At 41.6% G+C, this 68,530-nt stretch overlaps 4 protein-coding genes across 7 annotated transcripts; 3 read left to right on the top strand and 1 right to left on the bottom strand.

Moving 5' to 3' along the window:
* Nucleotides 1-3,649: 3,649 nt before the first annotated feature.
* LOC144712844 (pentatricopeptide (PPR) repeat-containing protein) lies at nucleotides 3,650-6,066 on the bottom strand. The gene has a single exon (XM_078587192.1). It carries the CDS (start codon nucleotides 6,018-6,020, stop codon nucleotides 3,792-3,794), a length of 2,229 nt encoding a protein of 742 aa, XP_078443318.1. The 5' UTR covers nucleotides 6,021-6,066; the 3' UTR covers nucleotides 3,650-3,791.
* A 9,936-nt stretch (nucleotides 6,067-16,002) lies between these two features.
* LOC144712845 (transcription factor bHLH49-like) lies at nucleotides 16,003-19,352 on the top strand. Of its 3 annotated transcripts, none has more exons than XM_078587193.1 (9): nucleotides 16,003-16,291; nucleotides 16,647-17,138; nucleotides 17,605-17,832; nucleotides 17,909-17,974; nucleotides 18,081-18,149; nucleotides 18,286-18,357; nucleotides 18,443-18,583; nucleotides 18,793-18,894; nucleotides 18,963-19,352. In XM_078587193.1, exons 1-9 carry the CDS (start codon nucleotides 16,250-16,252, stop codon nucleotides 18,984-18,986), a joined length of 1,236 nt encoding a protein of 411 aa, XP_078443319.1. In that variant the 5' UTR covers nucleotides 16,003-16,249; the 3' UTR covers nucleotides 18,987-19,352. The 3 variants fall into 3 exon arrangements, with proteins under 3 accessions (XP_078443319.1, XP_078443321.1, XP_078443320.1); XM_078587195.1 differs by having other exon boundaries at nucleotides 16,005-16,261; XM_078587194.1 differs by having other exon boundaries at nucleotides 16,007-16,291; nucleotides 18,793-18,865.
* Nucleotides 19,353-47,368: 28,016 nt separating this feature from the next.
* Nucleotides 47,369-49,022, top strand: LOC144712640 (WPP domain-interacting tail-anchored protein 1-like). Its single transcript, XM_078586912.1, has 4 exons — nucleotides 47,369-47,762; nucleotides 47,828-48,687; nucleotides 48,754-48,816; nucleotides 48,897-49,022. Exons 1-4 carry the CDS (start codon nucleotides 47,369-47,371, stop codon nucleotides 49,020-49,022), a joined length of 1,443 nt encoding a protein of 480 aa, XP_078443038.1.
* Nucleotides 48,768-53,638, top strand: LOC144712842 (transducin family protein / WD-40 repeat family protein). 2 transcript variants are annotated; one of them, XM_078587189.1, is made up of 13 exons: nucleotides 48,768-48,816; nucleotides 49,074-49,441; nucleotides 49,531-50,606; nucleotides 50,697-50,873; nucleotides 50,978-51,091; nucleotides 51,206-51,310; nucleotides 51,388-51,522; nucleotides 51,594-51,649; nucleotides 51,727-51,823; nucleotides 51,899-52,015; nucleotides 52,083-52,209; nucleotides 52,293-52,423; nucleotides 53,098-53,638. In XM_078587189.1, exons 2-13 carry the CDS (start codon nucleotides 49,174-49,176, stop codon nucleotides 53,311-53,313), a joined length of 2,619 nt encoding a protein of 872 aa, XP_078443315.1. In that variant the 5' UTR covers nucleotides 48,768-48,816; nucleotides 49,074-49,173; the 3' UTR covers nucleotides 53,314-53,638. The 2 variants fall into 2 exon arrangements, with proteins under 2 accessions (XP_078443315.1, XP_078443316.1); XM_078587190.1 differs by lacking the exon at nucleotides 53,098-53,638 and having other exon boundaries at nucleotides 52,117-52,209.
* The last annotated feature ends 14,892 nt before the right edge of the window (nucleotides 53,639-68,530 follow it).

The following is a 68,530-nucleotide window of genomic DNA, read 5'->3' as shown; positions in this document are numbered from 1 at the left end:
GATACATACAAGGACTTCATCCTGAATTTGAATCTGTTTGAACCCTGTTGTTCAATCGAGAACATGAACTAAAATTTCAAGACATGGTCCAACAAGTCAGAAGGGTGGAAGGTTGATAGAAGATTAATACTGATCACAATATTACTACCACACCAATTCAAAGTTCAACCTGCTTCAATAAAACCCTCTCCAAATGCTACCGGAACACCCTAACAATAAATCATGATCATAATCATCAGGGAATCAAGTGCAAACAACCTAAGGGACCTAAGGGACCTAAGGGACTGCATCATGCAAGTATTGCTCTCTAGGAAGGACCAAGCATGGCAGCTTCATTGACAATTAGGAGATCCTTCATTCTACCTTTTAAAATCATTTTCCCATAAGACATGTCAAGGGAGTGTGTGAATGATTTTGTGTGCCAAGTTTGTCAATTGAATAACAAACCGCTTACAATTTATGTGATTATATAAGCGAGTGCTGTTTTAAGGTTATCCATTGTGATGCACGAGGACCAACGAACCATTCACTTATTTACATGTTTTTTTTGGTTCCTTATCCTCACCAACGATGTTAGTCATTTAATTAGACTGCTACATGGTCTAGAAGGTCACATGCAAATGGTTTTTTGGACGTCGGATTAAAGTTTGGGATTTTTATGAAAAATACCCACAATATAAATAAGGGAAGACCTTGAATAAAATTCACAAGGCCACAATTGTTCAAGGGCCTTCCTTGTTTTCTCCCTTCTCCCCGCAGCTCCTCTCCATTCTCGTAGCGATCGGGACAGCATTAAGACGATGATGGAGGTTGAATGGAGCTCGTCAAGATGAAAGGAGATTCAACGTGCCGAGGATCACATGGATACATATAGAGGCTGCACACATGAGCACCTTCAAATGACTCACTCGAGGATTGAAGGATTCACAGTTTTATCGGAACGGAGATCATTCGTTTATTATTTTGTTGATGTTTCTGTTATTCCATTTTAGTCTTTCACAACAAATTGTGAGTTCTTCATCCAGATCACGCCTCCAAAAACCAACAATTTGATCTGATTCAGTAAGAGATATCATCATGAGCCTATACACTACATTTGATTTAAGGTGTTGACCTTTGCACAAGTTCCCACAATGCATAAAAGTTTATTAATACATCTTCAAAAAATCAACAAGTCAACGTCAGTCCATGAGGAACTCCCATAACCCTAGTGGATAGAAACAATGGTACTGAGATGGAAGCCTTGCATACTAATGAATACTTAGAATTTTCCCGTATATCACAAGGAATACAACCGATTTGTTGCTGATGGATCTGCACATCAAATATCGTGAAGATGGTAAACTGAAACACTAAAAAGCTTGAGTTTTTTTCTCAAGGGTACACCCGGAAATATGTAGTTGACTATTCAGATACATGTGATCCACCTAAATGAATACTCCGCTTAAATGGCTACATGAACACCTCAATGAATAAGCATACATGAATACACCGCTTGGCTATGACATACCTCGTGGACAAATATGTCCCCCCTCTATAGGCACAGTACAGACTTAATCACCCAGACATGGTTTGAACGATTGACAGAAGCTATGAGAAATTTAAGATACCTGCAGGCCAATGGGCATCATGCACTCTTTCTATCACCGCTCAGCTTGTAATGCCATAGCCAAGATGATTGTATACATTGACGGCATTCTTATTAGAGGTAATGATACTGCAGGTATTGACATCTTTAGCCAACAACTAAACCAATAATTTGATATCAAAATATTGGGGGAAGTTAAGTTAATTATTTCCTTGGCGTTGAGTAGAGATCATGAAGATATTTCCTATCTTTTATTTTTGCCTTTATTCCTGTAAATGGGCCTCATGCTATAAGTGGCCCATAAAATTTTTCCTTCAAATCAGTAGACGAGGGTCACAATTATAAGTGACCTATGTGATTGGGGACCACATGAGTAAGTAGGGCCCACAGAGTCTGTTTTATTGGATGGTATTTAAGCCATCCTATTGCAACAGAAAAATGTTCTTTTTGGCTCATTCAAATCCTAGCCGTCGGCCCCTTGTCTGCTTCCACTTTGGAGAGGAGCATCAATAGGAGAATATCAATACTTGATAGTTTCTAACACAAGGTTTTGAAGTGGCCTATTCATCTTGTGGTATGACCCTTTTCCAGCATAAGTATATATGTGACTTATTGGATGAAACATGGTATATCCAATGCCTCCCTTTTGCAACTCTCATGGAATTGATTTATACATAAATCTGATGATAGCAAACTTGATACAGATCACCTGACCTATCAGGACCTTGTTGGTAAATTTATTTATCTAGCCTATACAAGACATGACATCTCTTATGTTAATGTTCTTATTCAGTTGATGCATCACCCTAAAGTATCTCATTTGCAGGCTCCCTATAGAGTACTGCAATGCTTGAAAGGGATTATATGTACTAGTATCACATTCTCTCAAATGTAAGTCATTGTCCCTTGAAATGGACACTGATTCTGACAATGCTGGTTCTCAGGTAGAAAAAAATCTACCACCAGAAACTGTTCATTTCTGGGCGGGAAATTATTTACTTGGCGTTGTAAGAAGCAAGCTGTTGTATCAGTATCCAGCACTGAAATAGAGTATCACACTCTAGCAAAAAGGATATGTGAAGCATTGTGGATTAGGGTAATTCTCAGTGAGTTAGGATTCCATCACGAGTCACTGACTACGCTCCTATGTGACAACAAGTCTGTCATTAATTTGGCCCATGACCTAGTGCAGCATAATCAGACCAAGCATATGGAGATCAATTTTCACTTCATTACATACAAATTGGATTCCAATCTCATTATGATTCAATATGCACCTACTCGCCAGCAACATGAGTTTCTCGTCTCCAAGCTGGGAATGCAAGACATTCAATCCTCAGCTAGAGCGCAGGTATTAAATGGGCTCATGTCAATGGGCTTGGCCCATTGGCACACAGTTTTATGCACTAGCTGTTAGACTAACAATTAGATTAACCGTTTTATGCACTAGCTGTTAGACTAACTGTTAGTCTAATATTTGGCTCTTAGTTCTCATTTGGCCCAATAGCCTCTTGTATATATTATTGAACCGAAATGTGATATGTAAGCATTTATTGAGCTCTTCCTTTCACATATTCTTCTCCACTCTTCTTCCATTCTCTCTGGAGAGTCCTTCCTCATGACACTAGTTAATTAAATGATTGGTTTTGGAAGCTTATTAGGTTTAATTTGAAAATTTTGCCAGAAGCAGGTCTGCTCTTATTAACAAGTTGCCAGATGTGACATTTACTGTGTTGTCATCGCATTTTCCAATTATTTGTGTTTTGGTTATTGAAGCTCAATAAGCTCATCTTATTTACCAGAAAATCAATCACAGCTCAATAGTTATGCAACAGTGCGTAATTAGTTGTTGGCTGCAGTCTGTTGTTAATCAGTCTCATCTAAGTAACTAGAAGTTAATTTTAAAAAAGCTGACTAATTAATCAAGACCACTACCTCCGAAAACTAAGCTACAAAACAAGACCCAGAAAGGAGAAGAGCTCCTGGAAGTCTGCTCACAAACTCATGCCTAAAGTTGCTCCTTGAGAACCTTTCTTAATGATCAAAGTGTTTTACCAGGACTGAAGCTCATAGGGATTGCTCGCCTGTGTTATGAATTAGAAAAAATCAGCCAGACCCAGAAATCTGAGTAATTAATTACACAACAGATTTCTCACAAACCGGGCATTTCCTACTCACTGGAAAACCATCAGACCTGCAAATCTCACCAGAAATCTCCACAAGAACAGGAGCCATCCTTGAACAAATGAAACCGAGCCGCATCTCTCACCAAAATCTCCCTCCCCGTGATCTTGGATATGAGCTTGGTGGCCACATGGCAGTCAATACAGACGCGTAGATTCTTCACCACTCTAATAAGAGAACCCTCCGGCAAGAACAATAACCCAAACGCAATAGCAAGCTTCTCACTGTGCAAGCTCAGCATCTCCACCTTCTCAGACTCTTCCAAATCGTGAAGAACAGAGCTGGTATCAGGCTTATACCCCTCTTCCTCCATCCTCCGGTTCAGCCAATCAAGCTTGGCGTAGATATGATCAGAGAAGGGACTTGATCGATCATCAGCAGAGAATAGATAACACTTGTTCTTGTACTTGATCCAGCTACAGCCCGGCTCCTTCTTCACGCCTCTGGCCCTCATCTTCTTCCTCAGCTCTGCCACTTCTCCCCACTCTCCTCTCCCAGCGTGCATGTTAACCATTAAAACGTACCCCGCAGGATTCCCAGGATCCAATCTCATCAGAGAGTCCGCTGCCCACCGCCCGATCTCCATCTCGCGGCGGATTCTGCAGGAGCTGAGCAGAGTCGCCCATCCGATCACGTCCGGGGGAATCGGCATCTGATTGATGAACTTCTCCGCTTCCTTCAATCTCCCCGCTCGGCTGTAAAGATCGATCATGCAAGTGAAATGATCGGAAATTGGGGAGATTCCGAAGCCGGGCATGGAATTGAAGAGCTGCTCCCCCTTCTCCACCAGCCCGGCTCTGCTGCAAGCGGATAGAACTCCGATGAAGGTGACGGCGTCGGGCTTCGATCCTTCCTCGATCATCCTCTCGAACAGTTCGATCGTCTCCTTCGCCAAGCCGAACTGCGCGTACCCAGAAACGAGCGCGGTCCAGGAGACTTGATCTCTGTCGCGCATTTCGTCGAACATCTTCTGGGCTTCGCCGAGGCTTCCGCACTTGCCGTAGAGAGTGACGATCGCGTTGGAGACTGTGGTGAAGTGGGTTTGGCCGGAGATGAAGGCCAGGCTATGGAGTTGAGCTCCTTCTTCCAAGCTCGAGAGATTGCCGCAGGAGCTTATAACGCTGCCGAGGGAGAAATCGTCGGCTTTCAGGCCTTGTCTGAGTAGCTCGCGGAAGAAGAGGACGGCTTCTTCGCTGCGGCCGTTCTGGCCATAGCCCACCAGCATAGCCGTCCAGGAGACGATGTTCTTGCGGGGCATTCGCCGGAAGACGGACGCGGCGTCGTCGACGCGCTCGCACTTGGCGTACATGTCCACCAGAGCGCTGCCCACGAAGAGATGACCTTCGAAGAGTGCTCTGACGACGCGGGCGTGGATCATCTTCCCTTGATCGACGGCCGAGATGGTCCCGCAGGCCGAGAGAATTCCTCCGTAGGTGTACTGATCCATCGCTACCCCCGTCAAGCTCATCTCCCGGAAGAAATCCAGAGCTTCTCGTTCGAGCCCGTTCTGGGCTAATCCCGTGATCAGAGTCGTCCACGAGATGGAATCTCTGACGGGCATCTCGGAAAACAAGGTCTTGGCTTCTTCCACCATGGCTTGGCGGAGAAGCCCGGTAATCAAGGTGTTGTGCATGATGACTGTCTTCTCCGGCATTTCGTCGAACACCTTCTTTGCGTCTTGGGCGAGCCCCAATTTCGCGTACATGTCCACCAGCGGGCTGCCCACAAAAGGGTAGCCTGCGAAGCCGCTTCTGAAGACTTGCGCGTGGAATTGGCGGCCCAAGGAAGGGGATGAGCTAGCCGAGGACAAACCCAGAAGAGTAGAGAAGGTAATTCGATTGGGTTGAGTCGCTTCTCGCCGCATTCGCATGTAAGCTTCGATTGCGAGGTGGGTCGAGCGGGAATTCGCGTACCCGGCGATGAGGGCGTTCCAGGAGACTTCGTCGCGGCGAGGCATGGATCGGAAGATCGATTCCATGTCGGTCAGGGCAGCTGATTTGGAGTAGGCGGAGAGAATGGCGTTCCATGAGAAGAGGTTTCTGTGGGGGATTTGATCGAACACTTGGCGGGCGTGTGTTGAATTGCCGCATTTGGAGTAGAGGGTGAGGAGAGTGTTGAAGAGAAAAGGGTCTGAGGTTGGAGGAGAGGTCTTGAGGACGACTGCGTGGAGCTTCTTGATTAGGGTTTGTGATGAGGAGGAAGGTTGCGAAGCGAGTTTTCGGAGGAAGGATGAGCATTCGCTGGACATGGACAGAATCACACTTTTCTTCTTCCCCGATTAATCCATCTTTTTATAGAGGAATTGTATTTAACCTCGGTTACGTTTTTATGGTCTTGAGATAATATTAGAAGGTATGGAACGGCACGTCCAGGACGTGACACTCCCGACGTGACTGGACTGATGACGATCTGTGACCGACGGTGACATTACGGAAGTTCCATTTAGTCACCGTCCTGTCACACATCCACGGATTTTGGAAAAATCCATCACAACAGCATCACGTGTCACTCGTTGAGGTGTCCCGTTACGTTCCCGTCACCAGACGTCGTCACCGTCACATGTGACAGGAAGAACAACCCTTGTGGAGGAGAGAGAATCAGAGGGGCATATCTTCAATTATTTTTAAGCGGCGTCCTTTTGCGCATGCAAATTAATGCAGGAACTTTTCTGCAAAATGCCAAGAAATCGATTAAGTAGGGAATGGCACGTCTGGGACGTGACACCCCGGACATGACGGGACGGATGATGATGCATGGTGAATAGTGATGTGACGAAATATTCGTCACGTCACCGTCTTGTCACGCGTCCAAGGATTCTGAAAAATTCCGTCACGTACCCGTCATGCGTCCCTTGTTCCTCGTTCCGTCACGCCACCGTCACCGTGACGCCGTCACCGGTGACGGAAATAATGGTATTTATTTTACTATGTTAAGAAACATAGTAATCTAACTTTTACTTCTCTGCGTCAAAGTCCCCATAGGTCGAACTTCGACCGTCAAAGTTGGAAGTAGAAGTCGGAACTCGAAGTCGCAAGCCTGTCGAAGTAGAACTCGAAGCCAGAACTTCGACCGTCGAACTTTTCCTTTCACGTGGATCTTCTTCTTCGCTCTCTCGCAGTGAGTTGTACAATTTTTTTTGTTTTTCCATGCTATATCCGATCTTCTTCCTTCACTTTGATCTTAACCCATGCCACCTCCTCCCCCCCCCCCCCTGTCGCGAACCATCGCCGGATTCGCGCTTCCCCCGCCGCCCAATCAATGGTGCCGCCGCCATCCCACCGGCCTTAAAACCAGAACACAACCCATCATCTCTCTTCCATGACTCCATCATCTAGAGAGAGAGATAGATAGAACAAGGTAGATAGAGAGAGAACCGGGAGACGTGTTGTGCCCGGATACGCTCTGCTCTTCCTTGTCCACCAGTGATTGCCAAGGAAAGTGGGATTCCTGCATCGTTTCGCGTGGTTCACCTTCCATGGCGTAGATCGAAGACATGGGTTTTTCTTTCGATTCGGAGAATGGGGGGGCTTTGGGGGAAGATGATAGGCCTTTGGGAGCTTCTTCTTAGCACAGTTGTTCGTCTGGCTTTCGGTCTTTACATGTTCAGCGCCGGCGTCTCCGCTGATCTCTCCGAAGCTCTCTCGGGCGGCTCCCCCCCCATTGCTGACGCCGACCGCGACTTGAGCTCCCATGGCTGGTCCGTCCCCCCCATCATCCTCGTCCATGGGATCTTCGGATTCGGCAAAGGGGTATCTATCAATATATTAATTTATTATATTATTATATGCATACTTTTCATTATTAAAATGTAATTATGAATTATTTATCCGTAAACTAATTATTCAATTGTATTTAAAAATGCGTCATTAAATCCTTACTTTCTCCAGCAAGAAATTAATTACTAAATTAATTTATTACATTTCCGGGCAACAAATTAATTACTGAAATGTATTTAAGAAAAAAATTCTTACCTTTTCTGTCAACAAATCAATTATTACATTCATAATTTCACATTCATAAAAATAATTATTAAATTGTTTTCAAGAAAAACCTCACTAAATATTTAATTTTTCAATCAAGAACTTAATTATTAAATTATTTATATTCCTAATTTTACGTCAATAATTTGATTATCAGAACATATTAAACCATAAGTCACTAAATCCTTCATTTTCCCATCAATATATTAATTTATTAAATTAATATATTCATAATTTTCATTATTAAAATGTAATTATGAATTTTTAATCCGTAATCAAATTATTCAATTCTATTAAAGAATGCGTCATTAAATCCTTAATTTTCTGGTCAAGAAATTAATTAATAAATTTTTTATACACATTTCCCGGAAACAAATTAATTATTGAAATGTATTTAATAAAAACAATAAAGTTCTTACCTTTTCTGTCAATAAATTCATTATTAAAATACATTAAAAATCCGTCACGACCGTCATCCATGACGGACAGTTCGTCACGTCACGCGTCTAGGGTATCCCATCACCATCACGTACATCCCGTCACGCGTCACCGTCACCGTCACGACCCCTCCATTCCGTCACCGTCACCGTTACATCATCCGTTATGTTTCCGTCACGGTCAAGTGTGATGTGATGGATGACGTTTGCCGTTCCCTACGATTCAGTTACGCCACATGGCGAAATCTCAACCGTCAGAAAGTTTAAATCTAACAGTTTTAAGCCTTTTTGGTGATTTTTAAATACTCTTAAAAATCCGTCACGGTCGTCGTCCGTGACGGCCGTCCAGTCACATCCCCCGTCCAATGCCCCCTGTCAGCATCACGACCAGGTCGTCATCTGTCACGATGCTGTCACCATGACGTGTGACGTGACGGATGACGGCTGCCGAACCCTGTTAGAAGGAAGCACTTTCCCCAACCAAAAACCCAAATATTTCATACCCAAATATCATATGTTTACAAGCAAACACTATCTCCTGTAAAAAGCCAGCTGAACTTAATTGGCTTAGTTTTATTTTGGACAAATGCTAATAAATTTGTTTTGATACTATACAAGAGGCAAATACAATGCTAATAAGACTTCTATCCACTCCCTAAAACGTGTAGCAATAGATCTATTTTCCTCTCAATCTAGTCTCACTAAAAGCAGCACTAAGTAAGAGCAAGATGAAAAAGGGGGAACTCAAGAAGATATCATAGATATTTATACTATATAATGAAATTTCATTAAAGTCCCAGAGAAAGTTCTAGTTTAGCAGGGAAATTTAATAAAGATTCCCAATAAGTATATCCAACGTAGTCTAATAATCTTATGGATGGGGGTCCAATAACCTTTATTGTTCAAACTTATTAGTTAACTATATCACCATATTGATTACTTAATCAATGATCAATTTATCTCAACTGATAGGATTTAAATTATAAGCATCACATATTCATATTATGAATATATTGTGTAAATGAATATGGAATGAGATGTATATATTTGACTGCGGCATGTATTGTGTATCGAGACACGTGTCCCTATACCTCTCAACATAATAGCATTGTTGAACGCAAACATTATCATTAACTTGACATCACTCTCAACCTTTTCATCAAATAAATGTTCCTCATTACATGCATCCAGATGCTGACAAGCTAATCACGCATAACATATCTCATACGAGTTCAAAAATACACTATATTCATTATAGTGCACTTATGATGGTAATGATTAAGCCCATCAATACATGATCAGACTTAGTAAATTATGATGAGATCGTAATATGGATATCACTAGTATCTAAGCATGTGTTCTATATATTCGTATTCGAAGGATACTAGAGAAGGACATCGAGGTATCCATATAGAATAACACTATCTAGCCTCACTCATATGATGAGTATGGCTATTCCCTTAGCCATTAGTGTGGAGATACTAATTTAATCTGTATATACCGATGAATGGTATTATACCAAACTATCAATTAGGTTGATTATTGTCACCGTTGTGTGAGTAGTCCTTAGACCTGAGACACCAAAGACGTCTTATGGATGGATCGTTGTACTTTGACTATGACCTGTGAATTCCTAATCGTGGAATTCTGAACAATCTCAGTTCAGGTGCATCAAGAAGTTAACGAAGACGATTGAGAGGTTCAGATGTGATCATTTGCCCTCGGTATAAGAGGAGACAACTGAAGGAAGATGATGTGATGAAGTCCTTGGCCAAGGTATAGAAATATCAGAGAACTGTTCTTAGACGATTTCAAAATGTATCAGTACTCTCTCATATGATTGATCAGGTTTTGAAAGTCGACTATAACCTAAATCATCATAGGAGCGTCAAGAAGATGGTGAACTATATGTAAATGATAACCCATGATGAAAAAGGTTCCATGAGTGAGTCCATAAACACTCCTTTGTATCTTCTAGAGCACGAGGTGTATCTTGGCACATAAACTAGAAACTTGACCTATCGATTTGGTTAAATCGATCCTACATTAATTAATATATATGAAGACATAATTATTTACTTTGTAAGGCCAATAAAGTTTATTGGATTTTGGACTCATTAAGTTGACTAATACATTGACGTTGAGGGTCACACGCAAATGGTCTTTTGGACGTCAAAAGATATAGTTAAAGTTTGTGAGTTTTAAGAAAAATACACACTTAGAATAAATAGGGAAAGTCCCTGAACGAAATTCACCCTATCCAGAATGGTTCAAGGTTCTTCCCGATGTGATTGAGATGGCGTAATGACAATGATGGAGGGTGAACGTAGCTTATCAAGGTTAAGGAGGAGTTTAAATATACTTAGGATCACAAGGATACTTTTAGAAGCTGCACACATGAGCAGCTCCACATGAATCATTCAACGATCAAAGCAATCATGTATGCATATCCGTGCCAAGATGATTCGTTTCATATTTTGTTGATGTCGTCACAATTCACTTTAAGGCTTCCTTTGAGAATCGTTCTTGTTTTCATCCAGATTGAGGCCCAAGGTCCCAACAAATTAAGAACTAGTTAGTGTAATTAAATTAGGGATATTCTCATTATTTGGCAATCTCAAAAGTATAAGATAGTCACCAATTATAGTGATGAAGTCAAACATTGTGCTATGGCTTAGACAGTTCACAAGATGGTATGGCTGCACTCTCACGAGAAATTTGGGTATCGCTAATCTGACATATATTCCTATGCACTGTGATAATCAAGCGTCCATATTCATCTAGAGAAATCATACATTTCATGAGTGGACCAAAAACATTGAGATTTATTGTCGTTTCATGCGGGACAAAGTTCTTCATTCCACATCACATGTAGTCTCATTGAGCCAACTTGTAGACGTCCTCACCAAGAGCCTTCTTGGGGTTTCTTATGATGTTCTATGCATCAATTTGGACATGTTCAATATTTATGCTCCCGCTTGAAGGGGCATGTTCGACCGTCATTTTCACACACACGCTCTTCCTCTATCTATATATTTACTCTTCACATATGTACTCTTCATATATGTGATACATTTTTTAAGGTTTATTTTCTTCATGTGGGTCAATGGTCAACATGGGGGAAATCCTATCATACTTCTTTTTCATCATCCACATTATCACTTTAATTTCCTTCATATAATTGTTACTTTTCACTATTTTATCCTTCTCTTCTTAGTGTTTTTATACATTTGTGATTGATATCATTCGTCAAGTTGTGGTTTACATTTTACTTTTACCAGTCAAATCATAGTTAACATCCATATTTATTTTTATCCATGATCATCGTTCCTATCTTCAAGCACTTTTGATTCTAATAAGTAGTGCTATTAAAACATTTCATACCTGATACTCTTTCCTTATTTTGTGTAATACAATTTTAATATAATTAACAGAGTAATATAATTTTGTTTGTTATGTCCCTGCCCTTCAACATACCATTATTAAAATAGTAATTTTCTTCCTTTTAATAGTTACCATTTTAATTTTAAAATTATAACATTTGTGTTCCACATTTTTCTAACCTCCTGTCATTTGCCCTAGGTGCCCATATTTTCCCTTCTTATCTGGCATTCAAATTCAGATATTACTCTTCTTTGTTAGTATCACTATTAATATTGTTACACGTGCTCTACTTTTCTCATCCGTAAAATAGTCTGCAATTCGGCTACCCATAGCCTTGCTCTTTATTTTTTCCCTCATTCATCATCTCCGGGTCATTTTTATGTTTTTATTTCTACGTCTCCCCCTGAACGCTCATTGTCACAACAGGAGATGAGTTGGTAAAGCCTAAATAATATAAAAATCTAGAAATTTGAATAATTGAATGACGATTAAGATATTTCAACGAATGATTTTTCATCCGTCGTGCCTGTGTTCGTACAACAACTGCGAGCTTGAGTAGAAAGCATAATCACAGTTTCTTATTTGTTCCACCTCTTTCATAGTTATTACTGTCGCTACTCTTGTCCTCCACTATTGTAGTAACTATGAGGTATATTATTATTCTTAATTTTCTTCGTAAGAACTCGAAAATTAAAGCATAAACGGAGGAGATCATGCGACCTTCAAGAGGACAAAATAATATCTGCATCAACAATAATGTTGATATAACTGTTAGAATTGATTTAAATATAAACATCAGCGCGCATGCGGTCTATGGATGCTCTATATGGAATTATGGAATTTCTCTCTTGAAAATTCTACGGTCAGCGTCGGCACCGGAAAGCGATGTACGTTCTTCCTGTGCATGAACCGATTATCGTTTGCGTGAATAGGAGAACACATACAGACGAACACGTTTCCCTTTTCATCGCTATTCTATCATAGCGTGAACCAATTAGGGTTTGCATGAAGAACAGTAGAGCATGAACAGAGGAAAACGATGTCTTACAACAGTTCTTCTCCTGTAGCCACGGATGTACTCCTCTTATCTGACAGAAACGCTGTTCTCTCTGATAAGGACGAAATCTTAAATATGATGATGATGATGATGATGATGATGACGATAAACCCTAAACCCAGAAAGCATTGATAAACCCTGATGCTTGGATTTCGAAGAGTGAGAGACAGAGAGAGAGAAAAGACTAGCAGAGCCTTTCCATGGGTGAAGACGCCAATAGCATGGGGAAAAGGGTAGAGAGAGGGAGAGAGAAGAATAGTAGAGCTCATTTCCATGGGTGAACTCCAATAGCATGGGAATAGAGTAGAGAGAGAGAAAGACAGATGAGGAGGAGGAGGAAGAAGAAGAAGAATATCAGAGCATTTCCATGGGTGAAGACTCCAATAGTATTGTAATAGAGTAAGAGAGAAAGAAGCATAGTAGAGCCCCTTTCCATGGGTGAACTCCAATAGCATGGAAATAGAGTAAGAGAGAGAGAAGCATAGTAGAGCCCATTTCCATGGGTGAACTCCAATAGAATGGGAATAGAAGAGAGAGAGAGAGAGAGAGAGAGAGAGAGAGAGAGAGAGAGAGAGATGAGGAGGAAGAAGAAGAAGAAGAATAGCAGAGCGTTTCCATGGGTGAAGACTCCGATAGCATTGAAATAGAGTGAGAGAGGGAGAGAGAGAGAGAGATATGAGGAGGAAGAAGAAGAAGAATAGCAGAGCGTTTCCATGGGTGAAGACTCCGATAGCATTGAAATAGAGTGAGAGAGAGAGAGAGATATGAGGAGGAAGAAGAAGAAGAATAGCAGAGCGTTTCCATGGGTGAAGACTCCGATAGCATTGAAATAGAGTGAGAGAGAGAGAGAGAGAGAGAGAGAGAGAGAGAGAGAGATATGAGGAGGAAGAAGAAGAAGAATAGCAGAGCGTTTCCATGGGTGAAGACTCCGATAGCATTGAAATAGAGTGAGAGAGAGAGAGAGAGAGAGAGAGAGAGAGAGAGAGAGAGAGAGAGAGAGAGAGAGAGAAGCATAGTAGAGCCCTTTTCATGGGTGAAGACTCCAATGGCATGGAAATAGAGTAAGAGGGAGGGAGAAGAATAGTAAGCCCCTTTCCAATAGTATGGGAATAGAGTGGAGAGAGAAGAGGAAGAAGAATAGCAGAGCCCCTTTCCATGGCTGAAGCTTCCCAATAGCATGGGAAAAGAGTAAGGAGAGAGAAGAAGAATAGCACAGCCATTCGATGGGTGAAGACTCTAATAGCATGGGAATAGAGTAGAGAGAGATAGAGACATAATTCTCTCTCTCTCTCTCTAGCTGGTTCAGCAATTTTTTTCTGCAGTTTGCCAAAATGAGACCCAACCCAACTAATCCCATGCTCACTGGTGGGAGTGTGTGTAATGCTTAAAACATCAATTTCAATAACTCTCCACCTTCGGATACATTTTATGAATAATTGAGCTAAACGCATGACAGAATCAAACAAAGAAAGTGTTTGCCAGGATCCAATGGTTTGTTTTGATTAGGGTTTTGGTAACGAGATTAGGATTAAATATTAAGCATTAAAATGATTAGTAAAAGGGTCCACCGGATCAACGCTTCCGATTCGATATCGCAAGTTGAACCGGTACAGCTAAGTTAAGGCCAGCCGTTATGATTTAGACATCTGCCTAACCGGCCGGTTCAGGATTAGACCGGCCGGTTCGCCTCGGGATGTACGCCACGTAATTGTCCACGTCATCCGACGGCGTTGACCGCCGATCTTTTTGAGGAAAGATCGGACGGTCTAGAAGGGCGGACTTACGCGCCGCCGGGCGTCGAGGAATCTTGGCCGTCCGATGGAATTGTCGCGATCGCCGAATCTTTCGGAGAGTTCGTATAAAAATTAAATAGTTCGCACGTCAGCAACAGTCGTACAGAAGTTCGCTCCTAAGCTGCGCCGCGAGACAGGGGACCGGTGGTGAACTTAGATGCTGCCTTGAGGAGAGATGATGGTAAACAGCTGGACGAACAGTTAGTGTGTGGGGCAGAGTAAAATGCCCATTGTCTAGAGAGAGAAAATTTTGAGAAACTAGCTGGAGAGGACTCCGGGATTACATCCACCCAATATTGCCTTTTAGAGTCTCTCTCTCTCCATCTGTCTGTCTCTCCTCTCTCTCTCTCTCTCCATCTCTGTCTCTCTCTCTCTCTCTCTCCATCTCTCTGTGTGTGTGTCTCTCTCTCCATCTCTCTCTGTCTCTCTCTCCATCTCTCTCTCTGTGCCTCTCTCTCTCTCCATCTCTCTCTCTCTCCCTCTCTCTCCGACTCTCTCTGTCTCTGTCTCTCTCTCTCTCCTTCTCTCTCTGTATCTGTCTCTCTCTCTCTCTGTCTCTCTCTCCATCTCTCTCTCTTTGTCTCTCTATTTCTCCACCTCTCTCTCTTTGTCTCTCTATTTCTCCATCTCTCTCTGCCTCTCTATCTCTCCATGTCTCACTGTCTCTCTATCTCTCCATGTCTCTCTGTCTCTCTATCTCTCCATGTCTCTCTGTCTCTCCATCTCTCTCTCTGTCTCTCTATCTCTCCATCTCACTGTCTCTCTGTCTCTCAATATCACTTTCTCTCTGTCTCCCTCTCTCTCCTCATTGTCTCTCTATCTCTCCATCTCACTGTCTCTCTGTCTCTCAATATCACTTTCTCTCTGTCTCCCTCTCTCTCCTCATTGTCTCTCTGACTCTCTCTCTCTCCATCTAACTGTCTCTCTCTTTCTCTATCTTGCTGTCTCTCTCTCCATCTAACTGTCTCTCTTTTTCTCTATCTTGCTGTTTCTCTCTCTCCATCTAACTGTCTCTCTCTTCCTCTATCTTGCTGTCTCTCTCTCTCCATCTAACTGTCTCTCTCTTCCTCTATCTTGCTGTCTCTCTCTCTCTCTCCCCATCTAACTGTCTCTCTCTCCTCTCTTTGTGTGTCTCTCTTTCTCTCTCTCCATCTCTATCTATCTTTCTATCTATCTGTCTATATATCTACCTATCTATCTATCTGTCTATATATCTATCTATCTATCTATCTATCAGTTTATATATCTATTTGTCTATATATCTTTCTATCTTTCTATCTTTCTATCTTTCTATCAATCTATCAATCTATCAATCTATCTATCTATCTGTCGATCTATCTATCTGTATATCTATTTTCCCCTTCGGCTCTCCATAAAATTCTGAGGAATGGGTTTACGTGAGAGATAGGCTTCACTGTCACTCCATCTCTTTCAAGAGTACAGTGGCTGTTCCCCTGAGGTTGGAGTCAGTCTCTATCTATCTCTATCTCTCTCTACTTCCAACAGTTGGCCACGACCCAAAGTTGAGAAACCTCTCAAAACCTATCTCCTAGCTTCTGTCTACATTACTTTTCTTCTCCTCGTTCAAATTTCCTCTATTGGCAATTTTAGAGGGAGATAGAGAGAGGTACAGAGAGAGAGGGAGGTCTGTATGAGAGAGAGAGAGGGAGGAGGGCGACAAAAGGATGAAAGGAATCTGAAGTGGGTGTCTTCCTCTGCGAGCCAGGGCCTTGGGAGGGGAGAGCTTCAACGCTCAACTCTCTTTTTCTCTCTTACTGGGTCAAGAGAGAGAAAGAGAGAGAACAGTAGCCTGCAGAGTGCAGAAGATGGTGGGAGAGGTGGGCTCTGCGCAGTCGACAATTTTTAGTGTTCGTTGATCTCTGAAACCGATGCGTATTTAATATTTTACTGAATCTAAGTTCTAGAGAGAGAAAGTGAGAACGTTTTTAATTCTCCACCTCCCCCTACCTCCTCTTCTTGAAGATCTCTCGCCGTTCAAAGCGACTTCTTCTTCAGTATTCGGTCTGCAATCAGTCGTTTTCCCCGGGCTTTCTTCCGGAAAACCGTCCCCCAACAGGAAGAAAGCCCGTCTCTTTCTCGCTCTTCCTCTTTCTCTGGAGATCGATCTCTCCGATGCGTTCACGGCGGCTCTGTTCCTCGGACTGATCGACCGGGTCGAGTTGCGAGCTTCTCCCCTTAACTTTGATTTTTTTGTTTCTGAAGGAGAAGTTGGGCATGGAGAAGAGGGACGAGTACATGGTCGATTCCTTTGGCCGTCGTCTCTGGGAAAGCCCGACGAATTCCCAGAACTTAACTTCATTTTCTGGAGCTACCATGCTAGAGATGGGCTGGGCTTCGCCGGAATCTATGGCGGTCGGCGGGGGGGGCTTTGGCCACGCGGCAATATCACGGCCGCAGCTTCCCGACGACCCAGGATTCATCGAACGGGCAGCGAGGTTTTCGAGCTTCGGAGGTTATTTTCATGGCGGATTCAGAGCGTCAGATCCGGCGGGGATGTACAAGGGCGAATCGAACGGCGGAGAGACGTCTCAGAGCGGCGGCCCTGCCGCGGCGGAGAATGTGTTTAAGACCGGGGAGTGGGAGAAGAGACGGAAAGACGTCGTTGGTGAGGTTGTACCGCCTCCGCCGACCCAGAATTCGAGCAGGATTAGTAAGGATTCCACGGTATTCAAGAAGCGGAAGAGAGGGAATCAGGTAGTCCTGAAATCTAAATTATTGTTCTTGCTCTTGTTTCTCTTGTTTGTTCTTCCATTTTCTTCTTTTTCCAGCATTTCTTCTTCTTCTATCTTCTTCTCGTTTCTTCAAACTCTTTATTCTTCTTCTCATTTCTTCTAACTCGTTGTTCTTCTTCCTCTCATTTCTTCTAAGCTTTTGTTGTTCTTCTTCTTCTCGTTTCCTTAGCCTTTTTCTTCTTCGTCAAGCCTTATCCTCTTCCCTTTTCTTCTTCTTGCTTCTTATTCTTGTTCGTCGAGCATTATCCTCTTCCCTTTTCTTCTTCTTGTTTCTTTTCTCTTCTTCTTCTTCTCCTCCTTGTTCTTGCTTCTTTTTCTTCTTCTCCCCCTTACCTCTTCTCGCTTCTTTAGCATTTTAATCTTCTTCTACTTCTTCGTCCTCCTGTAATTTCGCCTCGTTCTTCATCCATGGCTTCTGGGTTTGACAGGAGACGGAAGGAGAACAGAAGAAAGTGGAGGGCCAGAGCTCCAGCGAGACCTCTCTGGACAACGCTGACGGGAAGCAGAAAACCCAGGCGAAGAATTCCTCCTCGCCGACGGCCAAACTCTCCGGGAAGAACGCCATGGATTCTGGCGGGGAAGCTCCGAAGGAAGATTATATTCATGTCAGAGCTCGGCGAGGCCAGGCAACGAACAGTCACAGCCTCGCGGAGAGGGTAATCTCTCTCTCTTTTTACCAGTTGATCTCCCGTTATCACTACCCACCTGCGATTAGCGTTTGAAAATCTTCAGCTGAGAAGAGAGAAGATCAGCGAACGGATGAAGCTCCTCCAAGATCTTGTCCCTGGTTGTAGCAAGGTGGAACCTTCTTCTTTTTCTTCTTTTTATTCTTCTTCATCTTATGATTATTGTTATTATTATTCTGCTTCCGATAATGATGATGAAGACGATGATGATATTGTAGGTGACTGGGAAGGCTGTGATGCTCGACGAAATCATCAACTACGTCCAGTCTCTGCAACGTCAAGTTGAGGTAACTCGTCCCACATCTTCTAATTTTTTTCTTTGTCCATCATTTTGAAGGAGGAAATCGTCATGGCTGGAGCACCGAAGAACAGAAAAAAGATCTAGACTTTTCATCATCTCTAAACTCCCTTCTCATCTGGCAGTTTCTGTCCATGAAACTCGCAACTGTGAACCCTCGTCTGGACTGCAACGTCGACAATCTCCTCTCCAAGGAGGTAATCTCCACAGATCAACTACCAAAACAACGATAAAAAAAGCAGATTTTTTTATAAAAAAGAGAGCTCCCGCCTCATCTTGCAGATGCTCCCGCCAAGAGGGTTTTCTTCTTCCTCCGACTTGTTGCATTCTCAGCCGGGTCTGATCCAGCCAGGCGTTTCAGAGCTGGGACCCCCCTCCGCCATCCCTAGGAGATCTCTGACCCCTCATATGACGTCTAATCAAGTTACTTTTTTGAGCACTGCCCATTGATCTTCTCATGCTACTAGCAATTGGGTCGAACCCTAGAGAGAGAAATATTTATTGATATATATATATATATATATATATATATATATATATATATAGAGAGAGAGAGAGAGAGAGAGAGAGAGAGAGAGAGAGAGAGAGAGAGAGAGAGAGATATTGATGAGATGGTACCCTGAATGGTGCAGATGGTGGCTGGTGTCTGGGATGAAGAACTTGATCGGGTCATTCAGATGGGATTTGGAGTCCAAGACTTGCAGCGTGAGCAACCTGTTTTTGGACATAACCAGGTCAAAACTTCGGTATATTTTGTGGGGGATAATGACGGGGAAAGCATCTTTGACTGTGATTTGTACAGGATTCTCTTCGGTGGGGCAGATGAAGGCCGAGCCATGATGCGACTGCTGACCCATCTCATCTGTCATCTCTATCTCATACGTGGTGGTGTGGTCTAAGAGAACACCCACGAAGACAGATGGGTACTTGTGATGACTCTGCAACTCTGGAGAGATATCACGTCAGATGTACAGCATCACCAGTGTGTGACTCATCCATGGGGCCACTAGTTTTTTTCTTCCAGAGAAGTAGAAATTTGTTGGCGTATTTTGGGAGATGTACTTGTGGTGGTTTGTTCATGACAAAAGGCTGTCTATGTAATATAAATATGAGAGAACAATTAAGGAGATTACCCTTCATTTTATGTGTGATGTCTTTAAATGTGATATATTCTTCTTATTTTTGAAGAGCACATTAGTTTTTTTTCTTTATCTTATTTTTCCGAGTATTTCTCTATGGTGTGATTGGTTTTTCGTAAATGCATAACAGTAAATAATAATAAAATTATGGTGATATTTGGCTTGTTCTTTGGGGTTTCTTATTCTCTTAAGACAGTATTTTAATCATCCGAATCATATTCACATAATTGCTTGCACTTCATCGCAAATACCCCCGTCGTACCTCTGGAATGACTGTTATATGTATATTTATGTTTTGTTCTTATTTTTATATTTTTACTTGACTTTTAGATTTTTGCTTTTATTTTGAATTATTTTAGTTTAATTTAAACATAATTCATTGATTGGGATCATCTTTATGATGAAAAATAATAAGTATATCCATTTCTACTTTGTACCATTGTTTCAGACATTTATAAACAAAACAACTGAAGTAGCATTTGAGATTCATATTTGTCAATCTGTTTATGCGTGATACTATAAACTCATTTTCAGGGAGGTTCTTTGAGCATGTGAGATTCTCGCAGGAAGGAACTGGTAAATTGCTGACCTCTGTAAAAAAGAATAACAGATCTAAGGGTACCATGTAATATATATCATTTTTGAGAAAAATATGAATAATGGTTTGAACTGAAAAGGGTGTTTAACCATCATGTAATGAATTTATTTACCCATTTTAACAACCAACACCATGTAATCTCTATCTTTTTTAGAAAAATATGAATAATGGTTTGAACTGAAAAGGGTGTTTAACCACAATGTAATGAATGTATTTAACCCAATTGAACAACCAGTGCCATGTAATCTCTACAGTTTTTGAGAAAAATATGAATAATGATTTGAACTGAAAAGAGTGTTTAACCATCATGTAACGAATGTATTTACCCAAATGTGGTTAGCCCATCAATAAAATCCATAAAATTGTATTACGGTATCTGATCAAGAACAAGGGTTGAAGAATTACCCCTGGGACCAATGTTGAACCTTGTGTTGCTATTATAAAACAGATATTCTGAAGTATAAGCAATCATCTATTTTTTCAGGTCTTTCTAATATATATATTCTAAATTCATTTGGATGTTTTCATGATACTTTCATGTCCTTCCATTTTTAAAATTTTAAAGTTAGTGTATAGTGAGTGAAATCAGTGCAGAATAGTAAAAATCAAATAATTTTTTTATCTTCAAACTTTCTGTGAATTTTATCATAATTATTTGTCTATACAGACAATGTTTAAAATACGTATTATACCAAGAAAATTTTATTTGAAATTGAAAAACATTGTGAACATGCCAGTGTTACTCTTCAGTACAATATTTTATTTAAAGTCAACGCTGAATATCTTTGACACATTTTGTGGCATTTCTGTTGATTCTTTCTATTCATTTAAAAAATTGTAGACTAAATTGTCAAGATGAATATAGTAGAATATCTGAGACAAAAATAATTTCCCCCATATTAATGGAACGTAGCTGTTTTCTTTGAAAGTAAGATATCTCTGTTCATTTTCTAAAATAAAATTTAGCTTTTTATCTTTTTTGAAGTATAGTTTGTAAATAAAATTTTCAGAGAAATTGAGTACGAATGTATCACAGTCATATGTATTTTTCCTAATTTTCATTAGCCTTTAATTCTCTTTAATTGACTGGCTTAAATTAAGCTTATAAAATATTATTATCACTTAAAGTGAACCTAAGCTATGGAACGAGTCTTAAGTCAAAATTTACCCCGTACTAAGTTTCAACAAGCAAGGTCTATGTAGAGTTGTTTGAAAATATATGTAGATACATGTGATTCATTTCTAATATGGCTAGTAGGGTTCGCACAACCGATATCCGATATCCGGGAAAAAATGGGACGGTGTCAGATATCAGATATCAGTCTAGAAGGGGTTAGACGGATATCGGTATCGGATATGGGGGGGGGGGGGGAGGGGGAGGACGAATAGGGTATCGGATACCGGATATTGGTTTTCCGATATCTGGATTTCGGAGACGGATACCTGATGTCGGATATCGGTTTTCGACATCCGGATATTGGATCCGGTATCCAGATATCGGATCCGGTATCGACTGATAAAAATAAATTATATCTCACATTCTACCTGTTAGTTTTAAACGCATTATATGGTTTATGATTTATGATCAATGCCCCCTTTCCAAATTTCTCATCTAATTCGGGTGATTAAATTAACCCAAATTAGGTTCAAATTATTCAAAAAGAACATCAATTGGATTCCTTACTTGCTTCCCTTGGACGACACTCGTACTTATCACTACACATCTTAAGTAGAGTTTTTATAAATTTTATTGTATAAGCTAAAATTGACAACGACAAGGGTTTAAAATTGCATAAAATTTACCCTTATTCTTGGCTTATCAATTAGAAAGGGGAAATTGCTGATGTGGTGCATGTTGATGTGGCACCGCATGAGCTGCGACAAAAGCTATTAAAAAATATATTTAAATAATAAACTATCATTATTCCTTTTTTGCCACTATACTATCATTATAATAAATGTTCCGTGGGCGAGAAATAGATGATTAAAATATTATTATTTCTCACTCCTTTCTCTCTCCTTGGAATAGTCAACAATGACCGTCGTGCGACGTGGCAGTGCCATTGAGCACCATGTGTACACATGGGGCGCATGTGTACACTTGGCGAATATATGTCACGTTTCTATTAGATTAGAAAGGGGAAATTGCTGATGTGGCGCATGCTGATGTGGCACCGCATGAGCTGCGACAAAAGCTATTAAAAAATATTTAAATAATAAACTACCATTACTCCTTTTTCCTCTTCGTCCCAATGCAAGACTTGGCGTGACGAGACCTATGGATCGTAGATGACGAGGAGGAATCTTAGCCAATCATCACATTTAATGCCCAAAAGAGACAAAACCCTTACCAAATGATGTGGCGACGCTTATGAGGACAAGGAGAGAGAAATATTTGAATTAAATTGACAATTAGAAATCATCCATATGGTTGGATCTATAAATTGGGCCCCTGATCTTTGTAAAAAATATCTTTAAGCTCACTTGTTCCTACTGAGGCTATTTGAAAGAAAGCGAAGTTTTGAAGGTCCATCAAGTGTTCCTTGATTTCTCTAGTGATTGGGGAGGTTAAACAGAGAAGTGAGGAGGTTGATCTGAAGTAGGAAGATACCGTGATCCTGACGGAATATAGGGATATAACATTAGCCTTTCGCCTTACATTGAATCATTTCCAACACACAGTTAGTTTATCCATCTTCACCATCCATCACTTTCATCCATTACCATCCTTCATCCACTCCATCATCATCCCCTATCCATCCGCGCTGTAATCTTCATTTCACGTCCTCCCTACACCGTGACGATCTCGTCACACATCTCTCTCCTTCCTATATAAACAAACACATATCACTACGTCTCTCATTTCTTCCATCGTTCTACCTCCTTCTTGCTATCTTTATCATCGTATCCACTCGCGATTATGCCACTTACCATGCCGCTGTTACGATCTTGTCTCTCTCCCCTTTCTCTTCCATCTTAATACCAAATTAGTAAAACCCTAATTAGTCATTTATCATCCTATTATCTACTCTCATCAAGCATTCACTACCGTATACATTTTTCTTCTCCTCTTTGCTTTACCCAATTCAGATCGCACTTTCCCTAATATCCAATCCGTGTGGAGATGACCCATACTCATCACTAGATAATTTAATTATTCACAAGTATCGGTTATAAATTTTATTGATTAAATTAAAATTGTCAACGATGTAACTTTAACCCAAATTTTGGGTTTATCACAAGACATGGGTGAATTGTAAATATGCCTGTGGAAGATTTTTTAGGTTGAAGAGCACTGAATTACACTCAAGGTTAAGGATTCCTAGATCCATTATAAATCCCATTGAAAAACAAAATTTCCCCAAATTTCTACTAACCTTTCTATCTTGATCATTCTATTTGTCTATCATGTCTATTCTCGAAATATCTTAAGAAGCCATTCATCTTCTGCTTCAATTTCACAGTCTATTTTGTTCTTGGAAAATCCAAAACAATTCTGAACAAACCATTAAATACTTGGAAACATTTTTTCTTTATGTATTTTATTTTACACATTTAATCAAAAATAAAATTCAGAATTTATGTATAGTTTCCTCCATATGAATCTACCACACTTTCACTCTATGCTTTCTATATTTTTAAAAATAAATTTGATTTATAATATATTATATAGACTTGGAATCCAATGATACAATTAATTTCCCATTTTTAGTCTTATCATATGACCCCATCATAGTATTCTTAGTGATAGCACTCGAGAGACTGAATATCACTAGTGGGGGGTTGATTGATAGACAATCTCCTTGTTTTTAGGTGACGAGGGATTCAAAAAGTTCTATGGTATGAGAGATATTAGTATTGTTGGCATACATCATCTCTAATGCAAAGGAAAATTTTGGCAATGTATACGGTAGTGAGCGCGATGTTTGGCAATAGATTACTCGATGCTTGTGATAACCTAGACACGATTTCAGACCACATGGAGTATGGGGAAATGACTGGTGGCGGACGGACACGCATCAATTGATAAAGTCAGATATGGGCAGTGACTGGTGACTAGGAAAGACTCACGTTGTTATACTTTTGCTGCATCTCCATTCTCCTTTTGCACCCTAATAATACATAAATTTTCGGTCTATTTCCATGAAATAAATATATTTTATGCATTGAAATATTACATATGAGTGTTTACAAGCTAAAAATGATCAAAACTATTTTTAGAGTGAAACTCTGTTTTTTGTGGATTAATGGTATTTTTATGGATTTTTCTAACATCATATTCTTGCAGAAATTATTTTTGTGATTCAGAATATATTTTTTAAAAATTCTTTTGACATTATATTCATGGAGACATTAATTTTATGAGTTAGAATATGTATACTTTTAGGACCCAAGATTTATTTTATAAGTATTTGTTAATATATGTTTGTCTTAAAATTGCACTCCGTCATGTGTCGCTACATTACACTGTGTGGGTTGACTTGTCCAAATCTAATGTTCTATAAGCTTCCAAAATGATATTGACTTTTATAGTGTCTTCTAAAATTTTCTAGATGCTTCTAGAACCTTCAAGATTCTTCTGTAGCCTTCTAGATGGTTCTTAAATCTTATGGAGTCTTTTAGACTATTCTAAAAGCTAATGGATCATTCTAGAAGCTAAGGTGTGAAAAACTTCTAGAGAGGGAGGTCTCTAGAATTTTCCAAGGAGCTCTATAAAAGGAGGTGCTTACCTCATGTTGAGGGGGAACTCTGGAGGGAATTTTGGAGGGTATCCTAGTGTGCATCTTTGTGAGCATCCTTGTGAGCAACCTTGGAGGGTTCAAGATAAGCTAATTGGAGAGTTGGAGAATAGTTGGGGACAATAAAGCATCTCGCAAAGAGGTTTTTGTGCGGAGGTGACTCCAAGTGTGTATCTTCTTGTTGGTTAGTCCCTTTGGTTAACTTATTCTTTTTTCTCCTATTGTGCTTGCTGTTTAGGACCTTTATTGCAAAGATTTATCATCCCATTCAAGAAGGTTGGTTTTCTCCAATCAATGTGTGGATTTTGTTTACTCTCGTCCTTATACTATTGGTGGACTTGAGTTTGGTTGGATCCATTGCGTTAATATCCTAAATATCATACAATCATAGGGAATATTTTCATCTTTTTCTCACCTGAACAACAAGCGTTAGTGTGTCATTCCATATAAAAAATGAAATGAAGTAAAAGCAGGTTACGTGGCGCACAGTGATGCGTCGCCACATCACAATAATTATTTAAGTGCAAAGAGTGTTGTTTTGTGTTCTTCCTCGATACAGGGACGCATAGTGTTCTCATAGTTGCCGATTATGGAAGACAAGGTGATTAGGCCAAAGATCAAAGTATGACGATCAAATATTTTAACAGTGAAGGGAAAAAATGAAGTGACATCGACGATGATGAGGAGAGAAAAAATAGACAAGCAAGATTGCTCTGACTTCAAAGCTTAATTTATGATGATCTACAAGGCCTGTTGAGCTGAATTTTTAGGGTTTCTTTGTATTCACCACCTCTTCCATCCATGCCATCCAATTTACAAAAGATGCTTGGATCCTTTTCAATTTTATCCTTAAACTTGATTCCTTCACTAGCATCTGGTTGAAAGGTAGTGTGTTTATGAGATTGATAAGCCGAAAATAGGGGTAAAAACTATGCAATTTTTAGCCCTTGTCGTTGTGGATTTTGGCTTATGCAATAAAATTTATAAGAACTCCACTTAAGACGTATAGTGATAAGTACGAGTGTCGTCCAAGGGAAGCTAGTAAGGAATTTGATTTGGTGATTGTATTGGTCGTTTCACTATGATTAAACTGAATTTGATCTTCAATGATGATCAAGTCACCCTAATTAGATGAAAATTTAGAAAGGGGGGTAGAATAGTTGAGATGAATAGAAGAAATGTGGAGCTCTAAATTGGCTTCTTTGATCCTAATAAAAGGATCCAAGAGGTCAATTAGAGAGGTTAAAAGGAAAAATTTAATTTGAGTTTGGTTTGTTTTTGCAACTTTGATAATTCAGAACTGAAATGGGGGTAATTTAATCTCCTAAGAATTAAAACTATTTTTTTAGAGTTTTTCTTTGGAATGCAGTTGAATGCTTAGTTGAATCCCTCAAATTCTCCTCTCAATCCTAATCAGGGCTTGTACATGCCACTCAAGCCAAGCGATTTAGAATTTCAGATCAAAACCAAGAAGAAGAAACAAGAAATTGAACTAATCTCATTCAAAATGCACAAATCCAAATACAATCAAGGAAAAAGTACCAGATAACTTGATCCAGGTTGGGACTCCTCTCTGTCTTGCAGCTGTGATAGAGAACCATCAAGAATAGCTCCCCCTCTCGAAATTTAGCTTTTATACTTAGGTTATATGGTAAAAATCACCATTTTACCCCCGTTTAGTACTTAATATTTATCTATCAATGTAGGCTGGATCTGAATAATCCAACCGTACAGATAGAAAGAGGGAATCAAGACGAACAAATCAATAAAAAATCATCTCAATCGGACTTAAGGATCAAAAGTTATTGATAAATCAATTTTAAACCAATTTAATCCATTGGATTTAAAATTGATTTATTTATTAATTTCATTTTTAAACACGCAATGACGTGTCGCTCTCTCATTGGCTGGCGCATTTTGAATCCTCCTTTTTGCAGAAAAGTCCTTAAAAAGCCTGGAATTGCTTTTGGACGCCGCCCAAAAGTAATTGCGTATATGCCCCTAGCGCACTCTCTCTCCTCCGATTTCTCCTAAAAACATTAAAAATATATATTAAAAATTACAATAAAACCCTGTAAAATTTTAAATTGGATCTTTACGCCTGTAGTGGCGACCGAGAGCTGTTTTCAGGGTCTTTTGCAACGAAAGTTCGCAAAAAGACCCTTGAAAGTTTGAAAATAATAAAAATACTTTTTTTCTATTATAAATATACTTTTTTTCCTTGAAATAAATACATTTCCTCTTCAAATAAATCTCAGAAAAATCCTAAAAATTCTAGAAAATTCACTGATTCATTCCCATGCTGATAAATGTTGATATAAATATATGATAACAACCCCATTTCGAGGTTCAATAAATCCTTTAAAATTCATAGAATTAACAGAAAATTAGGGAAAAATCAGAAATCACTTGAAAACACTATTTTCATGTAAATATATGATAACAACCCCATTTTAAGCTCTTTAAATGCATAAAATCATGCTAATAACATGAAATAAAGATAGAAATTAGGGTGTTATCAGAGATCTATCAAGCTTATTTTTGATCTCCTAGGTGTGCGATAAGAGGAAATAAAGAAGAGGCCTAGATTAATGTACTCAAAAATCAACTTAGTCCAGGTTGAACATAAGGATCTATGGTAAGTATCCTCACCTTGTATTGGTTCTTCTCGACAACAACTTCCCCTTAAGTTAGACCATTTCACCTTCCAATTCCACCATCATCTTGCATCTTTATTCAGTCAATCATGTCTCACATATCGCAGTCTCATCATCATCTCACTCGCTGCCCCCTTACATGACCCATTATTTTTATTATGTCACTCCCGTGTTTTTTCTCGTTATCGTCACTGATAAGCCAAAAAAAGCTGTAAGTCATTGTTAATTCCAAGATTAAACACCCAAATTCTAATGTTTCCTTACTAAGTATAGACTTGCATAAGGGTCACACACATAGTGTCAGAAATCAAATAGAAGAGCTTTTCCTTATGATTGTTAATATTTATACAGTTCTATAGATAAACAGAAGAACCAACTATGAGAGAAACAATAATTTCTTTTTAAAGCAAATGGATTAAATGAAAACCTGATTAATTAAGTTGAGAATAATTTTAAAGATATTATTTGAAATTTTTATTGAATATTCTAATGTTAAAAAGTCACTGAATAACTAATTAAAAAATTACAGTAATTTTTTTATAGAGGGCACTAGACTTTGCCCGCAGGAGCACCCCGGACTTGGCATGTGGCAGATATCTAGTTTCAAGTTAATTGAAAATGCTATAACTTGAGCTGTAGGATGAACTTATTAGTCATGTTTACAGTGTTGGAAAGCTCAGGATCTTGGCCATCATGTGCTGTAATAACCAAGCCATAAAAATCAAGTGTGGAGGTCATAAACCTTTGAGAATGCATAGAACTCTGGTGTCACTCCCTTTCAGGCCAAGGATGCACTCATTTTTAGTTTCCTCCAAATCTGATGACGTGCTTCCCTTCTTTACTCAAACTGACACTCAAACAGAGCAGACCCAAGAAACATTTCTGCACTCAAGGATACCAAAATAGAGTTTAGGACAAAAAATAAGGGATGTTTATAATGTGGAAAGTGGAATATAAATTGGGGTATTAGATTCTCAATGTAGAGTTGGTCGTGTGGTGCGGTGCGAAAATTTGCACTGAATATGCAAATATTTGCACACACCAAATGGCATGTGTGGTGTGCGGTGCGCTTTTGTGCGGAAAAGTGCACTGCACATCGCACTAAATTCACACATTTTGTTGGTTTTTAAAGACTTTTTTAAAGCCGATGTGGAGAATAAAATTATTATATATTTCATTCTTAATATAAGTGGTAAAATTACTATGTTTAATATAAGTTATAAACCCTAGAATTGAATTCATCATTTTTTGGATAAAATTGTTTAAATTGTAGTATTTATTAATTAATTTTTAAAACTCATTTAAAAATTTTAAAAGAATAAAACATTAAAAGTCTCACGGTTGTCACGTCCATGAACTTAGCTCTATGTTATATATAGGAAAAACATTTGTAAAATTATCCTCCTCCTCCTCCTCCTCTTCCTCCTCCTCATTCTTCTTCTTCTTCTTCTTCTTCTCCTCCTCCTCCTCCTCCTCCTCCTTCTCCTCCTCCTCCTTTTCCTTCTTCTCCGTCTTCTTCTTTTTCTTTTTCTTCTCCTTCTCCTGTTTCTCCTTCTTCTCCTTCTTCTCTGTCTTCTTCTTCTTCTTCTTCTCCTCCTCCTCCTCCTCCTCCTTCTCCTCCTCCTCCTTTTCCTTCTTCTCCGTCTTCTTCTTTTTCTTTTTCTTCTCCTTCTCCTCTTTCTCCTTCTTCTCCTTCTTCTCCGTCTTCTTCTTTTTCTTCTCCTTCTCCTTCTCCTTCTTCTCCTTCTTCTCCGTCTTCTTCTTTTTCTTCTCCTTCTTCTTCTTCTTCTTCTTCTTCTTCTTCTTCCTCTTCTTCTTCCTCTTCCTCTTCCTCTTCCTCTTCCTCTTCTTCTTCTTCTCCTTCTCCTTCTCCTTCTCCCTCTCCTTTTCCTTCTCCTTCTCCTTCTCCTTCTCCTTCTCCTTCTCATTTTCCTTCTTCTTCTCCTTCTTCTTCTTGTTCTTCTCCTCCTGCTTCATTTCTAAGGCAAAGAATAATGTAAAATTAATGGTTTAATTCATGACAACGGTTGTCAAACTTCTTGCAAAATGGCTTTCAAAATACTTTTTTCAAATCCAAAATCATCCATGTTTAAGCGAAGGCCCAAAATTAAGATTGCCTTGTTCATCAGGGACTTGAGAAAAGACGACATTTAAAGCCTTATATCGCTGCAGCTATGGCACCTCCTCGCTCCGCTGCATTGCCCATCTGTAACTAGCATCATAAAGATATAATTTAATGTCTAACACGGCCATGACCTCTGTGTTTTCAATGACTGGAAGGTGCCTAAATTTACCTGGAACCAAAGATTTCTAAGAATAAAAGAGTGAATAAGACCAATGACAGAAATCTGAAAATTTGTTTGTGATTGAGATAAAGATGGAAAGAGACATTAAAGTGATGAACATGAAGATATGGTTACCAAATAGATCAAGTGATGAGGACGGAGAGATGGAAAACCAGAATATGGATACATAAAGAGCTGTAGAAAGATGGATTACTAAAGAGATGAAGATATGCAAATGAAGAGCGATGAGGCAATGAAAACATCGGAGTATGGATACATATAAAGCAGCATAGAGAAAGATAACCAAATAGATAAGGCAATGAAGATGAAGAGGTGGTTACCAAATAGATCAGAGAATCATGCTCCTCCCCTTCAAAATGTTTTTGCCTCCTTTCAGATCAAGAATGATTCAACACTGTGAGAGAAGCCACAATTCATCATAAGAGGTAGACCAATGATAAATAGCAAAATATGATTCATATTATATGAGATTAGCTGCTTAAAAAGAGTTTACCCAACTAAATGGAAATAATAAAATAGCAAGCAGTGAAGCATACCATGGGATCTTCGTCGGTGTCTTCATCTGATTGCTTTACATCAGTGTCTTCACCCTCTTTCGCTCGCCACCAACACTTTAGTGTCATAAGAAATTCAACGCTCTCGGCCGTCAACCTTGAACGTTTGTAGTTGATGACAACACAACCAGTAGAGAGGAATCTTTCTGATAGAGCACTCGTTGCGCAGACCAATAGGAATTCCTTCGCAGCTGTTGGCAGCCTTGGATATGAATGTTCACATGTTACTTTCCACCAATGCAATGGTTCGGTCTCCTTGAGAGGAGGCAAGATCATGTACACATCTAGCTCGTGTCCTGTGTTAATGATTGGCGTCTGCTCACTATTCGGTAACAACTATTTTATTATTGTCGGTGATATCGAGGGTCTCTAGTAAGCATTTCACATACACAGTTGTTTCATCCCGTTGGTCGCGGTCCATTAAATGTAACTTCATACAGGGATCAACGAGGGTAGCAATGGTGAAGGCTGTGTTGCGAGTGAGGACTGATGCATATCTCCTCATCTTATCCTTCATCACCTCGCAAGCCTTGTACACTGATGTGTGTTGCTCGGTTGATATAACATTGTTCACTCGTAAATATTTCGCTCTCTAATACCTGACATTACACCATTGAGGTGTCTCATCAATGCTTTGATATAACAATTGCTTCATTCGCTGCGGGTGCTTTTGAACGGCATGCTACTATAACACCCGACTGAAGGGGTTGCAAAATACCCGCAAACTCTTTGACCATTGCCCATTCCTTGTCAAATAAGACTCGTTTCTGTATTATTCAATGCTATGATATTTACAGCATCCTTTTCTTAACAACAGCCACTAACATGGCATACGTAGTATTCTATCTCCTTGGACAGTCCAATGGAATTTTTCTATGATCAGGCAGCCAAACTGCTTGCATAATGCTACATAGCATTCTTGACGCTGAGTTGAGCCATGTATTGCTGCGACTATCTCGCAAAGTCGGTTTACGACATCGCCTAGATTAGACGCACAGAATGCAGCAAGTATGCTGCCTTGCTCAACATTGTGCATACCAACCATATCATCCTTGTCTATCATCAATGACTCTGATGGCACATCTGACACTCGTAGTGAGCTCATCCCAGCCTGGACAACAAAGTTCAGCACGTGTGCTACACAAATCACGTGGCGGCTTGCACTAAAATGAGGATTTTCTAACTTCAGACGCTCCTCTACAACAATCATCATCTTTCTGTTGTTTGAAGCATTGTCTGTAGTAATAGCGCACACCTGCATATTTTGGATTCATCAATGTAGTAGAACGCTGAAAAAAAAATAACTAAAAGTGTTTGTGCAGTAACCCATACCTTTTCCTTCAAAACAAGTTCATCCAACAGTTCAAGGACGTGTGCATTCATATTTTCGCCAAAGTGGGAGCCAATGACTTGGCGTATTCCTAGAACACGCTCACACAAGGTCCACTCGCAGTCTACCTAATGCATTATGACACCGAGGAACGCGATGTTGTTCTCGGACGTCCACGCGTCAAGTGTCAATGACACTCAAGCAACCGCCGCTAATTTTTTCTGAACAAATCTCTTCATATCTTGGTGTAGTGCGAAGGCTTTCCCCTTGATAGCCCTCACTGATGGGAGTGGTATTTCTTCTTGCGCAATATAACGAAGAAGCCATATGAAGTATTTCTTCTTGCACAATATAACAAAGAAGCCATATGAAGTATTTCTTCTTAACAATGGTCCACGGCGAGTCAGACAAACATATGAACCGCACTAGTTCTTCTTTGGTCCTCTCTCTCGTATGTCCAATGTGGTACTATTTCTTCGTGTCTCCAGCAGCAAACAACTCTACAACAGATCGCTCCTGTATTGGTTGGCCTGTCTTTGCTTTCAAAGACTGGAATAATTTGTGATGGAATCTTTCCAGGTGCCGCCACAAAGAGGTACTACAATGGTACTTGTTGCGGTCTACAATGGTGCCACACAAGGTACATTTAAACATTTTTCTACCTATGTAAGTGAAGTACCTTACAGCATCACATGCATTAAGGCAATGTTTTTTGTTTCTCGTGGTTGGCCTATTGGGAGCATCTTATTCTGCAAACATTTCTGCGGCGGTCTGCTGCTGTGGGGGCATACCATCTTCCATCCTACAGTTTCATTTTTTATCATGTAATGATCCAATCGAACATGTAATGATCATTTCAAATCTAATTTCAAAACTAAAAAAACCAAACTAGTAAAGCATGAAAGAGGATCAAAGTAGATAAAGATCTCATTTCAAAGCATTCATAATTTTAAAACAAAAAAAATATTCAAAGTAGTTAAAGATCTCATGTACCCGTGGGCATTCAATACAGAGATACATTCAACAAACTCTGAAATCAGAGTTGGGGTATTGTGGGTTCATAACAAAATCACATAGTCTTCTTCTTTGTTGGTTCAATGCAATAGGATTATTGTAACTTATACACGTGTATAAGTTAGGAAGTTCCTAAAGAAGAAGAAGAGGAATAACCAGAAGAATTAGTCATAGTAGTAGTAGAAGAAGAAGAAAAAGAGGAAAATAATAATAATAATAGGAGGAAGAAGAAGATGAAGACGAAGAAGAAGAAGAGGAATGACCACAAGGAGTAGAAGAAGAACAAGAAGAAGAAGAGGAAGAAGAACAAGAACAAGAAGAATAAGAGGAAGGAGGAGGAGGAGAAGGAAAATAAGAAGAACAAGAAGAAGAAGAGGAAGAAAAAGAAGAAGGAGAAGAAGAAAAAGAAGAAGAGAAGAAGAAGAGAAGAAGAAGAAGAGGAAGAAGAGGAAGAAGAGGAAGAAGAAGAAAAATAAGAATAAGAGGAGGAGGAAGAAGAAGAAGAAGAAGAAGAAGACGACGAAGAGGAAGAAGAAGAAGAGGAAGAAGAATGAGAAGAAGAGGAATAACCAGAAGATGAAGAAGAAAAAGAAGCAGAGGAAGAAGAAAAAGAAGAAGAGGAAGAAGAAAAAGAAGAAGAGAAGAATAAGAAGAGGAAGAAGCATAGAAGTTTAAGAAGAGGAAGAAGAGAAGGAAGAAGAAGAAGAAGAAGAGGAAGAGGAAGAAGAAGAGAAAGAAGGAGAAGAAGAGGAATAACCAGAAGAAGAAAAAGAAAAGGAAGCAGAGTAAGAAGAACAACAAGAACAAGAAGAAGAAGAGGAAAAAGAGGAAGAAGAAGAAGAATAAGAATAAGAATTAGAAGATAAAAAGAGGAATAATAATAGTAATAATAATAAGAAGAAGAAGAATAATAATAACAATAAGAATAAGGAGATGAAGATGAAGAGGAATAACAGGAAGAAGAAGAAGAAGAAAAAGAAGGAGAATAAGAAGAAGAATAAGAAGAAGAAGAGGAAAAAAAGAAAGAAGAAGAAGAGGAAAAAAAGGAAGAAGAAGATGAATAAGAATAAAAAGAAGCAGAAGAAGAAGAAGAAGAGGAAAATGATGCTGAATGGCTGATGATGATGAAGATAAAGAGGAAAACGAAGAAGAAAACATACATAAAAAATGAAGCTCGTACATGATCTAAACTATCTCATTGAATCATAAAAAATGACTACCAAGAGATAATATGAAACTGTTGAGGTTTTTGTGTTTTAATGTACACTAAATTACATTAATATCATGAATTTATAATTAAGAAACTAATTTATAATTAGAGCTTAAAATATTTTAAGATTATGTTTTTTAAATGTGTTAAAACTATAAAATAAACTAGAATAATCATAAAGTACTTGGGAGAATCAAAAATGTTTTTTAAAATTTCTGAAAATAGTTTTAAAGTATTAAAATGTTATTTTAATACTTTAAAATATTTTAAAAAGTCATTTCATATTTAACGTATGTTGAAATTATTTTCAGAAGCCTTAGAAATATTTTTAAATACTTTAAAAATATTATAAATATTTTTCTGAATTTTTTAAACAATTAAAAGTATTTTAAATAGTGCAAAATTGACTTCTAAATAAATTTCTGGCATTTTAGTTCATTTAATAAGGGCCCAATATGGCCTAAATGGGCGGAGCCCATTAGCCTTAGTGGCGGACCCGACGGGCGGATTTAACCAGTTAAATCCGAGGTCGGGTCCGCTACTAAAGATTGAATTAAAAACATATATATATATGGGGAGAACGAGATTTGAGCCCAAGACCTCCACCTCAGTAATGAAGCGATTTACCACTGCGCCAGAAGTCATCTCTTAGTGTAGAAATAAATTATTTATATATAATGTACTTTGGACCCGAAAAATCGAATTAGGAAATTCGATTTATTCCAAAGGTCGGGTCCGACGGTTGACTTTCCAAAATCATTTCTTATTTCTAAAAATCGTATTTTTTCTGACTTTTGAAATTCCTATATTAAACCTAACTACTTTAATTAGCATTAATTACTATAATTAATTTTTTAATTAAGGAAACTTTCTATAAAACTTTGAAAAATCATAAAAAATTAATTACAGCTCCTTTTGAGCTCGAATTGTTTTTGAAATTCACAAAAAATTACAATCTACCCCTCTACCCCTATAAATACCCCTTCAGAGCAAGGGTTGAGGTATCCCTTTTGAAAAACATCTCTCTTGTGCTACTCTTGAAGAAGAAAGTGCTGCTTCTTGTGAAGTTTCTCCCCTGCAATCAGTGTGGCTGTGCTTCTCCAGTGATAAGGGAAGTTTTTAATTTTCATCATTCATTTATTTACTGAATAGGGTGATAGTTTCCTCCACAATCATTGAGTTAGTGGTGATTTTTATGAGATTTTGTGAAGGATAGTGAAGGGATTGATATTATTTTTGAAAGTGATTAAGAGGAATTGATTTGTTGATCTTGAAAGTACTTATGAAACAGGTTTTCAGAATTTATCTTGATATTACATTTGAATCTTAGTTTGTTTGATCATTCATACATCATTGAGAGCGGTGATTGACCTTTGATCAATCACGGGGAGCGGTATATCATTTCTTCCACTAATCTGAACAGGTGACGAAGATCAAGAAGGCAGGGAGGTGACGTTGGTGGCACCAAGGACGTGACGGTGACGAGGGAAGTGGACGTACGAGGAAGAGTTCTTGACGGTCTACCCGAAGGCGGTTCGGGGTTCAAGCTTGTGCACCAAAGAACGTGACGTGCCATCAGAAGACTCCTCTACAGAAGCAACTTTGTAAGTTGGGTTAGGGTACCTTACAAGGGAGGATCCTTAGTAAGATTATCCTGAGTCCTAATTTGGACTCGAAGGGGGGCCTTGGATTGACTCGATCACTAAGCGGATCGAGGAACCAAGTAAATCTAAGTGTTCGAGAGAAAGAAGGTGAGTGTCAAATCAAGGAATCTTAAAAGCTAACTAGGTAAACAAAAAGAAGATAAGCTAATTCACCCCCCCTCTTAGATTCCAATAGAAACTTTTGGAGATGCTGATTTTCGTCATATGCTGAGAAGAGCGAAGGATAATGATACAACATGATAATCAAAAACATAAAGATAAACAAAATAAAATTCATGTTATTAGTAGAGATGTACATGGAGAACAACAAGAAGAAGAAGATAAATATAAGGGAAAGGAGAAGATACTATCCATGAAGAAGTAATACTAACGGTGCAGCAGTGGAGACTAGAGAGGAGAGGACTCAGAGGAGCGGCCGACCGGGGCAGAAGCGGGCAGACGATTCAGTAGGGGCAGCGGAAAGGACTGGGCTTTGGGGAGAGGACTGGGCGGACTAAAAAAATCGCACAACTGCAAAAATCCGCACCGCACCAACCCTTGCACGGTGTGTGGTAAGGTGTGCAAATATTAAGTGCGGTTCATCACACAACCACACTGCACAAAGCACAACCGCACGAGCGCAAGCCACTCGCACGGTTTGGACCATCCCTATCTCAATGTGAGAAACCTAGAATGTGTGACCAAGATTTGGCAATCTAGACAGTCAATTTTGTGTTCCCCTTCATATGAAAGAAATAACAACCACCCAATTGAATTTCTCCTAAAAAATTGGCCCCTTCTTTGATTGGACTTAAGCTCCTTTGGGGATCTGGACTAGGCTGCTCTATAGCAGGTTCATTGTTCTGCGCTCTCTCTCCTCCATCATTGATATATCATTAATATTTAAATTACTTGAGTCATGTTGATGTCGGACGTCGCCTAGGACGTCGTCTGGTCAGCACCAAGTATGATGGCTCGATACTGATAATAGATGGTTGTATTGAACATCGGCGGTGTTGTCGTCCGACGGATAAACCCTAATGGCTAAATGTAACTACGATGCAAAAATGAATATCCTACGTATCGTACGTGCAGGATCTGACTCGAGGGACGCGCCGAGTTCCAAGTTTGGATGGGGTGGCTGGGGGACAGCAACGGAGGCCTCTCTAACATTGTCAGAGTGACGAAGGCGTCTACGATCGAACGGAATCAACCAGTAGGGCTCGCACATAACGGAAAGTTTCAACTGTACCGGTAAGAAAATCAATTTTGTCATAGTTCTCTCAATTGTTCCACTATCACCTACCTAGCCTGAGCACAAGACGAAAGCATATTTCAAGCAGTAATTAAACGAGCAACAGGAGAGGATGGCGCACCTCATCGACCTGAATCTCATGGTGCAGAATTCATCGACTGTAGGCGGCGATTGGAGCGGATGTGGTTGAGAGGCACCGGAGAGCAACGATTGCTCAACTAGCGTAGTGGCATAGGAGTGGTTGAGGGGGAGTGGAGTCGAGGAGATGAAGATGGCTGTGGTAACGATCCAGGCCGGCAACTGGGCTGAGCCTGTGCGGTTCTTATGTTATTGTCGCGCGGGCAAGTCCGGCAGCAACGATGGTCAGAATGGCCGCAGGGAGGGTTGCCCAACGCAGCAGCACACTCAATGGATAGGTTACCACTTGTCGATGATGCCAACATCAGATCTAACCAGAGGAGACTGGTGTCGAGCAGTTGGCGGGCAGAGACCAAGAGAAGCAAAACCGTGAACCACCCAATGCCTACGGGAAGGTGCGCCTGATGTCTCACCTGGTGGAGAATAATGGAAGTTATAGCCACGCGGGGGAGTCTCCTCACCGGCAGTCTTGAGGGAAGGATTCGCTCTAGAAACTTCCTCAGCACCGAGGGTGGGGGAAAGCCGTGACTCCGTCGAACGCTCTGGAGCCCACGTTCATATCTCGTAAGGGGGGGACCTGGAGCCTGCTCAAGGGGATTTCCTCCGTGCCAGGGGGGGGGGGGGGCAGAGGAACCCACAAGGCCTCTGTTCAATCTGTGGGATATCGGAAGGCTGCGATCAATTGGCCACCATTAGGCGTGGATGCACACCCGACAATCGATCGGTCCATTGACGAGTCAAGCGCATACCATTCTGCGATGCCGATCGTTGGTCGTGTGATGGTGAGGCGTCGAAGCTTGCAGATGACCAACCCGGGAGGATCTCAGTTCGAGAGATATCTCAGAGTCAAACTGAGGGGTCCACCATCCTGATCCAGGCCACCTTAGCATGAATGCTCCAAAAGACAGACGGTGATCAGTGGGAGGGCGGCCGACTTGCAATCCTGGCTACGACAAACGGGTATAGGTATTTACGTCTCCTGAGCAAGAGGGTCACCAAATAGAAAACCCACGACCAGGGGGAGGGGCAAGGGAAGGGTCAGGCAACTGAGCAGACCTCCTCCTCCACCTCCTCTCTTGATCTCCTCTTCTCCTTCTCCCCCTCTTTACTTTCTCAAAACAAGAGCGGCGAGACCAGAAAAATAAACAAAATGGTTTTCCTTGTTCTTCATGGTCTAGGCAACTCGTCTTCATGCAGGGGCTCCATCTCGCCCATCTGGTCGAGGTCGATGTCTGCAACGTCGATCAATAGTGTCGATGACGGGCGCTGACTGGCTCGGTGCCCTTTCCCTTGGCACTTCGAGCACATGATATGTGCCTAGTTCACAATAGCGCTTTGGGTCGTGGTATCGATCGTGATGGCTCGAGCAGATGGTGTTGATCCCGCTGAAGTGACCGGGGCGTTTCCTTACCCTCCGACGTTCTGTGAAGTCCGAACAGATGCGGACGGAGTGGATCGGGCAGGGGTGACCCGCTGTGGTGCTGGGGTAGCATGTGTAACGGTCTCCTCACCAAGATGCTCAAGGTGCTCCATGATATCATAGGCTTCGTCGACCTCGACAGGTTTGCACTTAAGCACCTCGTGGCGTAAGGTCGGTCGAAGCTTGAGAGCAAACATGCCAATTACAATTCGCAGGTCCTCCACGAATTGGCACCGCATCTAGCATTCCTCACAAGCCTTGATGTATTCCATCACAAATTGTCGACCTTGTCATAGGTCGAGCCATGAAAGGAATAACATCATCTGGTACTGCCGTGGTACGTACTTGCTCCTCAGCTTCTAACACATAGCGGTCCATGACATGATGGGTCGTCCTCATCGCTCAGGTGCGACGCACTTGTTCTCCCATAAAATCTTGGCATGTTTGCCAAGTCTCGTCTCTGCGTATTCGACGCACAAGTTGTCGTCCATGCGGTACCATCTAAAATAAGAGTTCATACTCGACTCCCAGTCGATGAACTCCTTCGACTTCCTTGACCCTTTGAAGAGGGCGATGTCGGCTCATACACTCTTCTGGATCCTGGCGCGATGCTCCTCTCGTCGGTGCTCGTAGTCGTCCGGGCGTCGCTCGGGTACCGGGTATCCTCCAAATCGCGATTCGACGTGTCGTTCGGGGTGGGGTCAGGTAGTGTTCGTGATCAACCCATTGTTGTGGTTGACCATCGTACAGGGCGCGGTGATCAGGTGTCACATGCGGCGAGTATCGAGGAACCTCATTGGGTTCGTTGTATCGTCGATCATAGGGCCCTACGCAGTTGTCTCAACGTACCCACGGTGATAGTCATCTCGTGGGTAGTGTCCATCTTGGACACGGACATCTTGTGGGTAGCATGTAGGACATTGATCGGGACGTTGGTCCTGATGCATCTCGTTCTGCCACTTGTCGTCGAGGTACTGATCGTCTTCAACGGGCATCCACGGTCGCTCTAAGGGATGCGCGACCCTAGGTGGGTCACACGCTCGTTCTGGCGCCATGGGCTCGGGCACGATGATGGGTACCGGAGGCACCACAGGTCATGCTAGTAGTTGCTCCACGCGATCGGCGACGGCGGTCAGGGTGCGGAGGTATGCTCCGTGCTCTTTGTTCGGTTCCTCACAGGGTCGATATTGATGTTGCGCCCTCCCTCGTCCATGTCCTACTCCTCGGCCATGTGCGGAGGGGGCTCGGGGTGTAGGCTCGTCCACAGGATCTTTCCCATGGGGGCAACGACTCACTGTCATGTTATCTTCGACGTCACGAGGGTAGGTAGCACGTAGTGACCGTGAGGCATTGTGGTGGGATCAAGCTCATCCACGGTAACCATGAACGTGTCCGTATGGATCGAGTGATCCATCGGCACGTCTATTGATGGGTGCGGTTCGTTTGTGCTCCGAAGGAGGCGGTGGTACACCACCTTGAAACGTGATGGGACGGGGCTCTAAGAGTCGTATAGGACTTACTCTTTCGAGCACCGATGATTTGTCTCATCGCGGTGAAGGTGAACCTTCAGAGTGCATCCTTCTACTCAATCACGTCTCGATGACCATGGCCAGTTCCTCAATGGGATACCTAGATGGGTTTTTGAAAACGGATGAAGGCACATGTTATGATGCGAGGCTACAGAGACGTGTTGTGGGCGTCCACAATTTGGCCTGATACCAAAATGATGTCAGACGTTGTCAACACCGTCGCCTGAAGGGTAATTGGCTAAGTAAATGTAACTACGTGATGCGAGTGACCTAGGTGAAATATATGTGTTGGGCCAGCTTGCGGGAAATTGCCGAGTCTCGAGCTTCGGGGTGGGTGGCCGATGACTATGACAGTGACCTTCCAATCCCGTCGGATTGACGATGGCAACTACGACACCAAACGTAATAATTCCGTGGGGGCTCGCACGTAACGGAGGGGCTCAGCCCGTACCTAGGAAGATGCTCAAGTTGTAGTCTCTCGATAATTTTCTCTCACCTATTCTAACCTAGCGTGGTGGAGTGCACTCAAAAAGCATATGGGAAGACATAATTAAACTGACGAGCAGAGAGGAACGACATACCTCATCGATGGCGTTGGGCATCGTCGTCGTCTTCGTCGGTGCACGGGACGAAGCGGGCAGATATGGTTGAGACGTGCCGTAGATGGTTATGGCCGGGGTTGCCTGGCGGTGGGGTTGCGCGTGAGGAGCGAGTTAACAGAGACGGAAGCGAGGATGAAGGTGCAGAAGTGCAGCAACTCGGTTACGGTGCTATAGTGGCAACAATGCGACGGAGCGGCGATGTAGCTGCCGGGGGCGTAGACGTGGCGTGGGCTCGTCCTTTGGCAGCCACAGTCAACGTGGGAAGCACGAACAACCTTGGTTGATCAGTTGTCACAAAGAACGCCGTCGGCTACCGAGTTGTGCAGATCGTTATGAAAATGTGTGGCCTCAACGTTTTCTCAACAGTCTCGTGTTTCACAACCACGTTGTCGTAGAAAATCGTGTCGCCATGTCGTTCCACTGATATCCTGATTGATTGATCGATCCAGCGATTCATCGATCCACCGGAGGAACAACAGAGATCTCCTTGTATAGCAGGCGGATGTACACTTCCTGAGCCACACTGACAGAGTAGCGCACGTGAAGTGTGCGAAAACCAAGTCGTGTTGACAGTTTGGTGCAGAGTCAATTTGTGTGGATTGGCAGCGGTGATAAGATTGCGGGCTGAAGGCGGTGCGAGAATGTTGTTGCAGCCCAGAAGAGCCGTTGATCAACCAAAGACCATGGTGGGAATCTGCGGCACGGCAGCCCATGTGGTGTTTCTAGGTTCCCAGCGGCGCGGGGCGACCACCTATGTGGGCAAAAAATTGCTTGAGTGACGGCGCTGAGTCGACGGCGGCGGATCCAATCGGGTACGGGGGGGCTTTTTTCCTCCGTACTCGCCTTCGACAAGTGCAACCGGTTAGCTCGTGTAAGCGGTGCAACAAGCACGCGTTTGGTTTGCGTAGGTACAGTGACGCAAAAACTTGGTGTGGCCGATGGGCGGCGGGAACTGAGCGTGGCGCTGTTGCTCGAGAGCGTGCGAGCGGCCATAGTCTTGGCCAATGTCGGGCGACTTGGTCAACAGCGGTGGAAGGCCTCTAGATCACCCCTTGCTCTTCCCTCTCCTTCTTCTTAAGGTGAGACCTGGACGTGGGGTAACTGCAAACACAAATTCCAGATCTACTTCTGAACGTGGTCCCATCATGGCCTTATATAGGGCCATGATGGGCCCTTACAAGGAGTTTAGAAAGGAGAGTCCAATAAGGATATCCCCCTTCATTTACAACGCAAATAAGAAAACAACGGACAAGACGATGTGAACTTAAAACAAATAGAAATCAAAATGGCTGAAAACAAATAACGAAAACATGAAGATACGGGTGCAAACGTGCTCTACCTGGGGTATTTAAACCCCGAGCATCTTCACAGACGCTTTGGTGTGTCGGTCGAGCTAGACATGGACCGGCGGTGATGTTGATGTCGACGAAGACGGTTCCGCTGATGATTCATTGGCGTCATCTGGATGCGCTCCATCACCTGTCATATAATGAAACTCATAGGAAATCACGCAAAAAAATAAACTACCTGATTCAAAAAAATCAAGTGGGGCTAGTTTGTAAATCATAAACCCCACTGGTTAGGACCCATTAAAAAACTGAATGTTCATTTCATTTTCACATGAATAAGTGATAAATTTTGTGCATATTATTGATATATATATATATAAAAAAAATACACAATACATATTTATCACTGCATTTTTTGTCACCAGTCACTCAATTCTTGAACTCACTCAAATTTTGGTTGTCACTGTCTATTATCAACTATAGTCATTTTAATTTTATCACTAAGTATCACCATCTCGCCTTACATTTTCTCATCATTTGACCCTGTATTTTATATGTATCTCATATTATCTCACTAGTCAATATTTGAAAAATAATAAATCCTTAAATACCATTCCCTGTGGAGACAATCCATACTCATCTCTAGCTAAGTTTACTTATTATTGTTGAAGCTCAAAAACACCAACAACATTTTAAACCCTAAATTTAGGGGTTATCACATCCATCCACTCACACTAATAGGAATTTCATGTACTTCACATGATTATTTTTATTGATATGATCATAAATGCATGATGAGGAAGCTTAAAATGAATAATTGCATTTTTAGAGTGAAGTTATGATTTTTTTTCATTTTATGATATTTTAAAAAATTATGACACTAATTTTGTAGAGATTATATATATATATCAACATAATTTATTAGTTTTAATTTAGTCCACCAAGTGTTGCAATTTGATTCATTCAGTTTGTGGTGAATGACTGGCATTGGTCAATCATTGGCTGTGATCAATGATAAAAGTATGTTCTTCAAGGAAATTTATTATCACTATTAATTTTAACCTAAGAAAGTGCAACACATAGAAAAAAGTATGTTTTTTGTAATCACATATGATGCGTATGCCAGAAGGCAAAAGCAGAATATTTCAAAATCAGTAATGAGGATAACCATTCTGATTTAAATACTAAAGTTGAGGTGGCAAAATGATACTCAATGATGGTAACATGTTTGCTACATCAAAACTTATAACTTTTATATTCTCAGGTATATCCGACGCAATCTGATTCAGTGACATTACATGGAATTTGGTTCGAATTATTAGGGCTTTATGCAAAAATCAATTCAAGTTTCAACAAATCATTAAAATGCCATTTTAAAGCGTAGATTGTGATGTATAATCTTCAAAAATCCAAAGACTTTGTGCCACGCTAGTTATTGGTGACAATAAGAGAAAAAAAATCAAAGGCTCAAATTCGTTCAAATTTAAATCGTGATATGATGATTAAGAATGAGTTTCAAGGGGAAATTTTGAGGGTAGCTTCATCCACTATATTGAATCTATAAATAGACCCCCTGCCCTAGTTAAAAAGGCAACCTTAGATTTTCTTCCTATTTGGAATTAATTAAATGTTTTTCTCATTCATAATCTCATTTCGGTTTGTTCTCATGTCTTGAGGGAGAGTGATTGAATGAGTGAGATATCAACGAAGACATGGAAAAAAGCGCCACTGAATCCGTTAAGCACTAGAGGATGAGCTTCATGTGAAATTCATCATTTTCTTACTCACATCTTCATCCTTTTTCCTAGGTTATTTTTGTTGACAGCTTAGGTGTGCATGATCACACAAGCCACCATCAACTTTGCTGCTCGCTGCTCTGAAATCCACCGCATTCCTCACCAAGCTCCACCACTTGCCAACGTGTATCCATAGCCGTTCGGCTGCAGTTGACAGCAATCAAACTCATCCACTCTCCGTTCACACCACCATCATCAAAAATCCCTAATACTTATTTATTTTTTAATACTAATTCTGTTAGAATTATCTTATAAGATTTGAATAAATTAGGTTAACCAGGAAAATTATTTTCTCATCATTTTATAACTGTTAGGAATTAATTTTCACTAGTTTATTTTATCAAATCAGATTGAATTATTTACAAATATAAAGTCATAAAAATAAATAAAATATAAAATTCACTATGGATTCAACCCTTTATTCGCATTGTAATAATGTGATTATAAGGAAATATATGCATATCGATGCATACATTATAAAAATTAAATGACAAATTACGATTTATCTATGGTGCGGTGGTGCAGTGAGGTGATGGAGGGATAGTGGCATCGCTGAGAAGAGGTGGTGGTGCGACAAAGACGTGGTACTACGGTAGAGGTACGGTGGCACATAGTGACGCGACGGTGCATCAAGAATGTAATGCTGTCACTAGTGATGGGAAGTTTGTTGTTTGTCACCAAGCAACAAGCGTTCGTCAACAGACAAACAAATGGAAATCTATACTAGCGTTCATGTTTGGTTCATTCATGAACGGACTGCCAAGAAGGGGGGGATGAGAAGGTGTGCATTAGTAGCTTGCCGAAGGGTGGGGGCGGAGGATGAAGAGGGGGCACTGGTATCTCACTGACGGGGTTGGGTGAGGGACACTAAGGGGGGGGGGGCATGGGGCCCGAGAAGGGGGGCAATGTATTAAATGAAATACAAAAAATTACTGTTTGCAAACATTATGTGATCATGATAGAATAGCAGCAAGTGGACGTTGTGGTGGTGCGGTAGAGATGCTGGTGACATAGTGCAGCAGCAATGTTGAGGTCTAGGGGCACGTGTTAGTGTGGATGGTGGTGTAGTGAGAGAGAGAGAGAGAGAGAGAGAGAGAGAGAGAGAGAGAGAGAGAGAGAGAGAGAGAGAGAGAGAGAGAGAGAGAGAGAGAGAGAGAGAGAGAGAGAGAGAGAGAGAGAGAGAGAGAGAGAGAGAGAGAGAGAGAGAGAGAGGGAGAGAGAGAAAGGGTGAGAGAGAGAGAAAGAGAGAGAGAGAGGAAGAGAGGGAAAAGGAGAGGGGGTAGAGAGAGAGACAGCGGGAGAGGCAGTGGGAGAGAGGCAGAGAGAGAAAGAGAGAGTGCGTGAGAGAGAGAGGAAGAGAGGGGGTAGAGAGAGAGAGGGGCAGATAGAGACAAAGGCAGAGAGGCAGAGGGAGAGAGGCAGAGAGAGAGAGGGAGGGAGAGGGAGGGAGAGAGGGGGAGGGAGAGAGAGAAAGAGGGAGAGAGAGGCGCAGAGGGAGAGAGGGGGAGGGAGAGAGAGAAAGAGGGAGGGAGAGAATGAGAGAGGGAGAGGGAGAGAGAAGCAGAGGGAGAGAGGGGAGGGAGAGGCACAGGGAGAGAGGGAGAGAGAGAGGCACATGGAGAGAGAAAATCAGAGAGAGAGAGAAACAGAGAGAGAGAGAGAAACAGAGAGAGAGAGAGAGAAACAGAAAGAGAGAGAGAGAGAGCCCATCGATAGCCCAAACTACTTAAATGGAAGCCCATGAGAAGCAATCTCTCTCTAGCTAAATGTCACACGGTCAAATCTCGAGCTAGGTTTCTTGCTCGGAATTGGCGTGTGCTGGCCTCAGTGCTTGGAGCAGAACACTGACCAGCCTTGATCTCTTGCAGCGGAAGCTTGTGCAATTGCTTAAGATCGCTTGAACGGGGTTAGAGGAGATGTATCCCCACCGCGCGCCCCGCACACGCAATGCGCGCGCTGCCCGTGCGGCCGCTGCGCGGCACCCCGCACAACTCCGCGCGCTGCACCCGTGGCATGCCGTCCGGCCTGCGCATCCCGCACCCGCGCGCAGCGCTCGGCGCTGGCGCGTAGCGTTGGCGCCCGCGCGTGACGCTTGGCTTTGGCGCGCGCGCACACATGCAGATCAGCCCGCGCACCCAGCACACGCGGACGGTACTGCAGGGAATGACGCCTAGTTAGGGGTATAACACTAAAATGTAGAAGGGACGTTGAGGCGAGATTCTCCAGGACACGTGGTAAGTTTTGCGGTATTAGAAGGTATAATTTGGCTCCCGCGGCCACGCCATGGCGGTTGCAAGATTCACCAGAGGAAATTCCGCGAGATTGCACGACACGCCGATCTTCATTTCTACCTATAATTTGGTCGTCATTTCGCAGTTTTCGTTGGCGCAGTTACTTCTGTAGTGTGAAAACGCTCGGTGAGTAGCCAGGATGCGGTTAATTTTGTTTCTGTCGAGATCTCAATATCTTTTTGTGATTCAGATTTCATATTTTTGTTCTCGCGGGTGAAGCATCCCGATTATCGTTGCTCTCCTGCCGAATGCCAGTCTGCTCAACTTCACTTCATTGTTTGATTTCAAATTTCAACCTTCGCGTTCCCTTTTGGAAGAGGAACAAACCTTGGCCCCTGGGCGATTGTTTGGTCTGTCATTTCGAAAAATCATAGATGTCTCATTGTGATTTTATTTTCCAGGTGTTCATAAGTGGATTCTAAATGGTCTCATATATTTTCAAGTCTCTACGTTTGTGTTTTTGGTGAAATTAAAAACTGCCGTGCCTAATCAATCACGTCAGAACGAAAGTTTCTTAACAAAAATTCCAAATACTTCGTAATATCCCTTTAGTCATCCTTAAATGAACGGATTTGTACACGATCTTTGATTTTTCCTATGCCCGTTTTGAAAAACGGATTTGTACTAAATGATATGGTTTTGTTTATCGCCAAAGTTGAGGAAAATGACGAAAACCTTGTCATTAAATGTTTGTTGAATTGGTTTTTACGGACTTTGGGGAAAGGGATGAATTTATAAGATATCTTGTTTTCCAGTCTACGCTCCCCGCCGTCTTCATTCTGCTGTAGTTCTTTCAGCAGAATGCCATATTCGACCAAAGGGTTTTACGGGGTGGATCTACTCTATTACACAAGTTGATTCCTAATTTTTTATCTCATCATCTGAGACAAATAAGCAGTTTTTCTTTGGTTAATGGATTTTTACGGTGCTTCTTTAAGGAGTCAGAATGTCCATAGACCTGAACTATCCCACTTGTCCATAGAATGACATATTCGATCCAGGGTTGTACGGGATAAAACAAACAAGGAGTCAGAATGTTCATAGACCTGAACTAGAAATAATTCAGTCAGGGGTCAACTATTTGTTCTGTATGTTAATCGAAAAATTTAGAATTTATCTGTCATTTCTATGTTAATGTTAAATAGTGTATGTAAGTTAGTTTGTTCTGTTACTAGAAAGCAGAAGTCTCTCCAAGGACTTTAGGAAATTATCCGCGCTTCTCAAAAGCTGCAGGTCTATAAAATTCGAATCGAGGGAGAAATTACCACACAGATATGATCTACGAAAACAGACATCAGCTTATCCTGTTACGAGTGGGGCTGCTTAGGATTTGATATCATTCTGTGCTTGTTCTTCTTCTGATTTCATCCTTTTGCTCTTTCTTCAGTGAGGGACGAAAGTTACGTCACTAATTTAGATTGAGGGGAAGTTACTTTGTTGTCCATTGATCTTATTCATGTTCTTGTTCTTTTCGTGTTTCATGGTTGGATAGACCTCTTTTGGGTTCCTGGTCCGATTAATGTAAATTTTCAACCGTCACGACTCACGACATCGCTCTTATCGGCATTCTCTCTCTGTTGTCAACGTATTATCCAATTAACATAAAATACACTGCCTTATAAATTATATAGTTTTCAAATTTTCACTTCTAATTGTGATTGAATATCTAGCCATGATCTCTCCCGTACAGACAACACTATGGAGGTTGACCATCGCGAATTGCTGACAAATATAGAGCTTGAAGTGGCGTACTGTTCCGAGAAAGTCTTGAACCTTGACATGCTTCTGATGAACATCGAAAATCAAATGTCTGATTATGAATCCGTCCCGTCGGAAACGACTGAGAAAACCTTTGAATATGACTTGCTGGCGGGAATTTTAGACTCCGAGTTAGACGAACTCAAGCGCTTCATCGAAAGTCTCCAGGAAGAACTAATCGACGCTCGAAGAACTGTATTTTCCAGTCATATCGAAAATCAATTATCCGACGCAGAAGCCTCTCTGAAGCAGTCGCAAGATCATTTGGCCGAGATTAGAACTCACTTTGCGAAATTCCAAAGGGTTTTGACTCTAGGAGAGATGGCCCAACCTCGTGAGTTCTTCACCTTGTGTTCAAATTTTACAGATTTTATCTCACTTTTTTGTTCATTCTGCAAGGGAACGGTGAAGAGGGGCTTGTTTCTTTAACGGCGGAGAAGTGGAAGATGCAAACTGCCGAACAACAACGGCACGTTTTACAAATGCTGGAGAAATCGCTAGCCAGAGAACTCGATCTAGAAAGACGACTATTTGAGGCTGAGAGGGAAGCCTCTTCCACTGAAGAATCCATGGCTGCCGTTCTAGAACAGCTATTTGAAGCCGACAACACGTCCGTGGTGATGATGGAAACCTCAAAAAAACTAGTAACGAAGCTCGAGGAGGCGCAGTTTACCTTGACCTGCTCGCTTCAGAGGGAGAACGAGATGAGATCGAAGCTCCAGAAACTCTCAGAATCGAAGGGATCGGACAGCGATCGCCGTTTGATCGAGCAGGTGAACCTTCTGAGAGCCGCTCTACAAGATTCTCAGGAGAGATTTTCTCGTTCGACCGTGGCTCTCAAGAACCAAGTCTACACCTTGGAAAAGAAGCTGAGCGAATCGGAGAAGTTAGCGGAGACCAATTCGGCCCTTTTTGAAGAACTTGAGTCCACAAAAATGGAGTTTTCGAAGGAGAAAGAGCTTCTGAACAGGCAGAGGAGAGACTCGGAGGTAGAACGTCGTCTGCTTAAAAAATCAGTTGAGGATTTGGAAACCCTGATTGAAAATCTGAAGAAGAGAGTCTCCGAAGCCGAGGCTGAAGCCCAGGGCAAGCAATTAGAGTGTTCTTCGCTGGCTGAAGCTAATTCAAAGCTACGCGAGGAACTCGCTCACGCCGAGCGAGCGCAAATGGCCGCCGCGAAGAACATCGGCATCGAGACTCAACTCATACATAAACTCGTGATGAAGGTCTCATCGGAGAGGGAACGGCTTCAAGCCCAGGTCTGATTTCCTATTTATAATTTAATGGTGTTTACGAGAATCAAACTTATTCCTAGACATTTGAAGGTGTGTAGGCCGGCGAAGGAAGAACAAAGCGAGGTGCGGCGAGAAAAAATGGAGTCCTCTGAGGTAATGAACGCGAAAAATACGAAAATTTTCAGAATCCGCGATTCAATTTCTGCAATTTCTTCTTCCGGCTGTGAATTCAGGACGAGGGTATGAAGGAGGTGGTCAGATCCATCGACGCCGGGTTGCTGGGTCCGAAAAAAATCATAATTGCTGTTCTTATCTTGTCGATCTCCGTGATCGGGTTTTGTGTTTTTCATCGATCTTAAACTAGTTTTCGGACTTAAACACGAAAAATCTTCTCTTTCCTTTTATCTCAGCAACAGTTTTGGCGGGAAAACGCGCGAAAAATTCCCGCGGCGCGCGAGAGGTAATATAAATAACAGGAAACGATCAGAGAGAAGGCATCGCTCATCAGCCATGAAGGGTAAGACTGTGAGGCTGAGAGAAGCTCACAAGAACAGCGGCGGTGCCTCTTGCTCTGTAATCTGGGACAATGACGAAGGTAAGTTTCTCGTCACTGCCGCTTCTTCTGACACCGCCGTCGCCGTCCACGATCTCGCTTCAACGGCCCAAAGAACCCTATGTCACCACCGCGACGGCGTTACTTGCCTCGCCATAAACCCTAATTCCTCCTCCCTCGCCTCTGGATCCATCGATCACTCCGTCAAGCTCTACGGATTTCCAAGTAAGTCCTCGATCCTTCCAAATTCTGTAAATTATTGATTTCTAGGTTTAAAATTTCATCTGTAATCGGTTTAATTCCGTCGTGAATAGGCGGCGATTTTCAGAGCAACGTGACCAGATTCACGCTGCCCATTCGCTGCCTCGCATTCAACAGATCGGGCAGCCTTCTCGCTGCCGCCGGCGACGACGACGGAATTAAGTTGATTGCTACGGTGGACAGTTCGATCTCCAGAGTTCTGAAAGGCCACAGAGGAACAGTTACTGGGCTTGATTTTGATCCGAAGAACGAGTTTCTTGCATCTGTTGATAGCGTCGGCACTGTCATCTACTGGGAACTTTCAACCGGGGAAGCAGTACACACTCTGAAATCCATCGCGCCTGATCGAGAATCAGACGGCTCGATCTTGAATGTGGTTTCTTGGAGGCCGGACGGAGAAGTTCTTGCAATCCCTGGCTTGAAGAATGACGTCGTTATGCATGACAGAGACACGTCGGAGAAGGTTTTCTCCTTGAAGGGTGATCATGAAGATTCTGTTTGCTTCTTTTCTTGGTCGATGAATGGGAAGTACATGGCAACAGCCGGGGCCGATAGACAGGTTCTCATCTGGGATGTTGATCTGAAGCAGGACATTGAAAGGCAGAAATTTGAGGAGCGGATTTCTTCTCTGGCTTGGAAGCCCAAGGGGAATGCCCTGGCAGTCATCGATTGCAAGGGTAAGTTTGGAATTTGGGAAACTCCGGTTCCGTCTTTTATGAAATCTCCCTCAGAAGATGTGCCGGTGCTGAAGACGACGAACCAGGCGAGTTTGTTCTTCGACGAGGACGATGAGAACGACAACTCATCTGAAAGCGTGCATGATGCTGAAACGACCCGTCATAAGAGACTGAGGAGAAGCTCTAAAGTCGTTGATGATCATGAAGAAGAGTACGATGATGGAGAGGAAGATGACCTTCTTCATGCCATCGAATCGCGAGAGAAACGGCGGAGTAAAAGAAGAACAGAGGCGAGGGAAAGTTCTCGAGCTTTGAAGCCGAAAGATGTTATTTTACAGGCAGCGTTTCAGCCTTGCTCTACTCCAGAGCAGTCGGGGAAGAGACGTTTTCTCTGCTACAACATGCTTGGAACTGTGACAACGATGGAAAACGAGGGATATGCGCATATAGAGGTGGGAAATCATCTTGTTTTTATTTTCCCGATTTTTTAATCCTACTTTATATTTTTGGCTTGTATTTAAGTCTAATTGAATAATGTTCAGGTTGATTTCCATGATACCGGGAGAGGGTCAAGAGTTCCCGCTATGACCGATTTCTTTGGTTTTACCATGGCCTCACTTAACGAGTCCGGAAGCGTATTTGCCAATCCTTGTAGAGGCGAGAAGAGTACAAGTACTCTTTTATATCGCCCGTTCAGTAGCTGGGCTAATAATAGCGAGGTAATTAAACATGGAGGTGACATGAAGATGCTGATGTGGCTACGGTTTTTCTTATCTCGTTAACTGTCCGTGTATTGATTGCTCTGTCTCTTTTGCGAACCCAGTGGTCCATGCGATTTGAAGCGGAAGAAGTGAAAGTTGTCGCTCTTGGTGCTGGGTGGGTGGCTGCAGTGACAGATCTCAATTTTCTTCGTATTTTCTCAGAGGGTGGCTTGCAGGTTAAACTTTTAACTCGCAAATATAACTCCAATTATTCTGAGCAGGTCCGCTTTATAGATTTTGGAGTTTTTATTTTCTTAAAGGACTCTCAGTTTCTTGGTTTATTCTAACAGAGGCACATAATATCACTCAATGGGCCAGTAGTCACTGCCGTGGGATTCAAGGATGAATTAGCAGTTGTAACTCATGCGTCTGAGCCGCTCCCTTCCGGAGATCAGGTACTTATATACAAATTTCCATGGGGTTCTTCATGTGTCTTACTCGATCAGCTGCTGATTCTGTCTAGTTCATCCAGATGGTCGAAGTCAGAGTTTTCAACATGGCTAGCGGAACTCAGCCGATTAGATGTCCTGTCCCCCTCTCCCCAGGCTCTACTCTCTCATGGTTTGGGTTCAGCGAAGAAGGCCAGCTGAGTTCTTGCGATTCACATGTATGCCTCTGTCTTACCAATTCCTTTAAACAATCAGATTAAGTTTATGTCGGGCAATTTTTTTTTCTCAGGGCGTTTTAAGAGTATTCACTAACCAGTTCTCGGGAAGTTGGCTACCACTCTTCAGGTGCTGAACCTGTTCTTACGGGTATTTTCTCTTAATCCTTTGAATTAAGACTAATATTGCAATAATATCTGTTTTAGGGCTAAGGATTCCGAAGAAGAGATCTACTGGGTGGTGGGTTTGAACGCGACCAAGTTATTCTGTGTAGTCTGCAAGCCTCCTGAGCCCTACCCAGTGGTATAAATTATTTTTTTGTTTTCTACGCATTCTCTTCTCCATCCAGATTGAGCCGTTTCACTGCCCGTCCATCAGGTGTCCCCCAAGCCTGTTCTTACAGTACTCGACCTTTCATTCCCCGTTGTGCTTTCCGATCTCGGTGCTTCCAATCTTGAGAACGAGTTCATCATGTGCAGCTATCAACTCTCCCTGGTATGAAGATCAAAATTTAAAATTTTCTTTTGCCAAACAAATTATCTTCCCTCAAACATGCTTGCAGATTCAAACCCAGATAGAGTTGGCTGTCGCCGCAGGCCAGGACACGGCTGAACTTGATGATGAAGCTTTCAATGTGGAGGCGGCCTTTGACCGATGTATCTTGCGACTGATTGCCAGTTGCTGCAACGGTTAGGCTCTTTTTTGTTTAAAAGAAAAATAAAACCCACCCAAGTTTTTCTCTTCGTTTTCTCATATAGACACATCATCGTAGGGGATAAGCTGGTCAGAGCTACTGAGCTCGCCAAATCTCTTCTTCTGAAGAAGTCGATTGCCGGGGCTATCAAGCTCGTTACTGCCCTCAAGCTTCCTAATCTAGCAGAGAGGTTCAATGGTATTCTTGAGGTGACTATATTTAACCCGCTTTTGGATATTTTTGACTGATACTCCATCATGATAACCATTGGAAACAAAGGTTAGGAAGGTTCTCGTTAAGGTTTGGGAATGAAATCATCAGAGGTTTGGCTTTAGGTTCTGAGGTTGCGATGAAAGTTTACGTTCGGATAAAGAGCTTTTTTTTGTCAACATGAACAAGGAACTGTTTATAGCCATTGCTGAAGATATGTTTTAAAAATGGCACCGATCTAATGTTCCGAAGGTGATACTAATCCTTTAATCGGAACCAAAGAATACGAAGGTTCGACTTTAGGCGACAATGCAAAAAGGAAAATCATCATAGGCGTTTTTTTCGAAGAAAGAAAAACCATCAAAGAGCTTGTTTGGAAGGTTCTGAGATGGTGATGGAAGGTTATCTCTGGAGAAAGAGCTTGTTTTTTCAAGGGAAAAAATGAACTACTGAAAGCCGATGCTCCGAAGAAAACATGATTCTTGTCCAGTATTTTTTGATGTTGTCATAACTGCTGTGAGAGCTTTTGTTTCCCCAGTACACATCAAAACTCCCTTGGGAACCCTATCTTTTAAAATATTGTCATTTCCCCCATAAGTCGGATTTGATATAAATATACTACATCTAGCAGCCCGATTTTTTTTGCAAGTTTTAATTTTTTGGGTATAAACAGGAGAGAATGTTGGTTGGGGGCTCGGTCAGTTCAACAGAAGCTGTAAAAGATTTGTCGATGACAAAGACTATTCCCCCTGCAAAGGTGGATGCTCTTTCGTCGGCAAAAGTGCCGAGCATGGCAGGCAAGGCGGCTCTGCTTCAATCCATTAAGAAGATGAAGGATTCTGATGGTGATGGGGCTTCAGATGGTATCAAGAAAGGGATCAGAGTTTGATTTCTGGGCTGCTTGGTATGTTCATTCTTCTTCTCCAGTTCTTGATTTTATTCTTTTTCCCGGCCTGAAATATGTGAAGAGTTCTAGGAGGTGCCATGGTCACTTAGCCTGTAGCAAAGTCATATTATAGGCATTAGCATTCCGTGTAGTTCTATAAATATCAATGATGAAGCCATAGACGAAAAATGGGAGAAACAACATCGGGGGTGAAATAATGTCAAAGTTCCATCGCCTAAAACGCATGTTGAAAGCTTGTTGATATCTCTCCAGTCCAAGTTTGTCGATTAAATTGTCCTGGCTTCTATGAATTTTTTTAAGACTCTAATATGGGTCACCTAATTGTTGGTTCCTCTTTCTCTATGCACCATTTCCCCACAATCATCCTCTCAAAACTAATAATCCGTGTGAGTCTACTTATTTTTCTTTCTGCAAACAGTTATGACTTATATTAAGTTGATATCTGTAGGTATAACCGAGAGGAGTACTATTGAGTCATGTTAAGTATTGAAGTCATACTCACATCATCTTAGATACGTTTGTCTAGATATTTTCACTGTGACGAGTCCGTTCAATATTTTTCTGCTTCAATAAGCTACGAATTGTTTTAATACAATTCCTGGATCTCTACCTATTGTTCAATATCTATTGATTAAATAATACTTGATTAAAATTTGATCATCAAAGTCGACATGTAATGGCCCTTTATGAATGAATGGTTTTATCAAAACCTCAGTTGAAATGATGAAGGAATGTCCAGAGTTCAATAGCTTCTCACTACTAGAGTTTTTCCTTCAAGCAGCTTGTGGTGTAAGGCAATGAGACATTTTATACTAGACATGGAAGTTCTTAAAAAGGAATTCAACGACTTATCATATCAAGAGAAGGACTACCCTACATTCTCATATCCATTTTTATACATGGCACTTATATTCCTGATACGAAGACCAATATTCACTGCAAGGTCTATTACATGATGATTTAATGATAAAGTATGACGCTACGCCAGGAGAACATCAAGAACATGAAGAGTTACATTCATACCTCAACAAATCCATGATCAAACAGTACTTGAAATCTCAAGACAATGTTCTCTTGTTCATTGGCATCAATTTATACTAGACTCAGGTATGTGAGATTGGTCATGCTATCAGTTGATGACATGGGCAATATCTCATTAGGTCATGTTGTTGGTTGGTGATGCTGGTTACATCATCTGGCTTGGTCACATCACCTCAATTATTTAAGTTGTTTGTAGTGATGCCACACATCAATTGGCCATGTCATGTGATGATCCCTGCCTGGGTCATCTCATCGGTTTGGAGATGATGTTGGTCATGTCATTGATCAGTAATTTGGGTGACATTGGTCATGCCTTCAGTGTTGCTTGGTGATTATAGTCATGTTGTCTGTTGGTGACATGCAACTCTAGCCAAGTTTGATGCTCTCTTCAGCTCTATCCAGAAGCTTGGTGATTTGGTAGTTATATCGTTGGAGGGAAGTAATTGAGACATTAGTAGTTCATGTGGAGAAGTTGAAAAGTTAGTACGCAAGGTACAGGTAACATTCCCTATCAACCTAGACTAATTTCAAGATAGATGATGGGATCTCATACCCTGATCGTGGTTGGGGGCATGTTAGAGATCAAACTTTGGGTCATAGTCATGGTGATGTAGGATGCGGCTGCAATGATGGTGCTCAAAGGAGAGAAGAATGCGGGTAGAATGATGGTAGCTGGATTAGAGAAGGAAGTGGCTAGATTGATGGCAGTCAAAGCTGAGAAATAAGTAAGAGATCACATGACCTATCAATAGTCAAATACTACAATTGTGGCAAATATGGCCACTATGCCTCAAAATGTCGAGCTACGAAGAAGTATGACAAGAAGGCGCACCTGGCTTAGATGATGTAAAAGGAGTCAACTTCGTTGATGGACATCATTCAAACTCCTAGAGGATCCGACATTATAAGGGAATCAGTGATATGAGCATACGATTGGCATGTGGTATCTCAACACGAGGGCGATCAATCATGTGATAGGGGACCAGAAAATTTTCCATGAAGTCAAAGAAGAAGATTGCAGAATTGTTTGTGTTGGAGATGTCTCTAAAGTCAATGTACAAGGCAGATGATCAATCTTGACCGAGTGATGGGTTGGACATCACTCAGGTTTTTATTCATATCGTTCATATGTTTTTTATTCCCGATTAGATTCAAATATTTTAAGCATTAGACATATGGATAGGCAAGGATGTTGAGTGTTACATTGGAGTCAGAGATTTCGACTATTCATGACCAAAATGGGGCATTGTTGATCAAGGTTCTAAAAATAACAAGAAAGGTTTACTTCATTAGCTTGAACATAATGGGAAATGTCTGGTTGCGGATAGAGCAATGACCAAGATCTGGATTTGGCATTAGAGATATATACATTTTAGAATTCAATTCATAATTCAATGTCCAGACGGGGAGATGGTGATCAGTTATCCCAAGATTGGATGTGCCGGCACAACTGCGTCATACTTGAATTGTAGGAAAACAACCCAGATTTCACTTCCCAAGAACATCTTTTTATGTAGATAATCAGCCACTTGACTCATCCATGGAGCTTTGTGTGGGTCAATATATTCTCTCTTTTGAGGGGAATGCTTACTTCCTATTGCTTATGAACGACTACATCTATTCAATTGGGTGGCAATGATTAAATCATAGTCAGATGCATTTTTTTCATTCTGATAATTCAAGAACATTGCAAAAAATGAAAATGGACTGAAGATTAAGTGCCTCAAGACAAATCAAAGAAGGGAAATTATGTCCAATTAATTCACCAAAGATTGTGATAATTTTGCAATTAAGCGCCAACTAGCTTCCCCTCACCCACCTTAGTAAAATGAGGTGAGTGGCTGATGAAACATGAAATAATATCCATTGTCAGAAACCTATTTAAGAGGAAGACTTTGACAAAGGAGTTGTGTGTTAAAGTGGTGAGTACATCAGTACATATTTTTAATCAAGAAGATGCCATACAAGGCGCTGATAGGATCAAAACCATCATGCATCTCCTGAGGGTTTTTGGGTGCCTATCACACGTGAATAAGGCTGATTGAAGGATCTCAAAATTGAAGAACTAGAGTAGGCCCATGGTCCTCATCTGTTATGAAATTGGGACAGGTTTATTGCTGTTATCACCTTATGAAAGAAAATTAAGTGGTGTGATTTAGTGTGTCATTTTAAATTTTATTTGTTTCAATCAAATTTATATGTATTTAACTCAACGGGATATCTAATGTATGAATTAGAAAAAGGGAGAATAATATGATAAAAGGGAAAATAAAAGGTATTCGCGATGTAATAATCTAGACTAAATAATATAGTGATAATAAGGGTGTTAATTATTAAAATTTATGTGATAATAAATTTATTAAGAGCAGTCATGTTAAGGTTATGGTTAAGATGAATTAATTATGCATGATTGATAGATACTATGTAAGGTAAATGATGAAGAGAAAATAATAGGATCAATATTTTTAAGGGAGGAAATACTTTTTATTTATTATTTTTGAGATAGGGGTAGATGATAGGTGTTGAGACGCGAACTAATTAAAGTACTATATGAAAGATAGATATTTAATAGATCATAGAAAAGTTATTTTACAATTTTAAAAGATATAAAAGAAATTAAATAGAAAGAAACAATTGGGATTGAGAGGAACAACTATGGGAATTAAGGGCAAGCTAGGCAGTTTCTCTTAATATTGTACTTTCAATAACTTTATATTTATTAAAAAAAAGAAGAGTGAGATGTATATATATGTATTTATTTAAAGAGTTATTTATGATTTTTATAGTATAAATTTGAACATAAAATAACAAAGAAATATCATGATTATACACTAACAGAACATCTTTGATTAAAAGCCTCAAAGATATTACACTAGATAAGTTCTTTACCAAGCTAATTCTAAGATTTTAATCCTATATTTAAGCTAAAACAAGTCTTGCAAAAGACATTTTGAAACTCTTAGTTCCCCCTAATTTCAAAGAGCAAGGATGGGGTGATGAATATTATGAGGTTGTCAAGCTAATCGCACTTGCATTAAATTTTAATTTCATTGAAAGAAATAATTATTCATCATTACAGTGATCACTAGTCTCCAGAAATTTATTCTAAATATTCCTATTGGAATGGTACTCAAGATGGACATAAACTATCTGAAAATGTCAGCTGACGCCTCTCTATCTCTCTCTCTCTCTTTATATTTTTTTCTATTGTTAATCTATAGTGGGCTTGTAAGAGTTAAACCCATTATCTAGAATGATGCAATACGATGTCGGCCGGGATCGATCGGCTCGTATTACGTCACAGGAATTATGATGCGAATGATGTGAGATGTAATTCAAGTAATGAGAAAACGGTGAATGAGCAGTTAGGGAATCGACGGATAACGGCGTCGGCCGTGCCGATCAACGAGAGAAGAATGATCCTAAGATCAGACTCCCAATGACCCGCGAAATCAACTAGACGCTTAAGCGGTGAGGGGCGTATGACGGCCCTGGAGTGTTCGGCATCCTAGTCAAATGAATATCCTTTCAACCACAAGAATTCCCTACTCTCGACAATGGTGGCTATCCTATCAGTGCATAGGAAAGTTGGGCAGAGGACGCGATAGCGGGTGACGAGACTGGAGAAGATAATAATGCTGGAAATATGGAGGGAAGACGAGACTGACCTTTGGATCGCTTAGTCCACGGCGTAGAGAATCGTCCCGAGTGATAACGAGGTGCGGACGAATCGTTGGAGACGACGATCTGGATGCGGCTGACTCCCAGCGGCGTGGTCAGCGAACGCGGGACGACTCTGGCGGGCAGGGTCAACGGTGCACAGTGGGCGGGCTGCGGCCGGCAAGGGCGTGAGGTGCGCGCACGGGCAGGCCGGCGAGCGCGCAGAGATGGCCGCTGCGTGCGGGCGTTGGGCGGGCGTGTGAACGCCCACGTGAATGCGGGGTCCTGGCGAGGAGAGGCGTGGCAACGAGGGGGGCGAAGGCGGCAGTGATTGGACTAGGGGGGGGGGGGCGGAATGACGATGTTGGCCGGGTAGCGAGACCAAGAAGGGGTTGGGAAGGGAGGGGTGTCGGGAATCCAAGAAATGGAAGGGAAGAACGGTGGTAGATCAAGGAAGAGAGGGCGGAGGGTTGAGGATTCAAGATTTCAAGAATTCAAGAACGAGGGGTGGATGACAGATCAAGAAAGTGAGGGCGGAAGGTTGAGGTTTCAAGATTTCAAGAATTCAAGAACGTGGGGGAAGGGGGGGGGAGAAATGGTCAAGAACGTGGGAGGAAGGGATCAAGAACGCGGGGAAATGGATCAAGAACGTGGAAGAAGGGTTCAAGAACGTGGAAGAAGAAGGGTTCAAGAACACGGAAGAAGGGATCAAGAATGTGAGGAAATGGATCAAGAACGTGGGAGGACGAACGGGAAGACCAGGACGAGGATGGTTGGGGTTTCAAGAAAGGGGTGGAAGAGATGGGAGATGGAGGAGAGCGGAGATCAAGAACCTGTCAAGAACGGGTTTCTTGATCGGTTTGGGCGAGCTCTCTTGATGGGGCGGATCTCCCAGGTCGGCGTCGCGTCGTCGTCGTCGTAAGCCTCCAAGAACCTCCGGAGTGATCTTGACGAAGGCCTTCTCAACTTTTGACGGCGCCAACTTCTAGAACTTCTTTAAGCGTACCGGACTGATCTCGACGGCACGTTTAAGCACGTTCCTCTCAGAGTGATCTCGACGAGAGAGACGTGGGCTCTAACCACGGAGTGATCTTGACGTGGATGGGGCTAGCCAAACCCCCTACGCTACAAACTACGATAGGGGGGAGACGAATTGTGAATAAACTTTTCAACAATGACTCCAAATGTTCCTTGGGCATGCCATCCCCTTATATAGGGAGGATGGGTGCCAAGAGAACGTGGGAGAGGACGAACCATCGCAAGACGTGGTTCGGCCTCTCCTTACAAATTCAAAAATACAATTATAAAAGTAAAAGGGAAATGACGAGGACGAGACCCAACAACATTGGCCCAGTCCACTACTCCGAAAATACAAACAAACATGAAATGAACATAAGTAAAGATAGGAGTTCTTACGCGAGGTAGTTGAACCCCGGGTGGCGAGCATCGGCGCGGGCTGCTCGACGTGGCTGCTGTCGTCCTGGCGCGCCGTCTCCAGGATGGTCCTCCATCATAGAAAGTTCTAATTCTAGAACTCTCATGTAATTTTGGGATGCCAAAACCCTATAAAAGGAGTAGGGCCCATTGTTGTAAACAAGACGCCATTTTTGGAAAAGTGCCATTTTGTCTTCTATTCCAAAATATGCATTCTTCAAAACAAAGGGTGTAATTCATCAGTCATTGTGTGTATATACACCAGAAAAAAATGGGGTGGCAGAAAGGAAGATTGGATATGTAGTTCAGATGGCTAGGGCTTTAATGATTCACACCAAGGTTCCGAGCAGTACTTACAGCAGTGCACCTAATGAATCGACTACCCTCAAAGGTGCTGAAGAAATAGAGCCCCATAGATTTAATGTGTGAGAAATTTCCATCGTTACCTATAAAATTAGGACTTACACCAAGAATCTTTGGATGTACAGCCTTTGTTCATGATGACAACCCAAAAGATAAATTTAGTCCTCGGGCAGTGAAGTGTGTGTTTGTTGGATATTCCTCAACTAAAAAAGGCTATAGATGTTACCATCCTCCTGGGAGCCGGAAATTTTTTATTTCAGCAAGTGTTACCTTTCATGAGGAGGAAGTATATTTCAAGGAAGAGGCGCATTCAGGAGTCTCAAGCCAAGGAAGTGAACAAAGACATGCACCCGTAGAAGATAATTGGGGAACCATGTATGACATGGAGCCAATTGAAGAAAACTTGATAGAACCAGAAGAAGAAGAACGACAACAAGAGAGTGATGAGTTAAGGGGGGGAGACGAAGGAGAAGAAAACCAAGGAATAGAAGTGGACATCACATGCAGACAGAAGGAAAATGAGCAACTACAAGAGCTGGAAATGGATCAGGAAAATATCCCTCAAGAAGGAAGAAAGGAGCTGACAGATTCAAGAACACAAAACAACAATGATCTTGGTTGGCCCATTGCTCTAAGGAAAGGGAAACATATGTGTACTCAGAAAAAGGAATACTCATTGTCGAACTATGTAAACTATCAAGGTGTCAGCAAGGATTACAAGGCATTCTTAATGGCCATTGAGATGGTAAATGTTCTGAGAACATGGCAACAGGCGATACAAGAGAGAAATGGAAAAAAGCGATGGATGAAGAAATGGGTGCTTTACTAAAAAACGGTACATGGGAAAGTGTGACGGTTCCAAAGGACAAGAAACCAGTGCGGTGCAAATGGGTTTTCACGGTAAAGTATAAATAAAATGGATCAGTAGAGAGATATAAAGCACGACTTGTTGTGAAAGGATATACACAAAGAGTATGGGATTGATTATGAAAAAACGTTTGCACCAATAGCTAAAATGAACATTGTCAGGGTATTAATTGCTTTAGCAGCCAACTTTAATTGGGAGATGTTACAATATGATGTGAAAAATGCATTTCTGAATGGGGATTTGGAAGAAGAAGTGTATATGAAGCTACCGCCTGGATATTACAAAGATGAAGATATGAATGTGTGTAAGCTGAAGAAATCTATGTATGGATTGAAGCAGTCTCCGAAGGCATGGTTTGACAAATGCTCTAGAAGCCTGAGAAATCTGGGATATTATCAGTGCTACAATGATCATGCTCTTTTTTTAAAAAGGGGATCTTCAGGTAAGACATCAATTCTTCTGGTATATGTAGATGACGTCATTATCACAGGAGATGACAAGGATGAGAATCTGCATTTAAGTCGAGAGTTAGCTCAGCTATTTGAGGTTAAATCGTTCGGAAGGTTGAGATACTTCTTAGAATTGAGGTATCCTACTCCAAGACAGGCATATTTATCCCACAACATAAATATACAATGGACCTTTTGAAGGAAACTGGCATGAGTGACTGTAAGCCATCAGTAGTCCCAATCGACCCAAACTCCAAAATTAAGATAGATGAGGAAGATTCACCTGTAGACAAAGGCCGTTATCAAAAAATCATCGGGAAACTGATATATTTGAATCACACCAGGCCAGATATTGCATATGTGGTTGGAATCCTCAGTCAATTCATGAAGGATCCAAGAGAGTCCCACTGGCAAGCAGCACATAGAGTGTTAGCATATTTGAAGGGCACTCTTGGACACGGGTTACTATTTAGGAGAAATGGAGGACTAAAGCTAGAAGTATTCAGGGATGCAGACTTCAGAGGATCAATGGTGGAAAGAAGTTCAACCTCTAGTTATTGTTCATTCCTGGGAGGAAACCTAGTGACGTGGAATAGTAAGAAGCAGTCAGACGTCGCCCTATCCAGTGCAAAAGCAGAATTCAGAGCTCTCTTGAAGGGAATTTGTGAGGCAATATGGTTGAGAAACTAATTAATAGAGATTGGATTTCTAAGTGCAGAACCTGCTGAGATGAAGTGTGATAGCTGATGGAGGACCATCTCGAGGACGACGCCACGATGACGAAGAACCATCTCGAGGATGACGCGATGGGATGTCGTCAGCCACGCCGAGCAGCTCGCGCCGACGCTCGCCACCCGGGGTTTAAGTACCCCACGTAAGAACTTTTATCTTTTTACTTATGCTCATTTTCATGTGTGTTTGTATTTTGATTCGTGGACTGGGCCAATGTTGTTGGGCCCCGCCTCGTCATTTTACTTTTATGTTTGTATTTTGAATTTGTAAGGGAGGCCGAACCACGTCTCGCGACGGTTCATCCTCTCCCACGTTCACTTGGCACCCATCCTCACTATAAAAGGGGATGGCATGCCCAAGGAACACCTGGGAGTCATTGTTGAAAAGTTTATTCACAATTCGTCTCCCCTATCGTGAGAGTAGTGTAGGGGTTTGGCTAGCCCCACCCCACGTTGAGATCACTCCGTGGTAGAGCCCACGTCTCCCCGTCGAGATCACTTCGGGAGATGTGTTAAGTGCGCCGTCGAGATCACTCCGGTGCGAGGAAAGAGTTTCAAGAAGCCGCCATCAAGAATCAAAAGAGGCCTTCAAGATTACTCCGGGGGTCTTGGGAGATTCAAGAAGCATCGCCGACACGCCATCAACCGGGGAAATCTGCTCCGTCGAGGGAGCACACCCCAGATCCGTCAAGAACTCCTCTTTCTTGGAGGGTTCTTGGTTGTTACAGTTCAAGAAAGCCATTTCTTGGTACCGTATAGCGCACTTCCGCCAGTTTTTGTACGCCCACCCCCCTTTCCCCATCGTTTCTTGATTCCCAACCGCCTCGTCTTGCCTTTCTTGATCGCCCACCCTCCTTTCCCCATCGTTTCTTGATTCCCAACCGCCTCGTCTTGCCTTTCTTGATCGCCCACCCCCCTTTCCCCATCGCTTGATTCCCAACCGCCTCGTCTTGCCTTTCTTGATCGCCCACCCCCCTTTCCCCATCGTTTCTTGATTCCTAACCGCCTCGTCTTGCCTTTCTTGATCGCCTACCCTCCTTTCCCCCATCGTTTCTTGATTCCCAACCGCCTCGTCTTTCCTTTCTTTATCGCCCACCCTCCTTTCCCCATCGTTTCTTGATCCCCAACCGCATCCTCTTGTCTTTCTTGATCGCCCACTTTCTTTCCCTTGATTTCTTGATTTCTTGATTTCTTGAATTCTTGATTTCATGATTTCTTGATTTCTTGATCTCACCATATCTCCTTGATTCCCCTTCGCTCTCCCTTCGCCTCATCTTTCTTGATTTCTTGATTCCCACCCTCTCGCCATAACCGATTACTTGGTTTTCTGCCCCACCCCACGACTATTCCCACGATACTTGGTTCGCTGTCTTGCCCGCCCACACGACTAAGCGCGCCAGCCAGCGCCTCTGCTCCGACTTTTGTTGCACGCCACCCGTGGACTCAGCTCTCTGCTGGTAGTTACGACCGCACCGTCCGCACCGGTTTGTCTCGCCAACGACACTCGTCCGCCCGACCCGACACTAAGCATCCGCTCGACGACTTGCACGCCTTGGACTAAGCGATACAAAGGTCAGTCTCGTCTCCCCTCTATAAACTCCAGTATTATTATCTTCGACAGTCTCATCTTCCCTATCGCGTCCGCTGTGATATTCTCGAACATCATCGGATAGGACTAGCCACCTTGTCGAGCATAGGGATTCTTGTGGTAGACGGACTGTCATCCGACTTGGACGCCGCCCCAGGGCTGTTAGATGCCCTCACTTAGTAGACGTCTAGTAGGTCCAGCGGGTCATTGGGAGTTTGATCTTAGGTTCACTCGTCTCTCATTGATCGGCACGGCTCACGGTGCGTCGTCGCTATCCGTCAAGTCCTTATCTGCTCATTCGTATTTTCTCATCATTCGGCTTACATCCCATACATTCGCATCATAACCCTGTGACGTGAAACGCGACGATCGATCCCGGCCGTCGTCGTATCACATCAATAGCAAGTCAGCCATTGGTATATGTTTGAATCATGTTCATCATGATAGGACAAAACACTTGGGAATTATTCGACACTACATTAGGAAGAAAATAGATCAGAAAATTATCAGTCTGGACTATGTACCATCTTCCGAGCAGAGAGCTGATATGCTGACTAAAGGAGTCACAAGAGCAACATTACGAAGACTCAGCGACAAACTTGGCATTCGGAGTCTTCATGCACCAGTCTGAGGGGGGTGTTAGCTGACGCCTCTCTCTCTCTCTCTCTTTATATTTCTTTCTATTGTTAATCTATAGTGGGCCTATACGAGTTAAGCCCATTATCTATAAAGTTCTAATTCTAGAACTCTCATGTAATTTTGGGATGCCAAAACCCTATAATAGGGGTAGGGCCCATTGTCGTAAACAAGACGCCATTTTTGGAAAAGTGTTTTTTAGTCTTCTATTCCAAAACAGAAAAGAATAACAGAATCTGATTCTACTTGTACAATACATATGATCAATCCGGTTGCCATTACTATAGAGACACTATGGATAGGTGGTGTGCGCTCTTTACAAAAAGAGTTCACTGAATTGATTCGTACAAATACCTAATGGTATTATACCTTAATGTCAATTAGGTGGATTCATATCATGATTGTATAAGTGATCTATTGACTTGAGTCACCAAGCTTATATGGTGGATAGATGGCTATGGTTTCATTGAGATGTATTAGTATCTTATAATGGGATTCAAATAAATATTATCTTAGTTATTAGTAGAAGTACACAAAGGTGATTGAGTGGTCAAGATGGGACCGTCCAAAATGAGAGATCTCGGTTTTAAAAATTCTGAGATAGGAATGCTTGAAAATGTGTGACTAGGCATCATGTAATGCTTTTGGGTTGATGTGAGTCATTGGTTATAACAACTTTTGGGAGTAGAGGCCCTAATCAGTGTCAAGCTTGAGAAGTGTTGCTCCAGTTGTACAATCCTTTAAAAAGTACATATGATGATGAAATTCAACATATATGTTATTATGAAAATTTAGTTGTCGAATTGATACAAGATTTTTCATGATTTTGAGAACATGTAAGATATTTAGAAGACCTACATTTTGATGGTTAGTAGATAATGAAGCATGTACAGCTGAGGAAATAGTGAAACCTGATCCATCACCCACATACATCTTAGAAACTTTGATTGATGAAGGAGATGCATGTACATCATAGGATGGTGAGTTGTAGAGCTGTCAGGATGCCAATGAGGTGTTACCATTGATGACATATACATTGGAGCTATGGAGACATTCAGGTTGGAGTAGCACACCTATGGTTGTGGCGGACGAGTAGGGAACAGTGAAGTTTGAAGTACGTCACTGTTTCTTTGTTGAATCTGTCAAGGTACAAAGATATCATATCATACATAGACTTGATGTCTAATCCTAGAGCATATATGAAACTTTGGACTTTGGATTTAATAGCCCAGGAGTGCTTCATCCTCATCCTCTGGAACCCCAACCTCTTCCACGACCTTGTGATTGAGTGTTGTCATCATTGGCTTGTACTTGATTTGATACTAGCAGGAACTCTTTATCTTCATTTTCTCCAAAGACAAAGCTAGTTTTCTTCTAAGTGTAGCATGTCAGCGATGTAATCAACAGATGTCCAAAATCATTTAGAAAGCTTGGTATTTTGGACCAAGTCCTTTCATTAAGATAAACTTTATAATTTGTTCATTCACAGAGCATTTGATAGTGCTTAGGCGAGTGGAAATATTCCAGATACCTTGAAAAAAATCATCAATATTTTTTGGATCGTTTCAAAGATTTTGGAGTCTATTAGTTAGCTCCATGAGTCTAGATTCCAAGCTGATGGATAGTTCCCTATTTGGAGTAAGTCATGCTTTGTAGGCTGTTACACATTCTTGAATTATGGCTAACACTTTATTTGATATCAACAATATACTAGTAGCCAAGACAATGAGATCTCTTTTCCACCATGAGTCTTATGAGTCTAAAAATATAAGCACATAGATTGGTTCTTTCATGAGTCAAATGCTTACCTAGACCTTATGCAAACACGATGGTTTGGACATAGCCTTTTCACACAAGGTGATTGAGGATGGTAAGCTTGATTCCCATAGGGTGGATGTTCTTGGTCGCTCATTCTTATGATTTTGTTATCTGCCTTTTGGAACATTGCAGAACAGCATTGTCAGACTCTAATTCTTCTTGCTCATAAGAAATAAAAGGTTTAAAAACCATATTGAGAAATGGTCACGAAATGGTCTAAGATGATAAAATAAATTAAATCATCAGAAGAGTAATAATGAGGAAGAGAAGATAGAAGACAAGTGAAGAATGGAGATAAAGAAGATGAGAAAGTATGTATCAGAGGTAAGAAGGTTGTGAATGATGGAAGAGAGGTAATGACAATGGGTGGCACTGCCGTCATATCAAGTTATCTTGAGGTTTTTAGGGACACACTCATCTTCCCAGTGTTGGTTGTGTCTCCTAATAAGACGATTATAAAAGGGGCATGTAGGGCAACATCCATGCTGTCTTTAACACAACCCTTTCTTGTCAAGGCTGATCTCTCCATCGCCTTTGCTGATCATTCTGGTGTCAGCCCTTGTCAACCCACCTCCTTCATTGATGGCAACCCCCCCTTCCTCAGATAAGAGGGGATTGTCAAACCTCTATCACTAACACAAAGTCCGTTGACCCCCTCCATCAATGCTGCACCCTCCAGTGTTAGTGCTCACCTCTCTGTTGACCCTTCTCCACCTTCCACCAACCTTTATCACTGCCATACAACCCACGACAGCCAAGTCTTTGTAACCTCCACTATAAAGAGAGGAGATCTCTTTCAACCCATTGTCATTGACAAAATTGTTTGACCTGCTGCGAGGCACCCCTCTATCAACCATACCCAACCAACTACCACAATGCCGCCAAACGACCTATGGTCAATGATGTGGAGGTGCCCTTGAGTCATAGATGGATCCAATAGTTTTTTAATCTCTTGCGCATGACACTTTTATTTCCATCTTGATGTTCTTTATACAAAACAGACGCTAGGTTTGAACTATAAGAGTAAGGGAAAGGCACATCCCATGCGTCATGGATTGGAAATGACGCCTCAGATGTGATGGGATGGATGATGGGTGGTGATAGACAATAGCGTGATATGGAGTTTGTCACATCTCGTGTTCCATCACACATCCCAATATTTCATTAAAATATATCCTGTTTGTGTCACCTGTCACTAGAGCATTCGTCCCATCCTCACCCCTGTCACTAGATGGCGACCTCGTGACATCAGGCATAATGACATATCAACAATTAAACATTCTATATGTTCAGTTTTATAATTTTCAATTCTCTCTCTCTAAATCTCTCTCTCTCAGACTCCTTTTTTATTTGTCTCCTGCTCTGATATAGCCCAAAACCCATTCATGAGGCCCACAAGCAACTTTGGCCGAAGAAGGAGATCATTCTAGAAGCTAATAGGATATGTAGAAAAGGACCTAGAGATCCACAAAAATCCTCTTACAGATTTTTCTCTTACAAGACTCTTACAAATTCTTCTATGACAGAATCCCCTTACAGATTTTCTTTGATAGTATCCACTGACACATTCTTATTTTGCCACAATCTATAGAATATATTTTCTCCAACCTGTGAGAGCTGCAGATCTTTTATTTTCTACTATCAAGATTCTTGAGCCACATAAAATGTTCTGACAAATTCTACGGGCCCCAAAATCAACAGAATATCTATACTTAGGCCTGTCACATTGCTGCTCTTTTATTAGCCGAAGTTCTTTTCTCAATGTTTTGAGTTGTCTTTTCTTGGGTACTATCATTATTGTGGCCTATATAAGGCTCCAATGTACCCTTAAAGGACAATTATTGAAGTATATTGTTTTGTTGAAACTCTTGTTTCTCCCCTACAAGTGTTTATTTTTCTAGAGAGTGCTTCAGTATTTGTGGAGTCAAGCACAACCCCCTTTTAAACTGAAGGGTTAGAGAAGTTAATTTTGTGGATTTAAGATTTGGTTACCTCTAGTAGATCAAGGCTTATGGATTCATGTCATGTTCCTACATTATTCGTGTACTAAGACTGTCACTCTCTCTCTCTCTCAGACTCCCTCTCTATCAGACTCTCTCTCTCTCAGACTCCCTCTCTATCAGACTCTCTCTCCCTTGATATCTCTCCATTTATTCTTAATATAAACAATTTTATTATCCCCTTTTTGCCTTTCCCCTTTTTATCATTTAAAATTCTATCACCATCGACATCCGTGACTGTTGTCCCATCACAACACAGGTCACATCACTCATCATGAGTAATTAGTCACATCATTTTTCATCATCAGGATGCTAGAAAAGTCAGCTCATAATGTTGTGTCATCCATCACCAGTCCAACATGTGACAAACAATATGATGGATGAAGTTTGTCATTCCCTAACTAGAGTAGAACTAGAGTTTTTTTGTTTTCTGTTTTCCTTCCATCTTCTTCTAATGTTCTCACCCATCAATATTCTCTCTTGTTGCTTCCAAGGAATGGAAGCAGGGCTTCTGGCCCAACAGCCACCGCCTCCCTGACTAACATTGGCATCCCTGGCAAAGTGGTGCTCCCCCGACCGACCACCGCCACCACCATTGACAGCATTTATAT

This window comes from Wolffia australiana, chromosome 15, assembly GCF_029677425.1.
Source record: "Wolffia australiana isolate 7733 chromosome 15, ASM2967742v1".
Classification (NCBI taxonomy): Eukaryota; Viridiplantae; Streptophyta; class Magnoliopsida; order Alismatales; family Araceae; genus Wolffia; species Wolffia australiana.
The sequence above is the reverse complement of the archived record's forward strand: the minus strand, read 5'-3'. Positions and strand labels throughout refer to the sequence as shown.

Coding starts and splice junctions, on each gene's coding strand:
- LOC144712640 (XM_078586912.1), top strand. CDS start 47,369: ATGGAGGTTGACCATCGCGAATTGCTGACAAATATAGAGCTTGAAGTG. Junction 47,763..47,827: donor AGGAGAGATGGCCCAACCTC/GTGAGTTCTTCA, acceptor TCATTCTGCAAG/GGAACGGTGAAGAGGGGCTT. Junction 48,817..48,896: donor AAAAAATGGAGTCCTCTGAG/GTAATGAACGCG, acceptor CTGTGAATTCAG/GACGAGGGTATGAAGGAGGT.
- LOC144712842 (XM_078587189.1), top strand. CDS start 49,174: ATGAAGGGTAAGACTGTGAGGCTGAGAGAAGCTCACAAGAACAGCGGC. Junction 51,092..51,205: donor TCTCAGAGGGTGGCTTGCAG/GTTAAACTTTTA, acceptor TTATTCTAACAG/AGGCACATAATATCACTCAA. Junction 52,424..53,097: donor GGTTCAATGGTATTCTTGAG/GTGACTATATTT, acceptor GGGTATAAACAG/GAGAGAATGTTGGTTGGGGG.
- LOC144712845 (XM_078587193.1), top strand. CDS start 16,250: ATGGTGGGAGAGGTGGGCTCTGCGCAGTCGACAATTTTTAGT. Junction 17,975..18,080: donor TTGTCCCTGGTTGTAGCAAG/GTGGAACCTTCT, acceptor ATGATATTGTAG/GTGACTGGGAAGGCTGTGAT. Junction 18,150..18,285: donor CTCTGCAACGTCAAGTTGAG/GTAACTCGTCCC, acceptor CTCATCTGGCAG/TTTCTGTCCATGAAACTCGC.
- LOC144712844 (XM_078587192.1), bottom strand. CDS start 6,020: ATGTCCAGCGAATGCTCATCCTTCCTCCGAAAACTCGCTTCGCAACCT.